This window comes from Ascidia mentula, chromosome 5 (genome assembly GCF_947561715.1).
Source record: "Ascidia mentula chromosome 5, kaAscMent1.1, whole genome shotgun sequence".
Lineage (NCBI taxonomy): Eukaryota > Metazoa > Chordata > Ascidiacea > Phlebobranchia > Ascidiidae > Ascidia > Ascidia mentula.
The window spans coordinates 13,062,427-13,132,698 of NC_138570.1; the positions used below are offsets into that span (position 1 = coordinate 13,062,427).

Here is a 70,272-nt window from a genome sequence, read left to right on the forward strand (position 1 = left end):
AAGTGCGGCCGCACACAATGCCCCCAGGAATTTCTTAAAATTTTTTTTTTAATGATGCTAAATAGCTGAGTATGCTGCGACGCACCATTGACGCCTAATCCCCATTGGGCTTTGCTACGCCACACAAGATAAAGAATCGTCACTTAATCAATGAAAACGTTCACCCACATAATTCACTGTAATGTGATATCAGTTAAACGTCGACGTTGCCACTTAAAATTCATCCCACACATTTTCGAAACACGGACATATTCGAAAATACCTCCATTTGTGTTTTGAATGATTTTTTTTCGCAACATTTACATTGTTATGCGTGGGCGGAAATAAAAAAGGGGAGATTGTGATACTAAGAGGTATATTTAATTAACATAACATAATCGTTGAGATATATTTTATAGGTGTTAAAAAAACGCTATTGTAATGTGATCTACATGTTCTGAGCCTATTCTACACCAATTTTTAAAAATCCTATGGCCCGGAACATTATTAAATTGGCACTTGTATGCAGCGCCGAAAATACGCTAATACTGGGATTCACACAGCGTGACCGCAGTCAAACCCATTTCGTTGCGATATACTTTATAGGTGTTCAAAAAACGCTATTGTAATGTGATCTACATGTTCCAAGCCTATTCTACACCAATTTTTAAAAAATCCTATGGCCCGGAACATCATTAAATTAGCACTTGTATGCAGCGCCGAAAATACGCGATCGCTGGGATTCACACAGCGTGACCGCAGTCAAACCCATTTCGTTGCGATATACTTTATAGGTGTTCAAAAAACGCTATTGTAATGTGATCTACATGTTCTGAGCCTATTCTCCACCAATTTATAAAAAATCCTATGGCCCGGAACATTATTAAATTGGCACTTGTATGCAGCGCCGAAAATACGCGAATGCTGGGATTCACACAGCGACACCGCAGTCAAACCCATTTCGTTGTTATATACTTTATAGGTGTTCAAAAAAATTTAAAGTGTAGATATTGTTTTGCAAATATTGAACACCTTGCTGATTGAAATGTTTGTCATTACAACTGATTTTTGTTTTTTCGTGAGTTAGGCCGGGTCCACACTCACGCTTTGCGCTGGCGGATTCTTTGTTTGTTTCATTATACGCCGGCGTGCGGGCGTACGCTCGGGACATTGAAACAAACAAAGATTCCGCCGGCGCAAAGCGCGAGTGTGGACCCGGCCTTAATGCTTATTTTATGTGAACACAATTGTTTGAAGCCGTGTTCATTCATGCGTGAAATAATTTCGGTTTTAACCAAATTTCATTTCGCCGAAATGACGGTGGTGTTCTAACATATGGATAATAGTTTCACACGCGTACAATATGACCACAGACGTTGATCAGTTACGATTGTGATCGTGTAAAATTTACATGACAATGTATGTATTGGTTTGCGTAAGTCGCTTGTAATGTCAATAGGTATTGCATTCCAAGTGTTGTAAGGGGGTCAGTAGCAACCTTTATATACATATACTCAACTCAATGTCATATGATTAATAACCCCCCGATTTTACAATGTTTAGGCTATCTATGATGCATTTCCCAATATAAAATTACAGAAGCAGGTTACAGCTTTGTTACATATTTAAACATGGAGCAAAATTTTCCAAAAATCTCAAGTTTCCTGATGGACCCCATTTGATGATGTCAGAGTAGTCATTTTTTCCTAGCTGGGAAACTTTTAGTTAAATTACTCTTGTTTTGCCCTTGTAGATTTTTAAAAGATTGAAATATGTTAACACCAAAATTTGAAATTAGGCAGGATGATACATTTGTCATTTTGGAAATTATTGCCCCATTTACCAAAGTGTCGCAAGTTGAAGTGTTTGTTGAAAACCAGTTATTCACATTTTATGCCAAACCATATTATTTAAGGTAAGTCAGATGACATAACATTTAACATTTGAATTTAATTTTATCATATGTATGCAAATGATTTACGTTTGTTTGACTATATGAGTATTGAAACAAATATTTTGTTTTCTTTTAAGACTAGAATTTTTACAAAAATTGTTAGATGAAGGTTCGTCTACGAAGTACATTTGTGATGATGGCAAGTATGAAATAAAACTCAAGAAAGCTCAACATGGACAATTATTTGAAAATCTTGATTTACTGACCACCTTATTGCAACACTCCAAAAAACATAAAAACCATAGTATAGAAGTTTTGGATGAGATAGGTAATTTTAAATAAAAAATTTTTAAACTTTGTTAAAATTGTTTGTTGCATCAATGGTTTCAGATAAAAATATTGAGGTATCCCCATCATCTGACTTAAAAGATGTTAACTGGCTGCATCCCCAAGTTATTTCTTGTTCTTCGGTAACATTTGGCTATGGATTTGCAAATCAAAAATCTAATATTTTGTCAGATTTGCAGGTATTTTGAACTCTTATTAATTGACACTTTAAATTACTGAAGTATTACCATATTGGTGTTGTGATGCTTAGAAAATATTTTTTTATCAAATTTTGTGTTTGGAAACATATATACCTGTATCCAAACTAACATAGTATTTTATTGTTATTGTAGTGTTTATGTCTATAGTTTGGTTAATTGTAAAAGCTCCTGCACAATACATGCAAAGTGATGTAATCATGATTACTGAAAATATTCAAGGGAAATTTTAAAACATGTAACAATTCATGGAATATAGGAGGAATTGACAGACCTAGTGCATCTACAAAACGCTGATGAAACTAGCTACCTTGACCGAAAACTACAGCGAGAATCAACGGAAACAGAGAAGTTTGACATGGATTATTATTTGTGAGTGCCCATTGTTATAACCAATGATTTCAGCTGAACTTTATCAACCTTTTGTTTTTCAGGGCTGATTTGTATGATACTGAAGAAATTAAAGACTTATTAAAGTACATGCCATGGTGGTTTGCATCCAGCTCCCCTGATTTTACTGCCTTTGAAAAAGATCAATTACTAAAGTTTCCCAACAAAGAATTTATTCTTAGTCATGCAGAAACTGTTTCTGCTTTTTTAGGTATAGTTTTTGTGACACAAATATTTTATCCTCTTAACAAGAGTTTTGGTATTGAAGGTTTGGTAGATATAATTTTTGGGTATTGTTATGACGTAAGAAGTACAGAAGATGACACTGACAATGTTGAATCTGCGTGGACTATCAGAACTTTGAGCACTACTTTATCATGGTGTGACACACAAATCAACATTCCAGAAGTTTTGAAAGGTTGCTATCGAAGGGCACTTTGTTATCCACATTACAGGTTAAAAATGATTGGAATTCTACATTTAACAGTAATATTTTGTATTTAATTAAAACTGTTTGGAATTGCATGATGTTGTTAACGGTACATAACCTTATTTTTTACATGCACAAATGGTGTTTTTTTGTAGACATTGGAAATTAACAAAAAAGGTCGTTAAGGACATGGTAGCAGTCCTACAAGGTGGAAGACGGTGTGTCTTGAAATGCTTTCTTTCAATCCATGATAAATTTCAGAAAAACATGGACTCCCCATGCTACATTCTGAATGACTTGTACATTCAAGATTATTGTGTGTGGATTCAGAAAGTTGCCCACTGTGATGAAGTGTTAGCTTCAGTTGCCAAAGCCATAAAAAACACAAACATCAGGAAATCAGCAGTGGATTTGGAAATAGATTATGTGGAAGAAGCTGCTCGCTTAGCTTTGGAAGAGGAGGAATCTTCATGTCAAGACTGTGAACTCTCTGATGCTGAAAGGCTGGCTGACCAATTAAAGTCAGTGACACTAAATGAGTCTGCGGAAAATTCGATATCAGCAGAAAACTTGGTGGGTAAGCCTATAATTGAGGAAATAGGCAACACAAATTAGGTCTTTTGTTGGAAAAAGTACACCTACAACATGTATGTGTGCGTGTATGATTTACATAAGTGGGAAAACGTCGCACATTCAGCAAGTACGTATTATATGTCGTCTGCATTTTTACATTTCTACAAAAATAAAATAAATCCCGGATTGCAGTCCAAACTTTTAAAGGTCTACACGTCAGCATTGTCATCCGAATTTTAACCAAAGACTCATCAAAGTTATTGTTCATAACGTAGTTGTTGCTTATGTAGCGTCACTTCACACGAGCAGATGTTTTATGATGAAACAATCGGTCACATGCATCGGTGTTCCGATAGGTCGGCAGTTACTTGTGCGAGTTTTACAGTGATTTTTGCAAATTGACGAAAAAAGCAGTACTGTGTACAGGCCGGTGGTTCTCAGCATTTTATGCTTCGCGCTTTCAACTTTGGAATCTGAATTAATGACAAGTCGTACATGAATATGGGTGTTATATTTGTATGTACCATAACAATTTTAATACAGAACGAAATGGTCCCAAACTTTGTAAATCCACGAGAGTAGGCTTATATTGTTTGACGGGACAAAAAGAAACCGATGCTTGCTTGTATATTTAGAAACGTAAATGACAGAGAAGGGCCTTAGTTTGGCCTTTTTACCTTAAAGTGCATTTGACACAGAAAAATAAAACATATTAATAATTAAAACTAAGAGATGGTCATAACTTTTAAACAATTCTCGTTTTTTGAGATACATCTGACCAAAGTCATATTTTGGCTCTTTTCGGCATATAGTTTAGTATAGTTTAGCATTAAACATGGAACAACAAGTGCAACAATCGGATTTTAATGTTAATTTGAGCTACAGACAGATGGACGCTATTTCAACCTATTAAGTCTTATTTGGTTGCGTAATGATAAAACAGTAACTGGGACAGGGTGTTCTTGTTGTTAAAGCATTTATGATCGCTAACATCAACTTTTGAAAACACGACAGAGAGAAACCGCGAAATAAGCATTGTCCAATTAAGCAACACTGTTATTCTGTCATAGAACCACTTTTTGTCTGGCAGTAGCGTGATGCCTATACGAGTTCGGGTCATAAATGATTTGATTAATTCGCCACAGTATTTTTCGCAATAGTTTGTAACTAGAAATGTTGGAATCGTCAAATTAAACTCAACGCAAGTGGGATGTTAAAGTTATGACATCACACCCAAAATTAAGTCATGTAATGTCACTGAACAAATAAGAAACGCACCATCGCCGTCTTAACGAAGCGCAGAGTAATGTCGTTGCTGCTGCACTAGGGATGTGCCAAGGCGAACCCGAACCCGAATCTATTCGCCGAATAACAGCACAGATTTCATATTCGTGCAAACCCAAATAATAAGCAAGATTCGTATGCGAATATTAATTGGAGCGTAATATGGTTGTGTGATACACTAACTGAGGTTTAGTGCTTTTTTTGCATGATCAAAACAATGGAAGCATACCGCTGGGAGAGCAAGTCTGGTCGTTTTTGCTGGTTAATCTCCACGAATGTACAGAACGTGATGAAAATACCGTTTCTATTGCAGCGAAATCCCTTTCGTCTAACATCATATCATAGTTATAGGCGCAACAAAGTAAGTCTATTCGTGGCACGGGTTTGCAAAACTAAAACACAGAAGCGCATTTGACGACAAAACTACTACTACTACTAAGTCCTGAGTTGTTTAACATTATATTTGATCAATCTGAAGGCATAATTACGTCATGTTAGGTCAAAGTATCGTTCTTCCTGAACAGTTGCGGTATAGCGGCCATTTTTGCCTGTGCAATAGTAGACTTAGTGGTTGGTTTCTTTAAGTTTATCATACTTTGCAGAAATCAACTGTATGTAATCATTTTGTTGTATGACAGTAAAACAATCGTTCGTCAAGGAACACAGGCTACATGCGCGCGTGATCTATTGGTCACGTCTTACTTACACACATATATATATATTCGGGTTCGTGCGAATAATGTTTCCTATTTTCGGGTTCGCACGAACCCGACGTCACATATTTATGCAGAGTAGTCTCTGGTGAAACCTTGTCCTGACCTTTGAGGTTACGTATTTTCTGGATTCTCCTGTGTTTAAAACTATTCGATATCTGCAATATTAGGTGCCCTCTCCTATGTAAACAATGCATTTTTTTGACGCGAGCGCCCTTGTGTGGCGTCAAATTCGCTACATCGAAAAAGGTTTACGATTTTGGTCGTCGCTACTTTTCGTACCGTTTTTTACATATTTTAGTTGACGTAGAACCGAAATACTTGGAAATATGTTTATTGTGAAAGTGCCTTTAGTTTTACGCAAAGTTGCCATGACCATGTCTTTTTGTTTTTTGGGCAACTGATAAACGTGCGACAGTGGTTTTTGTCGACCCTTGATGTAGTTCGACAAATCAATTGCACGCTTTTGGGATTATCCTATGTTTAATCCAGGATAAGCTGAATCTTGGATCCTGTAAGTTGAGCTTTTTTGAGCCAAGTCTCCACATAAGATGCATCAGGATGCATTATTTATATATCCGGGTTATTTTGGTAATTAGGTGGAGTAAGTATTTTTTTAAATAATATCATTAAAGAAGTGTTAGTACTCCCAGAAATTTTTTACGACCCCGAAATAAATAAATGTAAGAAATGAAAAGGACAACAACGCCACGTGCGGATGGTCTGGTCTTTTTGATGTGAGCACGTCGGCGGAGGCGTGTGGATTTGTAAGAAGCAATAATGGTAGGTTAAATGTAATTTTTTAGAGGTAAATCCGTAAAAAAATGACATTTTCGCCAAATACTAACGAAGGACGTATACGTCCCCTGTTTGACAGAATTACCACACACGCCGGTTTAAAAAAAGCGATTCCATATCAAAGATAAAAGATTTAATGAACTAAAATGATATGAAACCTTAAATGTGTGATCAAATCCCTGTTTTGACTTTATGTTTTATGTTAACTGATGTACTACAGGCTTGTGCTCGTCCCCTTGTGTCCGTGTACACAGAAAAGGGTTTACCCTCTGAAAACACAGTGAAGTTGCCTGCGGTGTTCAAAGCTCCAATTCGTCCAGATGTTGTGAACTTTGTACACACTAACATTAGCAAAAACCATCGCCAACCGTATGCGGTGAACAGGTTTTCTGGTGAACAAACAAGTGCAGAATCATGGGGAACCGGTCGTGCTGTGGCAAGAATTCCCAGAGTTAGGTATGTTAAATGTTGCTGGTTGTTATAGAGTGACATCATTGTGTCCTTGTTATCATTAGCCAGTGTATAAAGATGTATATACTTAATCCTGCTTTTATTGTGTTTTATGGATGTATTTTTTCACTGTCTGGTTACATGTACATTTTAATTATACACAAAACTGGTTTTTAGGACCACGTTGGTCCTGGGGGCCCCAGGAAAACACTGCGTAAAGAAATAATTTAATTTTGTTTCATTTCTTTGGTGCATGTAAACTTATGTCAATTTTTTGTAAAGGGGTGGAGGAACTCATCGATCTGGTCAAGCTGCCTTTGGAAACATGTGCCGTGGTGGTAGAATGTATGCTCCAACAAAGACATGGAGACGCTGGCATAGACGTTGTAACATCAAGCAGCGTCGTTTTGCAATGTGCTCTGCTTTGGCTGCTTCTGCACTCCCAGCTTTAGTGATGTCCAAAGGTCATTATTGTTTGTCAAACTTTATGAATACCTGGTTTATGTTTTTGTGTTGTGATGAGTTTTTACTTCAGGTCCGTGTTTTTGATAAACCCTGATATTAATAGAAGTTCTGATTATAAAGCAAACCTATCCGTGTCTTGCTTGTACATTTTTGTGTTTATAAATTAAGTCTTCCAATTCTTTTAAGGTCACAAAATTGACAATGTACCGGAAGTCCCCTTGGTAGTTGAGGATAAAGTTCAGCAATATAAAAAGACAAAAGAAGCTGTCCTCTTGTTGAAGAAGCTAAAGGCATGGGAAGATATCAAAAAGGTTGAAATACTTCTATTTAAACGTACATTATTTTTGTAACCTTATGAAATTGTTCATGTGAAAATATTAACAAAGCTCCAACACAACAATTATATCTTATTCTGTTTTAAAGTGCATGTGACCCGGAAAATTAAAACATGTTAATAATTAAACTAAGAGATGTTCGTAACTTTAAAACATTTTTGGCGAAAAAGGAGCTTGATACAGCGACTCGTTTCTGAGATACAGCTGATCAAAGTTGCATTTTACTGCTGCGAACGAAATTGCCTGAAAGCAAGATTATTGATGAGTGACATCACAGTAGGGGCTAACATGATACATGAACTATTGAAAACACGACAGAGACAAACCGTCAATTAAGCATCGTCATTTTGTCGACTCACAGCAAAAGATAGAAGTAGGTTAATTGAATTTTGACGCTGTCAAAGACCGACAAGAAAAAAACGACCAAATTAGCTGATTATGCAAAACAACACTGTTATTCTGTCATAGTACCAGTTTTGTCCGACAGTAGCATGCCTACGAGTTGACGTCAAAAGATTTATTTAATTTGCCACAATCAACCACTAATGCATTTTTTTTTGTGTGATGTAAAACCTTGTTCTGACCTTTGAGGTAACATAATCTGTGGATTCTCCTATGTTTGAAACTATTCGATATCTGCAATATAAAGTGCCTTCTTCTATGTAAACAATTCATTTTTTTGAGCTAGTGCCTTGTGTGATAGTCAGTTTCGCCACAGCGAAAAAGGTTTACAATTTTTGGTCGCCGCTACTTTTCATGCAGTTTTCTACATTTTTTAGTAGAACCGAAAAACTTTGGAGATATGTTTGTTGTAGATGTACCTTTAGTTTTACGCAAAGTTGCCATGACCAAGTCATATGCACTTTAAGGAATATGTATACGATAGATGATTTTACAATAGTTATAATTTCCAGGTGATGCAATCAAGACGGATTCGTGCTGGAAAGGGCAAAATGCGTAACCGCAGACACACCCAAAAGCGTGGGCCCTGTATTATTTATGATCAGGATGAGGGAATTTCACGGGCTTTCAGAAACATTCCAGGTTTTTGTTGTTGTGTTTGGAGCGAAAATTTTTTTTTTCGATTCCTGTTGTCTGCACTATTGTTGCCCCCACAAACAGTAGTTTTCATATGCAGGAAACATTAAATATAAACTATGTGTTTATATGTGTGTTTAACCTCATTACGTCACCATCCATATGTGGTGCTGTGTATGGTTACATAACACAAGTGTACAATATCATGTCAATTAAAACTAATATCAAAAGGAGTTTGCTCCATGTACAGTATCAAAAGTTTATTGAACAGTTTTATTGGGTTTCAGGCATCACACTTATTAGTGTGGATCGCTTGAACTTGCTGAAACTTTGTCCCGGTGGTCATGTTGGTCGGTTCCTCATCTGGACTGAAAGTGCTCTCAGGTAGGTTGGTGTGCTATATTTTCTCTCCATTGGTGAAGGTTTTCAGTGTAAATAGCCACAAACATATCTACGTACTTGTTCCACAACCTTTTGGCGCAATATCATTACAACAAAATTGCCAAGATAGTGTTTCACTCTGCTCTACATTTTGGGCTTTGATTGGTTGTACTTGACACAATGTTTATCATTCAACTTGGCCAAATGTTGATTATTTCATCATAGAAATCAGATGCCAATTTTACTAAATGCAAGTTTGTGGAAATGTACACCAGTGGCTACTGGTCATTTCAAATCTTGTCGAATGGGCTGCTCAGACCTTTTTTTTCAGGGACGCTTGTGCTTGCAGCACAATTGGAAAAAATCAGATTGTCTATTTATTAATGTGACAAAACCCTGTGTCGCCCTTATTTCCAACTTTACGAATTGACTACATAATAAAATATAATGTCATAATCAAGTTGCAATGACAATTGTGATAAATGTTGGGCAGCAGGACTGGTCTTAGTCTACCTTTCACAGTCTCAGGTTTAGCATAACCTGTTCGTGGGACAAGTGAAATGAACCTTAAACATGAAATTGCTATCTGAGTTCTTAAATAATCTCTTGGCCCCAGGTTGGACACCACTTCAATGGAATATACAATAGCCTTATCATGTTAGTTACTCAAGTTGTGGCTTTATAAAATAATCATACAGCAGTCCTGGGGCTTAATTGTAATGAAATGCAAGGCTGTTAAAATTTATTTTGAAAGTCGGTAGTGCAATTTGCATTCCGGTTGTCAGAATTTCTTTTTACGAAATTTTGTTTAGGCGATTGGACAATATCTATGGAACATGGAGGAAGCCTGCTTCTGAAAAATCCAACTTCAATCTTCCAATGGCTAAGATGACTTGCACTGATCTTAGTAAGATCATGCAGTCAACTGAGGTCAAGGCAGCACTGAGGGCACCGAAGTATGTATTGCATTTTCTTGTGTAACCTCTTTTGAAAGTTAGTATGCATTTGATTTTAAATGCTGTGTGTTTGTTTCATATCTGGGACCTCGCAATATATGTAAACTGCATTTTCACCAATAGTACTATTTTGTAATGTGAGCAACTTACTTTGGCAAAACAATCGACAGAAAATAGGCATTTTAACTAATGGTACCATTGGGTGCAGACATGGAATAAAGCGTCGCTCAGCAAAGAAGAATCCTCTGAAGAATATTCGGGTGATGTTGAAGTTGAATCCTGCTGCAGCTGCCGTGAAGAGAGCTTCCATAACTTTGCAGGAAAAGCGACTTCGCGAGAAGGCAGAGAAAAAAGCCAAGAAAGCATAAACCCATGTGCTTTGAATAAAATTCTCTCATTGCTCTTTTGTTGGATGTAATCAGTAGCGTTTTAGTGGTTAGCCTGCTGTTTTACTGGACAGTGAAGATAGAGTACAAGTTCACAGTGAAACTTTTTAAGCGACATCCATGTACAAACTTAGCATATTATTTTAGGTCACAAAACTTGCGAAGTCTTTAAAATGGTCACTTCTGAACTCTTGCGCAAAAAATACGTTTTATTAATAGTCTGTTCAACATCAACAAAATAGTAAAAACAAGTTTATGTAACAACCAGGTTTGGCAAACCAAATACTACCATGTTACACCAGGAAGCATCTAATTTTGTGGCAATTTGGTCTTCCATATCAGCTTTTTCATCTGGACCCAGAGTTTCCGTATCTGGTGTCACTACACTTGCACTCTCATTTCGAAATGGTGTCTCCTTTCCTGCAGCTGCCTTTTGTTTTGCTTTCGCTTCCTTACCCACTAGACATTATTTTTTAAGTTAAAACAGTGTGGAACAAACATTAGCAAGCAAAGGTTTAATTTTGTGAAATTTTTTTCAGTTTTTAAATGTGATTCTAAAACTCTAATGTAAAGTTTATTACTTGGAGTAACTGGTGTTTCTTCAGGGGATGGTTCTGGTTTCTTCAGGGTTGGGTTTACTATCTTTCTTGCAGCCTGACCCATCATCAAACCTTCTTCAAGTATTGAAGACATAAGGCTTTGCAGCTTCACAGCGTTATTCTCCGAAGTTGTGTGCCACTGATTTAGGCATACACAATTTGCACCACACAGACTTAACAGCATGGCAGTCTGCAATTATCAAATTTAAATGAGTTAAGAAAACTAACAATATTGTGAACAACATAGTTTGCATACCTGAAGAGGTTTTTCAATTCCGAGCAATGTGTTTGTTTTATCAACATCAATTTTGCTTTGGTTTCTAAAGCTTTTGTTTGTTTGTGATTTGTCAATAAGCAGAGCAAGTTGACATTCATCCAGGTTTAGAGCAATGAGTTTAGATGGCGGAAACTGGAATGGATGGTATTATGAATTTCTAATGATAACAGACACAGCAAGTTCAAAATAAACTGGAATTTTATGTAGTGCACAAAAGAGTCTAAATACAAACGGTTTATTTTGTCCAATAATAAGCCAAACACTAAAATCTTTTATCAATACCTGAGCAATAAATCTTTCCATTCCATAAAAAATAAATGCAGAACAATCATTTAACATTGTTTCCCATTGACCAACACTAGGGAAACTTTCAGGACCAAATATTCCGTTCCATCTTGGAGTGAATGTTTGAGCATTTAGTTGCATAAGTTGTTTGAACACTTGCTCAGGCCGGTATTGTTCAGTCTCTGAACAATCAGTGTGAGGATCGACAATGTAGTGAACACTGAAAATGAAAACTTACTTTGTTTGCAAAAACTAAATAATGCACAAACTCACACCCACGATCTCACATTGAAACTTACACAATAAAACATTGCATGAATTTAAAAAAAAACGATCATATGTTTTAATTTAACAACTTGTGGTTAGTTACAAATACCTGTGTGTATCAACAGATAAACATCCTGGGGGAAGTTCCCGACTAAGAGGAATCATTTTTGCTGCAGGAGTCCCTCCCTTTTTCGCAGCATCTTTACCTCCTTTAGGAGTTTTCGGCGGTAATTTTGCATCATTCTTTTTCTTTTCAGCAGCAAGTGCAGCTTCTTCAGGGTCAACAAACCAACGTCGATGCAGGAGCTTAAATTGTCAAAAATCATTTGTTGCAGTATCCTGGGTCTTTCTAGCTAATTTTGGAGCATTACAGGAATAAAAAGAAAGGAAAGTGTGGTTTTAGCCAAAATGTTTTTGAATTATGCCATAATCCTATTTCTAAAGTTATCTAATTATTATGATAATATATTAACCTGAAGAGAAAAATCACGACTCATTGCATCGATGTGTGGTGTTTGGAAAACCTCCAATGCTTCTAGAGGGAGTTGCATTAAGTGAGGACCGACCAAAAGAACAACTATTTCTGGAGGTAAATCACTTAGTGGTTGTCCACTCTGCAACTGATTGTTACAAACACAAAGTGCATGAAAAATAAGTATCATTTTTTTAAATCAATGTTTATTATCTTTATTAGGTTTTACTTACTTGCTGCACAGCTTGTTCTTCAATTGGTCCAACTAATTTTTCTCTTAACTTTGAGGAAACTTTTTCAAGATATGTTTCCATGCCATCCAAAATCTCACTAAATTCTTCCTGCAAGTACCATATGACGTTTCAATGTTTAACATAACATGGGAACATAACCCCAAACCAATATACATCAGCCAGAAACCGCAAACTTGTTAGGCTCAATTATAAAATCACTGGATTTTTTTCAAAAATATGTGTTATACTGTCACTCTTTTTGAGATTTTGACAACTGGACCAAACTGAGAAAAAACACCACCTGTATTTTCATTTCCTCCATAGCTTGTTCCTCAAGAGTGGTCTCAGAGATTGTCACTTCAGCAGCTGACTTTGATAGTTGCTGCAACATTTTTTGCCGCAATGCTAACTGGGAACGTTGATATTCACTTTGCAAAAGAAAGCTCATCAACCTTAGTTGATAGTCACCATGCTTTTCAATAAACTCCTGAAACCTACATAAAATGCTATCCCTGTTAATTTTCAAATAAATTTACAACAATTTCAGTATACTTTTCTTTGTCAACTTCAATTTTCACAATAAAGGCCCTAGAATCATCAGTCACATGAGTTTGCTTGTCCTTTCCTTTAGTTTTACTTTCACCAGCTGTTCCACTACCTTTTGGTTTGTCCATTACGGCACAGTAAAGGACTGATTGGTCTGGTGAATGTTGTATAATGGCAATATTGAATGTTGGAGGCAAATCTTTCAGAAGATCCAAGTGGTTTTGTGACTAAAAAGCAAAATGTCGTAGATATTTTTAAAGTGTGCTGGTGATAAAGTTGTAGCACATTATTTTTACATTAAAGATTTTCGTAAATAACTATGCTGTTAGCTTTATTGGAATATCTAATAGTTTACCACTTGTAATCTTTTCCATGCAGTAAAACTGGTATTAAGAGTGTTTATTATGTTTTTCCTTATTGAAGATTCTTCAAGGCCAGAACTGACATATTCTTTCATAAGCCATGACTCCTGCAATTTAAAGTGTGACTACTTAATCATATTTCATTAAAAAAAATAAAGATAAAATGTGTACAACAAAAGATAACCTGATGTAAAAGTGAAGCAAATTGGGAAGTTGTTGGGTCAGATAAAGATTTCATGATCAGTTTTCGCATTGAAATTGATGCCTCTGCACTCTGAAAGAGGATGAAACGTTTCTGTCACTCAGTCATTACAAACCCTCCACAACAGAGTTTCACAACTCGTTTAGGTATGTGGTCCCCCTGGCCAAGTTAGTAAAATCTGTAAAACCCCATGAAAATTTAAAAATTTTGAAGACCTTCTGTATGGCGGTGTCCCTTTATAAAATGAACTTCAATGCTGATGGCATTATTATTTGGGAAAGTCCTGTGAACCCCCGCAATATGTTGCTTTGGTCAATGGTAACTCAGTTCAGAAACCCTGCTCTACAATGCAACTAAGCTACTATTTTACCATAGATATGCCACAAAACAGTATTTTTGTTTGATGATAATTACTAATTGGTTCTGTTGTATATAGTTTGTTTATCTTATTTACTTGATGCAAAGCAAGATGTTGGGCAGCCAACTGTGGATCACTTTGGGCACAACATTCCACCATATCAATTGAAGCTTTGCTCACAATATCACAGGCTTGACATTTAATTGACATGCTAATGCACTGGGAAAGCACTTCAGTTGCATGGGCAATTAATCTGAAAACAATTATAATAAGATTACATTTTGCATAATTTCATTTGTTGAAAGGAATATTTTTTTCTGTAATTTATGTGCACAAAGTATTATGAAGATAGTATAAAAGTTTTAACCTGTTTGTAAACGCGGATTTGTACATAGTACCACTGATCTCATCCCTCATATTTTGTTGTTGTCTTGCAGTAAAGTAATCAGTTTCTTCAATGTTGGGTCCTAAAAAATTTTTAGATTCCTTTACATTACCGACAGACTGAAATGACTGTCACTTGAAGCAAAACTTTACCATCAACACTGGAAGCAACATCTTCTATGCTGGTTTGAGATTGTAGCTTCTCAAGAATTTGTGTAATGTTAAGTTGTTCAACTTTCCAATGATGGTTGGGGTCATCGGGCAGCTCACAAAAGCCCATTAACCGCAATCCATGCCCAAACAAATACAACCACTTGCATCTTTAATAACAGAAACTTACTTAACTTTCTAATTTAATTCCAGCAAAGTCAAAAGTTCGTATGCTGATTTAAAAATGTTTTTATTAAAACTCATGACAATAAAGTATGATAGGCTAACATACCTGAGAACATGTTGTTGTGGCATGTTACTGTGAAGGGTATTCAGCAATCCAAAAGCCCTCAGCAAGAAAGAGGTTTTCGCTAAGTTCCATGACTGTTCAATATTGTCTTGATCTTGATTTACTTTACCAACATAGTCCTCCACGATGCGTTGCAATGGATCTGAAAGTATGTTTGAGTCACAGGCATGGTTATTCTGGATTTGGTTTTAATATATACTATTTTCTAAACCAAAAACCTTTTTCAGTTTCTTTTGCCTTTGTAATTCTATCTTCTGCAGATGATGTTTGAAAAGCCTCAAGCAATGTTTCAACTAATTGCAGTTGCAAATGCATCAGCTCACGGTGCACTGGAGCACTTACTGATTTGTCTGTTTCCAGTGGAAGGTTAAAGCTAAATACAATATTAGTTTAATTTTCCACTTCCAAATCTTGTCCTGGACATTGCAAATATAATACTGGTACTTACATGCATATTTTAGTGAGGTTATTCACACTGTTGCTTAGAATTTCAATAGCTTTTAACAAATAGACATGTTGTAAATATGAGCTTGTCTTGGACAATCGCACAAGTGCTTCAGCATGTTCCTATAGAGAAACTTTGATGAGCATATAACAAGGTAACTGACTTTTTGATATAATAAGTTTCTTTATTTTGGTATATATCTACAAAACATATTAATCACTAGGAAACCTAGCAAATGACTGCCACTTTATTCAGGTGTAGTTGAAACAAAAGTCCACACTGTAACAGACCATGTGAACTTTAGCAAGTTTTCGATGAAATCCAAGGTTTTGTAAAATTTCCTCCATCTGTTCAAGCTTTTTTAGTAATCCAGAAACCTGACGCGATTGATTCTTGAGGCGTAACAACAATGTCCGTGCATTTATTACAGCTTTCATATAGCCTGAAATTTGCAAATTCAAATAGCTGTGCATTGAAAATTTTACCATTGTTGGCGATTGTTGTACCAGTAGTGGAACCTTTGGTCGGTCGGATGTCTGCAAGTGTTGAAACACATTCTACAGAAATTTTTGTTATCTTGGCTATTTTTTGAACATCTTCTGGAGATGGATCTTGATTCAATTCGATGCCATCGGTTAAAAGGGAAATGTTTTCCTAAAAAATTCAATATAATACATTAAAGGTAGAAAACAAACAGTTCATGTTGAAGTTTTAACTGGGACTAATAAAGTTAAATTATGACTGAAAAATGAAACACTTCACCATCCAAAAATTTTCATCTCCTCCTATGGTTTGTGCCTGCTTCAAATATTGTAATGCTTGTCCATTGTTTCCTTCATGGATTGCTAATAACACAAAACCATGGTAGATATCAGCTTTCAGCACATCATCATTGTTGTAGTTAGCAATGGTGAATGCTTCATTCAGCAATGTTCTACTGGCCTGATAGTAGCCAAGGCTGCAAAGGAGATAACTTACATCCCTGCTTAACGACTATCACATTATTTTTACCCAATAAGCAGTTTGGCTTTTTCTGTCCAGATTTCACTTATATTCACTCCACCAACTTTACGACCTGTTAAAGTCACCGGACCAACTTCTTTGCTACTAGATGCTGACACAGATTTGGCGGATGCAACCTTTATATAAATCTTTATCAAAATACTTTTATATTGTATCAGAGTAGTGTGTATTTAATTTATTATGACTTTGAGTGTAAGATTAAGAAGCTGTTTTTTCTATTAATTATTTCTTCAAGCAATTATAATGTATTTCTGTCAAAATTTAAATTCCACAAGTAAGTCTTATTTTAACACTTTTGAGGCATAGTTCAGCCTCTATATCCAACAAATATGTAGATGTTTTTTTAACATTATCATTACATGCACCTGTTTTCCTGCATCTCCTCTGGCCTTTCGTATTCTTTCTTCCTCTAGTTTGGCCAACTCTTTGTGGATTTTTTTTAGTTCCAAATTCTGTATAATAAATGGTTTATATGCATGTTGACAAAAATATGAAAATAACTTTATGATATTATTGTGCTACATGGTTGTGTAAGGCCAAAAATCAATTAAAATTTGTTTCTTTAATTACGCATGTTTCATTTAGTTTGTGTGCAATCAGCTGCAACTCACCTGCCTGGATGATGTTTGTTCAGATTCTGTCAAAAAGTTTGCAATTGAATTTTCCCATTGTTCAGCAGCAGATAATTGGTGAAGTTCATAGCAAACAATAATCTGTTCAAGGAATAATTGGTTCTATCATTTCTACTTGATAAATGGTTAAATAACATAAAATCAAGAGTTACATAACCAATCTTCAAAATACTCGTACACTGGTAATTTTTTTCTCATTGTTCTACATTTTGTACCTGTCTGATATTTATTAGTTGAGTCCAGCTGGTACTTTGGAGAATACACTGTGTAATAACTCCAGCAAGAGCAAGAACTGGAAGAGCAAGTTGGTTCAATGCACAATCCCGCAAATAATCTGATAGTTTCTAGATAATGTAAAAGATGTCCCAATAAATGCCAACCAAAAAGTTAAAGTGGAAATTTAATTTATTCTCTAGTTGGTTGATTCAATGATTAGTACCCCTGACTGACTAAATCAATGTAATCATTGCCACCATAACTCTTAGTATTTACCAGTAAATAAAACACAGTCATGCCAGCGCATGTGATTGTTTGCTTGTTGATTCCACAGGCACTTGTATCAAATACAAATGCTTGCTTGATATCATCAGGAGGTTCATATGTTGCCCACTCAGATGTAGATACTGGAATTGCATCAGGAGCTCCTGCAAAACAAACACAACATTTTTTTATAGTTTTTCTGGACATAACTTATCAGCTAATTCATAAATTAAAAAAAAATGAAATAAACTAAAAGATAATATGAAAGTAAACAAGAAGCAAGGAAAAAGTTCAACCTTTTCTTTTAGCTTTTTCCTTAGCTTGAGGAGCCGCAGGTGTTTTTTTCTTCGCTGAACCCTTTCTTCCATCCTCCACAACTGCATCTACTTTAGGCATAGTTTTCATTACGGATCCAGCAGATGTAAGGGCTATTTTCCACAACCTATAACAATCACAAAGAAGAAAGTTTAAAAAAATATTACTATCATGTACTTTAGGACAACACCACTCAATATTTTTAAAAAAACTGGTAACCTCATAACAAAGTTGTATGCCAAAAGACAAAAATCCTGATGACTTTTTGTGCCAATTCCACTGATGGTTGCCATCATCACATGTCCACGGATTAATCCTATAGATGTGGCAAATAGTTTCACAGTTCACTTGGAATTAAATTTTCAACAAATTTACCTTCCAGCTGCCTGGTGCTTTTTAAATCTTCTACTTTCAAATTTTCATCATGTGGGGGAACACCGATAATTATTTCACGTTCCACTGGAACATGTTGATTTTCATCTTCCTCCTTGCGGGAGTTTTGTTCAGATTTCTTGGAAAAATAATCAACCTCTTTCTTGACTACATTTTTTTATTTATCAAGTACACAATCTTTAATTTTTGCAGATATGCAAAGAAAACTTTGCAAGTTAATTTAAAAAAACTAAAATTTACAAAATTGCCAACCTGTCTAGTACTAGGTTTGGATTTATCTTGATTAGGCATGGATTGTTTTGATTCAACTCTGCTGGCTGCCTGTGCCCTTGAAACAGCTTTTCCCCCTTTTCCTTTTTTGGCTTTTGTCTTTTCAACCTGCTTTTCCTCAAGTGCTTCAACATGAAACTTCATGCTCATGAGAATATCACAAGCCCATTCAATAACATTAAGTGAATCTAAAAATGCATTTCAATGGACATATTCAGTTTCAATAACATATTATTGTTGCACACATATAACTCTAAGGTCAATATTAATTAAAATCACAATGAAAAAAGTCATACCTTCATTTTTGAACTCATTGCTGTACATCCATGTTGCAAGCTCAAGCAAGTATTCAAACTTCTGCCAACGAGTTTCGTCAGAGTGCAAAGCTTCAATTGACTTTTGGAATGCCATGAGTTGTTCAAGGGTATTGCATGAGCAAAGGGCAACACGGTGCCACATATGAGACACATAGTCTTCAGATTCATCCTAACAAATAAATAAAACAAATAAACTGTTTGACTGCAACAGCAAAAAAACTCACTCTAAATTTGGCAATATCCATCTGGACATTCTTCCCCAATTTAGCTTTGACAATCACTCTGTGTTTAAACAAAAGGAGACGGTGTTTGGTTCTTGGCATGTGATGCAATGCTTTGTCCATCACAACAAGTCCTTCCTCCCATTCACCCTAAAAAAAGCGTATGAAGGTTGGACATGTTTCTCAAATATTTTTTAATTATGTTTTTCAAGAGTGAAAAGAACAGTTCAAATAATTTCATGCAGTGCTCTGCAGAAATGTTTTTTAAACTGAAAGATGTTTGCAGAAAATGTAAATATAATTAATTTATTTACACAAAACCAGTTTAAAGAAAGTCATTATAAATCAACTGAATTGCACAGCCAAACAACACACCAATTTACATGCCCCTGTTAGTCCCACTTACCTTAACATAAATAAGATGACAAATTGATTTTTTTGTTTCTAATCTTTCGGTTAATAAAGGGGTTTAAAAATTTATTTCACTTTGGTTATGCAACAGGAAAAATGACTTTTAAACCCACAATGTAGACTTTACACAAGTATTTTTTGAAAAAAGTTACATACTTTGTCAGCATATGTTTGAAACAAGACGCCATACATGGCTGCTCGCAAAGTTCTGTCATCAGATGGATCTCCCAATGATACACCAACACTTTGCTTAACAGGGCTTCCAATTGATTTTTCAGCTTCAACAACCTTTACCACACCTTTATTGCCACTAACTTCCTGCAATGAAAAGATTGAACATTTTCTGCTTTTCATGTATAAGCGTATTTTTTTTTCATTCCAAACAAATTTCAATGTAAAGATAATATTTGCAGGTTTAAAAAGATAAAACTGAAATATGTGTTCTTCAATTATATAGTTTAGGGATGACAAACCTATGGTGCATGTGCAAACAGTGGTGCAAAAGGAGTTTCACTAAAAATAATTCTGAAATTAACATACTTTAAAAGAATGTTGTGGCACATCTGAATTTAAAGTTTAAAAAATGGCTCTGTGGAAAGGTTGGCCACCTCCTCTGATATACACCAATGCATGCTTTCATTGTAATTTTTGGACACTTATAGAAAAAACAATAAACAAACGTAAATATTGAAGATTACCTAACATGGATGTCAGTCTCTTTGTATTGTTTTACTTAATTTGTTTTAAACAGCGTTGTGTTTTAGTGATACCGATGATGCCAAATTGTAGGCGAAATATATCATAAACAACAGTAAAAACAAAGGACTTAGGTTTGCTCTTATGTAACTTGTTAAAATATCAGAAGAAGTTTTTGTTGCCATAAGACTGTCTGGAAATTGCAATACATGTTTTAAGAGTTCTATTTACTCAACATAGAGTATGCAAAAATTGCAATTTAACTATGTTCTTACTTCTGCTTCATCGGGGTATTGTTCAGATGCGGCTGTGTGAAATATGGATTGCAGAAGTGTTTCTAAAGGCTGTCTTAAGAGTTCTCTTTCAAGTGGTGATGGTATGAGAGGAAGAGCTGCATTCCACCATCTTCTACAAGCGGCCATTACTAGTGCAAAATTTCCCGATCTCTCTGCAAATCTTGTACTGTGATTGGGTAAAAATAAGACCACTTTAAAAGGAGAATCAGCAGTCACACCTTTTTGTAGATTTTCCAAAGATTTTATTTTTGCAGCAAAATTTGATTATAAAATTCTAAAGGATTATTAAAATTTGTGTGCAAATGTATATTGCAAAACTTTGTTAAATTATAAATTTCATGGTAACTGTACCTGTCAACAAAACTTCTCATTGCTTGCCTCCGTGCTGGTGGATTAGCAGCACAAGTATCAATTAAACTCTCCCCTAATATGCAGGAGGAATAGGAAAGCATTTCCAAGGACACTGTTTGTTTATGCCTAACACAGGTAAATTTAAAAAATCTTGATAAATTTTAGATTTAAACCTAGTAATTTACTTTTCTGTAGATTTTGGTGTTTTGCCCAACTTTTTGCTTACTGCCAAGGATTCAAGTGACAAAGCTTTCGTTGTACAGCGCACAACCAGTGGGTGACTTTTCTGAACTCTTGATAGTTGGGCCAACCTTGACCAAACTTCAAGTTCCACACAAGGATCATCCCATTTACAATCGTCCACCATGTCACACACCTGACATACATTTTTTAGTTTCATCTTTTTGGTGTGTACATGACACAGCAGAAATTAAATCACCTCTGAAATTTCCGGTACTTGGAATTCCATCAAATCATTTCTGTTTAAAGAAGTCATTTCCAAAATAATGAGAGCTTTAGTCATATCCCTTTGTTCAGCAAGTTTCTAAAACAAACATTCATTCATATTTTAAAACATGTTTAATCACAAAAAACAAAAGTTTTAAGTGCGTTATTACCTTTTCTTTACCCCAATTCAACTAGTCCATGGTTCAAATAAACACAAATTACAAAAAAATAACACACAGTATATGTAATTTATTTGAAATTGGATCCAAATGAATACAAATAAATAGGACACTTAACCTCATTTTCCACTCCAAAACCAGGTGCAATTTGTTGTTGTAACAATTGTTTCACTTTAACCCATGTTGAAAGCAATTGATGTCGAACTGCAGTGGGGACAACATCTACTGTTGTTGAACCATTTGTAATGTTCAGACTATACTCACAAACCTACACAAAACCATGTTATTTTGCAATAAAAATCAATAAACATTAGAAGCAGAATACAGCATGTATAAAGTAGTTTATTACCTCAAGTGCTTTCTTTAGATCATCCATGCCTTCAGAATCAACAGCCAAAACATTTGCTGTTCCTGGAGTAGCATTTGCACCAGGCCCTTTGCCACCAGTCTTTTTGCGAGCAGTGTCTTTAGTGGCCGTAGTTGCAGCTGTTTGTGCTACTGCTGTGTTTTCAGTTGGAGACTTTTTGGGAATCCAAGGTGTTATCAGTCCTTTAGCAATGACATCACAAATTCTGACCATCAGGGTAGCTTCACTGCATACAAAGTGTTATCACAAATTATATGATGCATATGTACCTATATCCTCAAGTCATTGTCTTTATAATGCCTGATGCACATGATCTTTGCACCAGTGGAAAATTTGTTTTGTTAAAAGATGGCGGCCGAGTATATGCTCATGATAATGAAACAAACAAAGATTCTACCAGCACCAGGTGAAGGTATAAAATTTATTAACCAAGTTATGCCAGAAAGAAAATAATATTAGGAAGAAACACAAAAATACACTGCAAAATAATACCTTGAGTGACCAATTTCCTGCATTCCAAATAAAAGTTTATCAAAAGTTTGCACTAGTTCAGTGTATCTTTTTGCAACAAGTAAATGGTTGCTGTAGTTCCATATATAAGCAGAACCACTGCATATTATCCATGTTTCCTCCAGCTCAATCCCGAGTTCTTGTTAAAATACAATGTTTTCAAAATAAAAAGGACAACGATAATGATACTGTGATACAATAGACAATGACATGGTGCTGGTACTGTCTGTTGTGTTGCTATTATTTACACCTTACGAAATGAGAGAAACTCATGAAAACTCATGTTTTTTAGAAAATAAAAGTCTCTTTAACAGCGCCAAGACCAGAAAAATGCAGTTTACTGTCATTAAACTGACATGGCCTTTTATATGAACTGGTAAAAAGGTTCATCATACTAACCAACTGCACGAAGAAAAGCATTGGTTGCTTGATGGTTAATGTCATGAATCCAGTCTGTGTATTCTGCCCATTCAGGTTCTTCTTCCGGTTTCTTGTATTCATGGCCTTTTGGCCTTTGCCTTGTATCCACAGGTGCGACTGGACTTTCATTTAACTTTAATCCCTCACATTGCAAGAGATGTATAAATGCCTAGAAAAAGAAGACAATAAGAAGTTTGTTCTAGCAAAGTTGTTTATAGAGGTCTTAAAAGTAAAGGCAAAAATATTAACTTGACTTAAAACTCTTCAGTTATCATCATAAAAAACAGATGGTGGATTCAGTGCACTCACTTCTCCTTTAACAAAATACACTTCAGAAAGCATTCGCAGTAAATCAGAGTCATGAATAGACACATCCACACCAGCATCATTCTCTGGGACTGGAGTTTTCTGTCCCACAGATGAATTGTCAGCAGTCCCCGGTGCTCTAACCTGTGAATCACTTGTCCCCCTTTCTTTTTGAGATTCACCATCTAACATAAGGAATAAATATATTCTATAATGCACATTTTGGTTATAAGAGCTAACATCATGAAGGTTTTTCACACCATGAACTTTTCATACCAAAAAAAAAACTCGACAGAGTTACTGTTTTATGGCATGTTGTGTGGTTTAAATAGCAGATATCACATAACAATTTACAAGAGGCTAAATTAAAGAAGTAGAAAAAAATATTTAAAACAATTGATCACCTTTTGGTTTGACTTTCCATCGTCCATCATCGTACAACAAACAAAATATTGAGGCCACACGACATACATCCCACACTTGTTGTTGACGGGCAGTTTTTACCAAATCTACCCACAGCCTGACCCTATTTAAGCATTAACAGTGACTTGATCAGAACAACATTAAAAAATACCTTTCTCTGTCATTTTCATCCCCCAGTCTTTTCAAATGACCTGGGGCCTTTTTCACACACTTTTTCCATTGCTGTGCTTTTGCACCAAGAATTTGTACCTCAGACACAAGTCCTTTCAAACCACCTGTTGCTGAGAAGTGTTTAATATTAAAACATTCACAAGTTTATACATTTTACTATAAAATATTTTGCTTAACTGTGTAACAGTCCTAATATAATTTTTTTTTATTCAAACTTTTTAACTATCAGGTAAGTGAAAAATGGTAATGTGTTTTTTATTCTCAAACCCTGTTCTTCTCAAATTGAATATCAGAAAGGTAAGTTACAGGTTTTCAATGATTGCTTGAGTTTAATTCTAAACATCCTGCACTTTCTCTTCGACACTTTCATTAAAACTGCTCTTACTAAACTTGCAATCTGTGTCATTTGATATCTAGAAATATATGTCATTTATCTGTTTGTACCTTTATTCCTTTCCTTGTGTCTTGGACTGTTAAATGAATCTAAAGCTGTATAAAAAGCCATAAACTGATTGGAAAACTACTTTTGTAAATACCAATTTAAACAAGTAAAATTTTAAGAACCAAACACAGAGCAGAAGTTGTGCAATCCCTGGGTGTAACTTTAAGAACTAACCTTTCATTTCATTTTCACTGTCCAGAACATATTGAAATGCATCAGGTGCCAGGGCTAAACCAGCTTTTACCAGTAGAGACCTCTTCATTCGAACACTCCCTGATTCAGCACTTTTACGCGCCTTAAAGTATGATAAATCAATGCAATATACATACAAAAAAAAATACAGAAGTACACCATAAATATAGACCTGCTCAATAATAATTGCAGCAACATCCTCTGATCTGTCTGGTGTCCTGTATAATTGTGTACTGAGTTGCAATCTGTGCAGCATTGTATGAAGTCTTTCATGATAAAATCCTATAAAAAATGATTTTTTGTTTTTTATGCAGTAAGTCAAATTTAAGTTTCATACCTGTATCATCTAGTTGCAAGGCCTTATTAACATGTTTCACTGCAGCTTCTACTTGTTCAACTGCTTCTTCACACTTGGCCAGTTCCATGTGAACTTGGCATCTAAGTGTGACTGCAAAGCAATTTCTCTTGTTACAACTCAAATATTACTTGGTTATAAACACTTAGTTTTTCATCAGTTTGCTTTCTAAATAAAATGTTTAAAAAAGGTAACCTTGCATTGATGAAATATCTTCCAAAGCTTCAGCCACAAATGTTAGTGGTCTTCTTACTAATTTTCTCAAATTTTTCTAAAAAAATCAATTTTAAATGAATTTAGGCCTTAAAAATCTTGTAACATGTACCTGTAGCAAAGGAAGACACAAGTTCCACTGAGTTGCACAAGCACCTTGAACAAGGTTTGCTTTTCCTGACCTAACTGCATTTTGTAAAGCCTGTTCCATTCTTTTGATGGCAGCAACACGAACCTGCAAGTATTCTAAGTTAGGTATATACCCAAAAGAGCCAATAATGATTTTTTTTGTTAGATATGTTTGTATATAGACAAGTGCAACCTTATTTTTAGCACAATGGTTTGACACAGTTTTTTTATATATCAAAAACAAGCTAAAAATGACCAAAATCATATTTTTTTTAAATGTACCTCAACAGAATGCTTTGTATATCTCTCTTGGTTGTCTCCAAGCTCTTTCACCATTAACTCACATTCCAAAAATTCCATTTCAATTAACAATCCAGGATCCTATTACATAATTAATGTTACTTAAATTTCAAAATCAACAAACAAAACCACAACAATCTATGATCTGTATGTTCAACTTACTGTAGGTTCACAGTTTTTTAAACTATTCAAACATTGTTTTCCCCCAATTACTTGATTCATTTCAATACAAAGTCTTGCAACTTCTATCAGAAGATAGGGCCTGAACAACAATAATGGCTTGTTGCTTACCACAGGATAAATACACTGTTAAAGCACTGCAAATACAGGCCACTACAAAGGAGTCATGCACAACCAAAAAGCACTGAAACAAAGTTTCATACTTTTCAAAATTTAATAGATAAAACACATACAATAATACCTGACTCCACATTCTTTATCTGGAAAACTGGTGTCTATTTTGACTTAATATTTTTGTTCAAAAGAGAGGTAACATTCTCAAAAAAGGTTTGTTTAAAGTTTTTTTGTTTTACCTAAGCAGTGTTTCAAGCTCAATCTGACAGTCAACAGGAATGTTGATAACATCAGCATAATGGGACACAGATTGTCGAGTGCTTCTTCGACTTGATGTGCGAGAAGAATGAGAACTGTGTTGTTAAATAAAAGAAAACTAGGCACAACAAATTAAAACAAACAAGAAAATTAACTCTTGTTAGTGTACACACAAAAAAAAAACTTCAAAATCCCACACAGAAAGCAAGGCGAAAAAATAGGAGGGAGATATGTAAAGGATACAGTATTCTAATTTTTGCTCAAAAACTAATCTAGTACCTATCTTCACTCTGAACACTTATTGCATCATCTGGCATACTTCTTTTTCTACTCTCTGAGGTGCCTGATTTGGAAGCTGGTAATGATTTTCCAGTAAGCACAGCTGATAACTTGTTTAACTCTTTAACAACATCACCAGCTGACTTCTCATTTATAGATCTAAATATAAAAATAAACAGGAACTCTTGCAACATATTTTTGTAACCCAAAACTTACACTTTGATCTTTTGAAGTTTAAAAAAAGCTGAGTATTCAGGCATATTTTTGATTTCTTTTGCCAATTTGTTTAGATCAACTAGTTTATGTTTGATCTGCAAAAAAAGTTAATGGTAAATTTAAATTTGTGGTGTAATTATATCATAACCAGCATGCACTACAAGTAAGATGACTACCTGCAGTTGAAAAACATTTTTGAAAGTTGCTTTAGATTTAGCAATAGTAAACTGAGCAGCTGCTTGTGACGCAAGTGATGCTTCTTTCAAGCAACCAGCATCAACAAAACTTTCTATTAAAGCACTAAAAAAAAACAATTAATATTTTTGTGGCATAACTATGGTTCTATTGTATTATACAGTTTATTATATATTTCTAGAAATTAGTTACACAGTCGATTATATATACTGTTAATAAAGTTTATGATCTACAAAATGTTATTATGCCAAAGAAACAAACATGTGCATTGTTTTGTTGTGAACTAATTTCATACACAATTGTGTGACATGATTACATACTTTACACCAAGGTCACATATTCATGTGACATAGAATTGTACCATACACATACCTAAAGATGATAGATTGTAAGAAAAGATTAATTTAAAATGTAACAGAACTTTATCGGGTCATTTTGACCTGATATGGTAATATAAGCTGAAATCAATTTACACTAGCTATGTCAAAAGACAGGAGATGTACTATTGACCATTTGAACCAACTTATATATTGTGTAATTACAGTTGCATGAAAAGTATACATGAAATCAAAATTATTCAAGTTATTTAGAAACATTCAATGAACATACACCATCAAAGTTGCAGTCCATTCATGATCAGGGTCATTGATGTCTTCTAATGCCTTAACTACTTGTTGCAAGCTTTGATGAAGCAGTCGGCTGTAGCGTGGACGCAAAAATGGTCTTGCCATTTGCCAGTACAGGACTGAAGCATTGTAAACTATAAAGTGATATCTTGGCTTTGTTTTTGCAAAGTTAATGGCTTTTAGCAAGTACACCACAGATGTTTCAAATTCCACCTGGCAAATAAGTATTGTAACTGATTACTGTTTGAAATTGTGCTAAATATACTGTACGCCCAGTCTGCGGAGTATGGCAGCTGCAGGCATTAGTTGTTCTTCAACACACGAATGTCTAAACATACAAAATCAACGGAGAACAGCTGTATTGTTGCATGCATATAAAAAAAATTGCCACCAAAGAAATTTGGTACTGCACACCAAAGATCTCGTCAGGAACTGCCATATTCTGCAGACAGGCTGTAAACCACTTGTCGCGTTTTATGTGAGAACAATTCCATAAAGTATGGTAACAGCATGTAAAATAGGTTTACCGCCTCTTCAGCAGATTTTGGAGAAAGAAGCTGTGCTTGACAAAGATAGCCTCTACACAAAAATTGATTTGCCAACGGAGTTCCATTAAAGTACATGTGCAAACATTCTTGGCATATTTTGTGTTGCTTTAACTGCAAATGTAAAATACATGCAAGAGTAGTTTCGTCACACAATTTAGTTTAAGATTTTAATGAATCATGTACAGTGTAGATGCCAGAGATACATGGAGTATAAATTCCCAGACACTGCTAACAGCAAAGGTTTTAACATTTTTTTTACTTACACACACCTTAAAGCAAAGTTCTGCACACTGAACATACAAATCTGATCCAACATTGTCAACAGCATCCGTGCCTTGGGATTTTGTAAATGCTTGTTGCAAGAGGTTGTAAGCCTCAATAATAACCTTTACACCTGAATTTAAAAATTCATTATAAATATAGACCATACAAATGTTCCAGATTGGAAAGTTTGTTTTCTGCGCGGAGGATTTTGTTTCGGCAATCGTTAATTGCACGGACCATCGGAAGCTTTTTTCGTATGTTATTGCATTAGCTAATTAATGTTGCGCAGATTATCGGCAAATGTTTGCAAAAGTGGCAAAACGCACGACATTTTTTCCAGTCTGACAAATGTTTACAAATCATTTAAATTTAGTCCAAAATGTCCCAAATTCAGTTTTGCATCAAATATTTTCAGTGTTTATATTTCTATGAATTCTCCACTGTATATGAAGAAATTAATTACCCGCAGACCAAACAGTTAGCCCTATCAGAATATCTCCTATACAACTTACAAAGTAACAAGGGTAAAAAAGTTTTTTTAAACATATTGCATGTAAATTTTCATTAGAAACATTATCGTAGTTTTAGTGAGGATCAACATACCTTCATCATTAACAGATGCAACCTGCAATAACTGACGCACAGTGGCATCCATATTTACTTTGCATTTAAAGCATTTACAAAATGTTTTCTGTTTTCAAATGCATCGCATGGTTGCAACTCAACCGTAACATGTTTCCAAGGAAGCGGTTTGTTGTTCATGGTATCCTGTCAATATCTGTTTTAATAATATGATATTATACATGACTGGTGTTTATAACAGTACTAAAACAATATATTTTTTTGCCAGACAAATTTTATTTTATCTCTTTTTATTATGTTTTCACTTCTGTATTCTTTTCGATGAATCACTGCAACCTGTTGTGTAGTCACGGTAATGAACCTCTATATGTAAATGATCGGTTATTTGCAAGACACGTATTCTTTAATTTCTTACTATTTATTTTTCATTCCGTAGCGCTGCGGCACTTATAAAACTGCCACTATACCCCTGGCTGCAACCACTGAAGCAACCATATAGGTCTAAGACCCAACAAAATGCATTGTTCAAAAATTCATACAGAGATCGGTGGCTGCAACCTATACCAGGAAGAAATGCGTTTAAATGAACGTGAATTTTGAACAATGTATTCAGATCTTATATGTCTGATTACAAAATTCACGCCGTTATTCACAAACGCAACCAAGATAAGTGCAATTGCATAAAGGTGACAAAATGCTAGATTTTTTAAAATTTTACTCAAAATAAAAATTTGTTTGGGAAATACGGTATCATTGATCTAGTGACTGCAACAAATCTGTAAGGGATTGTGCCTCATCAGATATGGTAACCCTAGTAAAAGGTCGCTGTGTAATGGCACCTTGTTTGTATAACACTGGTGGTACAATATTTACCGAACGGCGAATGCAATCAGTTCTTGGATTATTGTTTGTGCGTACATTCACTCAGTTGCAAGCGTGGCGAATTTCACTAAAATGAAGTTGTACTTTTACACAATTATTTTTGGTGGGTATTGAATTAAAACTTATAAGGTAATAGGTATGTTTTTATAACAACAAACTTTCTGTAAATTCAGTGCAGGTTATTTTTGCAAGTGCCAACCAGGAAAATGATAAACCTTCAAGTAAATTGGAAGCTAAAATGCAAAATGTCGAGAGGCAATGCGATGACCAGGCTGTAAGATGCACATTTTGTAGACAGGATTAGCATGTTTTTTACGATTGCAGTTTCTTGTTTCAGAACGTCGTATTACCACCAACAGCAACTGACACTACTCAGCGACTGATTGACCTGCGGAATGAAATGCAAGGCAAAGATTATGCTGCTTATATTATACCATACAGCGATGCTCACTTGGTAAATTTTTACCCTACATACATTGCTAAAATCGACTTGTTTTACACCCATTTGCATTGCAAGATATATTTACTTTATTGTTTCAAGAGTGAGTATGTAGCACCTGGCGAGAAAAGACGAGCCTGGATTTCTGGTTTCACTGGGTCAGCCGGCACTGCAGTAGTAACAATGCAGAAAGCAGCATTATGGACAGATGGGCGGTATTTTCTTCAAGCCGATCAGCAACTGGACTGTAACTGGATATTAATGAAAACAGGTTCTTAAATAAAACTTTCTTTGGTCTATCAACTTACTTTTAAATAAAATTTAAATTTCAGGAGAGATGGATGTTCCATCTATGGAGGAATGGCTAGCGGCTGAGTTAAAAGCGGGAGAATCTGTGGCCGCATCTCCATTTTTGTTTTCCATTTGTAAGTACATAATGAAGCAACAAGCCCCTTATTTACGTCAGCAGTTTTTATTGTGCAAAATCGATTTCGCTCATGTGGATTACCATAAGCATCATCAGTTTCTTTTTCAAATCTAAGAAACTGACGATGCTCATGGTAACCCATGTTTGAATAAGAAACTGACGATGCTTATGATAACCCACACGAGCGAAAACAATTTTTTACAATAAAACCTGCTGAGGCAAATAAGAGGCTTGTTGCTCCATTATACACCAACTAAAGTAATTTGCTGTCTCAGACAAATAAACAATGCCTAACCGAGGGCTAGATCCCTCTACAGCTATTAAGCAAGTCCTAAGTAAAAGTACTTTTAAGTTATAAAAAACAAATTATTTTCCATTTTCTGCGCCAATACAGCATACTGGCAAAGCATGGAGGTTGAATTGAAAAAAGATGGGATTTTGATGGTTCAGTCGATTCCGGATCTGATTGATCTGATTTGGGTTGATCGACCTCCTGCCACAGGAACGAGCGTTGTAATCTTCCCTGTGGAATACGCCGGAAAACTATGGACGGTTAGTTTGCTTTGTTTAGAGTTTTTTCCATTTTGATCCGTTAGGAACTTGTCATGGATCTATTATTCCTGCTCCAACATAAATTTAATGAAATTATGTTTGCAGTATTTTTGAAATCACTAACCGTTTATTGTAGGACAAATTAAAGGACGCACGCGCTGCAATGGTGGAAAACAATGTAGATTACTTGCTCTTGACTGTCCTGGATGAAATTGCTTGTAAGCATATTTACGCATTTTGTGATTATAAATCGGATCAGTATCCATTTAATTGATTACAGGGTTTTTCAACTTACGAGGAAACGACATTCCTTACACGCCAGTCTTTACCGCATATGCTATAGTGCCAAAATCTTCAAATGTGATGTTATTTGCAAACACTTCTCTTTTCAACTTTGACGAGATGACAAACCATCTTAACGAGTCAGGTGTTAAACTTCATAAAAAGCTTATTTAAAAAAAATGCCCGCCTAGTATAGACGCGTTTGTAAAGCGGTATTACAACGCTTAAATTTCACAGAATGTGATGGAAAAACATCTTGCGTTCTTGTTTTACCTTACGACGAGGCGAGAAATACTTTGCAAAGTTTGGCTAATGTTTCTATGAGTTCGGAGTTCTGGTTGGCGGCAGATGGAACCAACTACGGAATGTACAGTGCCGTAAACCCGGTACCTATTTACGATGCAATTTCCGGACAAGTCCGAGCTTGTATTGTGTTTGCTTGTTGACGTCACTGATTTTACCCTCTTTATAACAATCATTTTTATTGGCAGGATCAGCAGTTTTCTGAATATTCGCCATTGAAAGTTGCAAAGGCTGTAAAGAATGGTGTTGAAGTGAAAGCTATGCGACAAGCACATGTAAGGGTTTAACACTTTTTAACACAGTTTTTCTTCATTAAAACTTTTTAACGCAGTTGTTTGTTTCTTAATCATTAGCAGATTTTAACTTAAGTGCTTCTTTGAAACTAAAATATTTTGGTGATTAAATTTGGTATAACCGGCTCGGTCTGCAACAAAAGAATTCCCACTCCTTGATACACAATTCGCTGTCAACGCCATTATTACTGGTCCTTGTTTGACTGTAGCTCATTGGATGTTTAAATAGCGTTTATGTCAGATATATGACGCTGTCGCGTTGTGCGAGTACATCCAATGGTTGGAAGTTAATGTTCCGTTGGGAAAAGTTGATGAACTGAAGGGGGAAGAATATTTAAAAAACCTTCGACTTGCACAAGCCGCAAGTAAAGGCCTAAGCTTTGGTTCAATATCAGCAAGCGGTCCCAACGGTGCCATCATCCATTACGGGTTAGCTGCAAAATGCGTGCATATACGATTAATTTAATGAAAAGTGCATGGAACGTATAGTTTGGGTTGCCAATTTGTTCTTTTTTCCTTTCAGCTCCAGCGAAGAAACTAATCGCAATCTTACTACAAACGAGATTTACTTAATCGACTCTGGTGGCCAGTACTTTGAAGGAACCACTGACGTCACAAGAACTATGCATTTTGGGAAGCCAACCGACTTTCAAATAGTACTGATGCAGTCCTCTGTATAGTCTAGGCAATCTCTTTAGAATCCTAGTCATTTTCAAATCATAAATTTTCAAAGTATGTAGCCTACTAATTTAAAAGTAATGTACATTAAAACAACTTCAGATCCTTTGTTAAGATAAATGCAGGACAACGGCAACTCATTGTGCACATGGCATTTTAAATAGTGATGCACCGAAACAGCTATTTTTATATTCGGCCGAAACCGAATATTCGGCAAAAGTTGCCGAATTAATTCGGCCGAATAAACCGAAACTAATTTTGGTATATCATCTCTTTCAACGCAATAAATTTAAACAAAACATGTGCTGGATTGGATCTAATCTTATCGTACAGCCTTTTTTGGCTCATAAAGAATAACCGCGTATTGTTCTAACTGCTATAACTTGATTTTTATCCTTTTAACCAACACATTCGTTGAAACAAGGATTCTAACCTTTTCTGAACTTTGCGTATCAGCGTTACATGCAGGAAAAAGTTTCGGTTTCGGCCGAATATTTTTTTTGCGAATAATTGCGAAAACCTTAGTTTCGGCCGAATAAATTCGGCAAACCGAACTTTCGGTGCATCCCTAATTTTAAACACATTGTTTGAACAGGAAGCGTTCACTCGTGTTTTAATGGGAGCAATAGATCTGGAATCTGCTATATTTCCGTACACCAAAAACGGGAATGACTTAGATGTACTGGCAAGACGTCATTTGTATGACGTCGGCTTGGAGTTTCGACATGGGACAGGACATGGCGTTGGACAATATCTATGCATCCATGAATGTAAGATAAAATAGGATTGGAAGGTTGAAAATACTGTATATGTCGATAGCAACTCAAAAGTTTAATAGTCAACCCGACGATTATTTAAATTCCTTCAAATAATCTGTAGCAAAAATAAACCAATTGAACGATTGAAACCTTAAAAAAATAAACATCCACAGACCCTCCCGGTATTAGCAACGCTGCTGGAGGAGAATTCGCTTTACAGCCTGGAATGATAACAAGCATAGGTTTGCATACTTTTGTTTATTGTTTTCTTCCAACCAAAATATATTTTTGTTGTATTAGAACCTGGCTACTACGAGGACGGAGAATTCGGAATAAGGCATGAAAATTTGAACGTGGTTGTTGAGGCTAATACAGAGGTTAGTTTTAAACATTTGCCTTCACGCAATAGTGCAAAAGAAATCATAGCCAGCTCTTGTCACAAACGGAAATTGTTACAGCATAACTTCGGTGGCTACGAGTTTTACACTTTTGACCCCATTACTCTTGTTCCATATCAAAAGAAGATGATTGACATTTCATTGTTAAGCAACAAACAGGTATGTTCCATTTTACGTCATGGTAGTATAACATTTTGTAAGTTAGAAATATACCTCACATTAAAAGTGTTCGTTTTATGTAAAAAAAATTTACATGTAGTTTAGTTGTAAACAACAGCGAAGAGCACGCATATTGTCACTGGTCAGTAGTAACCAGACAGGGTTATTTTGTTTGTGTTATCAGTTGGAATACATTAACAATTACCACGCAAAAGTTTTGAAACACGTTGGGGATGAAGCTCTCAATCAAAACAAACCGGAGTTAAAAGATTGGTTGGAAAAGGTGACTTCTCCAATTAAAAGAAGTGTTGGCACACAACTGAAATCCAACATTTTTTACACTTTTTTGGCCTTGGTTTTTCATTTGTTTTTGTGGAAGTAATTATTGGTTGAAGTAGTAATTCGACGTAGGTGCATTTATTCATGTCATTTTTGTGCTTTTCGGTTACTGTAATTAACGTTAATTAATGTAAATAGGTTAGTACAGAAAAAAACTCGGTTCGCGGGTCCACTTTTACTTGCTTGGTCCAATGGCCCGCCTGTAATATTTATAATTTCTGTCCCGCGTCGAGGTTTTTCCAAATAATTTCACCCCTGATTTAGACCATGATTTATTCAAGACTATAAATGTACAAACAGTTACATGCAAAATAAAATAATCGCAGGTTTTGCTTTTGCTTGAGACAAATGATATGACGTGAACATAAACGTCAACAATGCTTATAATGAGGGCATAGTTTATACAAACTTATAACTACCGTTTTGCAATCTTGTTAAAATTGAAGTAGGTGCCTGTACAATTGGCAAGACAATGAGAAACAAAAAGAGTAGTGTGTGTCGTAATTGTTGCAGTAACTGTAACAGCTCCAGTCAAAGTGGATTTGCCACGAAACAAAGACAGAAAATTCTGGGTATGTCCATGTTTCATCGTAACCCATCAAATAAAACTACGTACAAATAAGGTGCTCGTTATTACGCAGAGAAGATTGTTGCAGACCAGGGATGTCAGAAAAGAACTCATATTATTCCAAAACAACAACTGTTTAATTCGAGCCAGCAACCACCTGCAAAGCCAACGCCCTCTAGCAGCTTGGTAACAATTACAGAAAGCGAGGTTACCCGTTTAGTTAAATAAATTAGATTACAAATAACAACTAAACAATATTGTTCAGACCACGCCCACAGTTCACTCATATTCTCAACCAAACACACAAGATATTGCCGAAAGGTAAGCCAAGAAAACCCATTGCACGGCCAGGCGCCATTTTCAGATTTTCTTTCATGTTTGTGGCTCGATTTTCTGTTGACACCGATTCCCTGGCATAGGGTAGGTAGGCTACCTGGATTTCATTTTTTTCAACTACGCAAGTGGAATGATAAATTAGCCTATATACAGGATTGCCATACAGTGCTTTTGTTTCTAAGATTTATGCTTATTTTCAAAGTATAGTCTCTTGGAAAATCCATATGCGCTTTTTTCGACGAAGGTCCACTGATTTACAAAAGATCAGCAAACGTTTTAGTTATATTTTTTCCAGCTAATTACAAAAACAAAAATATTTAGATTGGCTGATGTAAACACCAATTCATGACATCATTAGGCTTCAGAAAATGACGTTTTAAAACATATTTGTGGTGCAATCAAAAGACATTAGAAATGGAATGTTATTCGAATACAAAATCGCGGACAGCAGTCATTTTCGCATTTAAGTATGTTTTGTTCGCCTTGCCATTACTGGTACAGTGTCTTGGAAAACCCATATTGACAAGAAACGTGTTTATGTTCGATTTCCAAGCTCAGTGTTTGTTGTTCATTGTTCTTTCTGGGTTCTACTAATAAGATATGCAGTAAAAAATATTGAAAATTGAGAGTTTTAATAAAACTAACCCTATTTCCTTGTTGCACATGAATTGAATGATAAATTCTCGCGACACAATTCTTTGTTTTCCATTTTTATCTACAGTATTTTAGGAACACTTAAAAATAATTTATACGATGTAAACAACATATAGGCGTACAGGAAGCAAAATAACACAATACGTTTAGAGCAGTGTGGTTCTCAAACATTTTTTTTTTTTTTCAAAAGAATCTTAGGCCCAAATCATTTATGTTTTGTATTGCTACTCAAATAAAAATAAACTGCTATGTGACGAGGTGACCAAGAGATTGGTTTATTATTGCATAACGTCTGCGCCCCACCACAAATTTGCTATGCTTCATTTCAGTATTTTACCATCATTTCCTAATCTCTAGTTTACACACCGGAACGCATACCAACAAAGCCCAAGGTTTAACCAATGCAGCAATTCAAACTGTTAAACAGTGTGCAAAGTTGGCCTACCAAAAGTTACCCGAACTGTGTGTTGAACTGGGGGAAAATAAAAATGATGATTCTTTGCCGTTTGAACATGAAGAGATTTATGAATGCTTGCCAGCCATCGTAGAACAACAACGAAAGGTTTTCGCGCTTTAGTTTTGTTTGAAACTAGATTGTGTGGAAAAGTAACAGTACAGAACAGAATTATTCTGCATGCTAAGTCTATATTGAGTTACATAACCTATAATTACACCCATATGAAAATTAACCCTTGATTACAGCTAGAAAAGAAAAGCAGAAAATCTCGTCTAAATAAAATGATGCATCGAAGAGAAGTACGCTTAGGAATGACATCCACTTGCTCCAGTGGAGACAAGAACGAGGTTTGAGCTTTCGGCAATACAGTACAGATGTGTACGCAAATGAGGCATTCGTAAATCAAAAAAAAACACTGCGCGATGTCACCCAGAACGCCTTATGAGGATTAAAATGGTCCGAAACTTTTTGAGGCAAAGTTTCGTCTTATCTTCAACAGAAAAGAAATAAAGCATGTGTGCAATTGCAAACATCACGTCACACTATTGTGACTAGTTAAAGTGACTGTCCGGTATTTTTGAAGCATGAGGCTACTATTAATGATTTTGCAGTCGGATGACAACAGCTCCAGTGGTGATCATATTTGCGGATCAATACCTAACCAATTACCCCGAAACACAAAATGTCCAAAGCAAGCAAAAAAACGAAAAAACAAGAAAAAAAACAGGTGCAAGAATGATCGAAAAGTACGAAAGAAAAAAAATTCTCGCTTAAAACATAAACAAGACCCTTCTCCAATTTTATCAAATGAAAAGAAGAAATTTAACGTTTCTCGACGCCTGGCAAGAAAGATAAAGCGCAAAGATAAAAAGTTTTATTGCTTGTGGTAACGTTGCAATTTGTGTCATATTTGTCCTGCGTGAGGATTTCACAGTTGTTAAAATACATGTAAACCTAACGCCTTGAAAGAATGAGAGAAATATTAACAGTGTTTTTCAATCAATTCACCGCATTAAGTAAAAATCACCGTATTAAGAGACGTTTGCAGCCTTAGGTTGCTGGTTACGTTCAATCAGAAGGATGTTGGTTGATAAAATCGTCTGTTGTATAAGTTACATTACAAAGGAAGCTCACAAACGTTTCACTCCATGGAGGTTTTAGTTCCGCGTAAAATATCTTTTTCATGAAAAATTCAGCTAGAGAAAGGTCAGACAAAAGTAGCGCCTGTGTTTGCATCTCGGTTATATTCAATAGGGGAGTTTGGATCGCTGGGGAATTAAACACATTGAACGTCAGGATCACACCATAGCTTCTGTCATGTGACTGAACATGAAAACGTTTAAATCACAAACTATAATTTAAGCGAAGGTGACGTCTGGAATGTTTTATTTGTTGTGTGTGGCGATCAGAATTTGCAAGGAAGTCCGGTAATATGATACCACAACACCACGTCATGACGCAACCAGTTACACGATGATTGGTTCCATGGCTTTAAAACAACACATTAAGCATTATAATGCCAATCACAGAACCGCATGGTGCGTCTTGCTGTCTCCCAAATATGCTGTTGTATTATATGAAGTATGTCAGATGGCAAACAAGCTATATGAATGTGGACTAGGTATATACTTGTTAAAGATTGGATATATGACTGCGTTGTCTCAGAACAGAAAAAACAAACCTACAGTTGTTTTCAGTCAATACATGTTATGGTGTGCAAGTGACAGCAAGTATGTGAGAAATAATTCCTGAACGAAACTACGTGAAATCTAAAAAAATAAAAATAGTCCCTGAAATCTGTTGCAAAAATGTTTTGCAGAAATTATGTAACATGTAAACTTCGTTTTAGTCAACCTTCATATGAAAATGCCAACAACGGTTTCAATTCACGGATTATATTTGTTCACATTTTTGTACACCTGTGTGCAACAATATCATTGTGGTAAGTCTAGTTGATAATTTGTATACAGGTAGAACTCAGTTGAACTGGATTCGGATGATCCGAAACATCGCCCAATTTGCACGAAATTGGAGGTACGAGTGAATTGTAATCGCTTTTATAATAAAAACCTACGGCTAATACGGATATTAAATCAGGATCTTTGAAATACAAAGTTTCTTTTTAACATGTTGTTATCCCGATTTGGGTGGACTTTGATGCTTCAACTATATATTCGTGCACCACATTATAATTACAAGTTTATTCCCAAAAACTGCTTGTAGTAACTTTGCAATATTGATTGACCGACCGCCGTTATTGCCCCGCGTATGACGTAACAGTCAATTCTGCCATGCGTTTAGGTAATCAGTGCGTAAGGTTTTTTTGAACCTTCGAGTTAAGTTGACTTTGTTCAGTTAGGAAGATTTTTTTGCCGATATTACACTAACCTTACAACGTTAGGCTTGAAACAAATGGCTTCGGAGAATGCGGATATTCGCGTAATCTAGAATATAAATTTGCAGCTCGCAAATATTATGGCTTTTTTTGCCCAGATTAATTTATTGGACAAATCGAATGCGGGTTTCCTAGTTCTACTGTACATGGCTTATGTAGACTGTTATCAAATTCTTGTCCGAACTATCGCATTTAGGTTGTCGTTTGAAAGGTTTTGTCTGATGTGTCTTGCTGCTTGAAGTTCTTATTTGCTGTAATTACACCATAAATCACAACGAATGATAAATGCCATTGCAAACGTTCACTTGGCATTTATATAGGTGTAAGGTTTGCTTACACACGTACAATTATGATATAACACACGCTCCTATTGAAAATACTGCGCACGTCTAAGCATCAACTCGAGGAAGCCTGTGAAAGGAAACAAACTAAAATAATCTCTATCTATACGTCTCGTTGCAAAAAATCAATTCAAAACATTTCGGTTTCAGAAAAGAAATATATTGGAGAATCTACTTACAGCAGTGTGTACACGCGTTTTTTTTGCAGTGGTGCGCATCAACGTTGTAGCCCTGTCTTATTACGCTACTTTCGCAACAAGTTGTGCAATTCTATACATGTCCTTGCATGTGCCATATCCCCAACAACCAGAATGATTGGCAAGACGTCACGAAAAAAACTCGATTGAACTTTTGCCGAAATAATCCTAAATATAACAAAACTGTACGCAAATGTATAAAGCCAGCAGTACGGTGCCTACACGGCAAAATCTGTTTTGGTAACAACTGTTTTTTATTAATATAATTATACTGATATTTTTGTGGCCTGGGTAATTCTATTTAGTTGCGAATATCTTTAAAAAAATAACAGATGTTGTACAACAAGTATAAGATCCCAAAAGTTGTTTAAAAATAAACAAAAAGTAAAATGGGAATGCAGAAAACCAAGTCGGCCTAAATTTAAATTAGAGGGTTACTCTTCATTACTGGCGGACCCCCTAAAACCTTACCACGGACCCCTTGGTTGTCCGCGATACCTAGATGTTTTTTAATGCACATAAATTTTTATGTACATGTGATTGTTTTTTGTAGTTGCAGATATGAAAACATCAAATGTACTTGAACCAACAGACATTGAAAAAACTAACGGACAAATAAAATCAGCTTTCAGAAAAGTGGAAAATAACTGTACCAGTAACAAAGATCCTGCAGTAATTATTCGTTTGCTCTTATGGTTAGCTGAAAAAGGAATATTCAACAACAGCACGGGCAAAGCGAATTGTACAGCACAGCCAGAGCAAAAACGTTCCATCAGTTTACAGCGAGTTTTTCATTTCACGACAACTTTACCCGACGAAATATCTACCCGACTGGGCACCGAATTTATAGAAAGTGGGCCGGCGGTGGATGCTGTTCCGCAACAGTTTACAAATACACGTTTATTAAGCAACATATCTAGACAGCTCCAGCAACTGACGTTTGAAGTAACATTGACTGACGACCAGCGTCACAGAAATGAATTTATGCTGTCTCTAAACTTTTCCGAACAAAGTTCTGTACATCCAGTAGTGTCATGTAATGTCAAAAAAAAATCTGTAAGGTTTGACAAGACGCTCAACGCTACAAACAATTTATCTTCAGAGTCTTCTGGTCATTTTATCGATACCAAGTATGTTAAGGCTGGTGAAAGTTTTGAATCATTAAACTTACAAACAATGAAGCAACTCATAACGTCTTGTGGAACATTTCAAAAAGATGATTGGGATAGAAACTTATTTGAAAGTATAACACGTCCTTTGGACCAGTTCAACTACAAAGAAACTGAAGAGACAGAATCGGAAACGCACAATGTAATTTTGGGAGATGAATTTGGTTCGTTGTTGGGTTCCGAATATACTGGCACCGTATACAATTCGTCAAGTAAAGAAAAAGCACAATGTAAAAAGCTTGCTGACAGAGGCCAAGTCAGATCAATAAAGCTAAGCTTACAGTTTACAACAAATACAATCGTCAATGTAACATATCAGTCGGGAAAGGTTATATCCACTTATACTTTCAGTGTATCTAACAATATGACAAACAATCTGTCATTTACAAAGATATTCTTGAAAAGCAATATCAGACATTCAAACATCAGGTTTACTGGGACTTTCAAAACGACTAAACAAGTTTCGGGTACGAATAAAAAAGCAACGAAACCAGATTTTTTTAACACCCACAACACAGCGGTTCACAACATTTCACCGGAATCAACAGAAGCTAATACTAATTTTCCAGACTACCAAACCACTACACACGTTTTTTCGGAGCAAGAAGACAATGAGACATTTTCTGGAATATCGGGATTCCAATCAGAAAACACACTAATAGGAAGATCATCGACCAAAACACTGCAAGATGTAACTACCTCATTTCCTTTTGCGGACACTGCGACACCAGCACCTAAGAAAACAAATTCCAATACTGAACCAAATTTTAGGTCCCATTCTGGGAGAAAGGTCCGCTATATTCATTGTACGTCATATTTTGCACGTTCTGGAAACAAAGAAAACATTCTGTACCAAAAAGCTGCGAAATTGAGACTCAACGTAAAACTCCAAACACATGACAACACCACAGTGTTTAAAGCTATTCTAAAATGTACAACCACACAAGAAAAATGTCATTCCAACATTTCAACAGAAAGCTCTAAACCTAAACCTCAGATGAATTGTACTATCGTTGGTGTTGTCAATGGCGTGAGAAAAAAAATTCAAGTTAAATATAAAACAAAGGCAACCAATCGAACATTTTCTGAAATCGAACTACGATGCACAGCCAAATTTAGATATGGAGTTCGAAAAGAATTTTTAATACTAAAGATACGGCGAATGTCTAAAGCATTACAGTGCGCATTTTCTTCAAATGACGTTGGTAATTTGTCGGAAAAAGATGTTACAACGAAACACTTGCCACCCTTTGGCAAAGGTTCATCCCAACAAGCTACAACAAATGTTGCCTCCACAGAAAATATAGCCGAAAGTTCATCCCAACAAGCTACAACAAATGTTGCCTTCACAGAAAATGTAGCCGAAGGTTCATCCCAACAAGCTACAACAAATGTTGCCTCCACAGAAAATGTAGCCAAAGGTTCATCCCAACAAGCTACAACAAATGTTGCCTTCACAGAAAATGTAGCCGAAGGTTCATCCCAACAAGCTACAACAAATGTTGCCTTCACAGAAAATGTAGCCGAAGGTTCATCCCTGCAAGCTACAACAAATGTTGCCTTCACAGAAAATGTAGCCGAAAGTTCATCCCAACAAGCTACAACAAATGTTGCCTCCACAGAAGATGTAGCCGAAGGTTCATCCCAACAAGCTACAACAAATGTTGCCTCCACAGAAAATGTAGCCGAAGGTTCATCCCACCAAGATATAACAAATGTTGCCTTCACAGAAAATGTAGCCGAAAGTTCATCCCAACATGCTATAACAAATGTTGCCCCAACAGAAAATGTAGCCGAAAGTTCATCCCAGCAAGCTACAACAAATGTTGCCTCCACAGAAAGTGTAGCCGACGGTTCATTCCAACAAGCTACAACAAATGTTGCCTTCACAGAAAATGTAGCCGAAAGTTCATCCCAACAAGCTACAACAAATGTTGCCTTCACAGAAAATGTAGCCGAATGTTCATCCCAGCAAGCTACAACAAATGTTGCCTCCACAGAAAGTGTAGCCGACGGTTCATTCCAACAAGCTACAACAAACGTTGCCTTCACAGAAAATGTAGCCGAAGGTTCATCCCAACAAGCTACAACAAATGTTGCCTTCACTGAAAATGTAGCCGAAGGTTCAGCCCAACTAGATACAACAATTGGTTTGTCTATACAAAATGTCGTCGAAGGCATAACCGAACCTACTACAACAAATTCGATATACGCAAACAGATATTCTGTAGATATTTCTGAGAAGAAGGTTACAGCAACCAAACAAGCATCTCATTGTAATACGACTGGTCCTGAACAAACAAGAAATAAAACTTTTGTCGATCCACAAAAATTTGCACAATTGCCAACATTATCTTTATCAATATTAATCATCGACAGAAAAGAGCAGAAATTATCTCCAATCGACCAGGTGTTATCTATACGAACAGAAATTACTGCGAATAAGATGAAAAAGCGGAAAAAAGTATTGATTAAAGTCAGTATGTTATACTCAACAGTAAGCAACAACGTAACTCTTGAAAATGGATCAGATAAAGTGACACGATCAAGCGACACAACAAACAGACAGCGACAAGCTAGAACAAACGCTCCGTCTACAGAGAATCTAGTCAAAGAAATGACTGAACCAACTATAACAAATGCTCCGTCTGCCGAAACTGTGATGGAGGGATCAACAGAACTAAGTTCTATGTTGAATATGGATGTCACAACAAAACACTTTCCTCCTTTTGGAAATATATCGATGGGAAATGTTGATTCTACCACACTTCGTGCGGACTCCATTAAAAATGTGATCAGAGGTCCATCTAAACCAACTACAACAGATGGTCCGTATACAGAAAATCCGATCGAAGGTACACAGGAAATTGATTCCACCAACGGTACCTCCACAGAAAATGTGTTGGAAGGTACAACAAATCGACCAATTGCAATTTCAAACGTACCAAGCGAAAATAGTTTACTGTATTCTGCATCTAATGAAGATTCGCCAAAAGTGAAGGTTACTACAACACCCCACCAGGCTTCTTATACTGACACAACCAGTTTAAACCATAAAGAAACAAAAAGTTTCGACAATGCAAAAAAGCCTAAGCAATCCGCATCGCTATCATTGTCAATCGAAACGACGTATAGAAAAAAGCATCCAATATCGGTAGGTTTCTCCGGGCAAACACAATTCACTGCAAAGCGCAAAAAGGAGGTAAAGGTCACGATTCAAATTAGCGTTTCATGCCCAACGCAAAACAAACGTTCTAACCCAAGGAGACAAAGAAAAATAGAAATCAATGTAACACTCAAAAGAAACGAAGAAACAGGAACGCTTTCACAATCAAGCGAGTCAGCAAACAGAGAGCGATATGAAAATGTAGCCGAACGTACAGCCGAACCAGCCATAGGAAATGTTGCCTCCACAGAAAATGTAGCCGAAGGTTCATCCCAACAAGCTACAACAAATGTTGCCCCAACAGAAAATGTAGCCAAAAGTTCATCCAAACAAGCTGCAACAAATGTTGCCTCCACAGAAAATGTAGCCGAAGGTTCATCCCAACAAGCTACAACAAATGTTGCCCCAACAGAAAATGTAGCCAAAAGTTCATCCAAACAAGCTACAACAAATGTTGCCCCAACAGAAAATGTAGCCGAAAGTTCATCCCAACAAGCTACAACAAATGTTGCCTCCACAAAAGGTGTGCTTGAAGCTACAACTCAATCAGCTACAACAAATGTACCTTCCACAAAAGGTGTGCTTGTAGCTACAACTCAATCAGCTACAACAAATATTCCTTCCACAAAAGGTGTGCTTGAAGCTACAACTCAATCAGCTACATCCAATATTCCTTCCACAAAAGGTGTGCTTGAAGTTACAACTCAATTAGCTACAACAAATATTGCTTCCACAAAAGGTGTGCTTGAAGTTACAACTCAATCAGCTACAACAAATATTCCTTCCAAAAAAGGTGTGCTTGAAGCTAAAACTCAATCAGCTACAACCAATATTCCTTCCACAAAAGGTGTGCTTGAAGTTACAACTCAACCAGCTACAACAAATGTACCTTCCATGAAAGGTGCGCTTGAAGCTACAATTCAATCAGCTACAACAGATGTACCTTCCACGAAAGGTGTGCTTGAAGCTACAACTCAATCAGCTACAACAAATGTTCCTTCTACAAAAGGTGTGCTTGAAGTTACAACTCAATCAGCTACAACAAATATTCCTTCCACAAAAGGTGTGCTTAAAGCTACAACTCAATCAGCTACAACAAATATTCCTTCCACAAAAGGTGTGCTTAAAGCTACAACTCAATCAGCTACAACAAATGTACCTTCCACAAAAGGTGTGCTTGAAGCTACAACTCAATCAGCTACAACAAATGTATCTTCCACGGAAAGTGTGCTTGAAACTACAATTCAATCAGCTACAACAAATATTCCTTCCACAAAAGGTGTGCTTGAAGTTACAACTCAATCAGCTACAACCAATATTCCTTCCACAAAACGTGTGCTTGAAGCTAAATCTCAATCAGCTACAACCAATATTCCTTCCACAAAAGGTGTGCTTGAAGGTACAACTCAATCAGCTACAACAAATGTACCTTCCACAAAAGGTGTTCTTAAAGCTACAACTCACTCAGCTACAACAAATATTCCTTCCACAAAAGGTGTGCTTGAAGGTACAACTCAATCACCTACAACAAATGTACCTTCCACAAAAGGTGTGCTTGAAGCTACAACTCAATCAGCTACAACAAATGTACCTTCCACGAAAGGTGTGCTTGAAGCTAAATCTCAATCAGCTACAACCAATATTCCTTCCACAAAAGGTGTGCTTGAAGCTACAACTCAATCAGCTACAACAAATGTACCTTCCAAGAAAGGTGTGCTTGAAGCTACAACTCAATCAGCTACAAAAAATGTACCTTCCAAGAAAGGTGTGCTTGAAGCTACAACTCAATCAGCTACAACAAATGTACCTTCCACAAAAGGTGTGCTTGAAGCTAAAACTCAATCAGCTACAACCAATATTCCTTCCACAAAAGGTGTGCTTGAAGTTACAACTCAACCAGCTACAACAAATGTACCTTCCACGAAAGGTGCGCTTGAAGCTACAATTCAATCAGCTACAACAAATGCACCTTCCACGAAAGGTGTGCTTGAAGCTACAACTCAATCAGCTACAACAAATGTTCCTTCTACAAAAGGTGTGCTTGAAGTTACAACTCAATCAGCTACAACAAATATTCCTTCCACAAAAGTTGTGCTTGAAGCTACAACTCAATCAGCTACAACAAATGTACCTTCCACAAAAGGTGTGCTTGAAGCTACAACTCAATCAGCTACAACAAATGTACCTTCCACGGAAAGTGTCCTTGAAACTACAATTGAATCAGCTACAACTAATATTCCTTCCACAAAAGGTGTGCTTGAAGTTACAACTCAATCAGCTACAACCAATATTCCTTCCACAAAAGGTGTGCTTGAAGCTAAATCTCAATCAGCTACAACCAATATTCCTTCCACAAAAGGTGTGCTTAAAGCTACAACTCAATCAGCTACAACAAATATTCCTTCCACAAAAGGTGTGCTTGAAGGTACAACTCAATCAGCTACAACAAATGTACCTTCCACAAAAGGTTTTCTTAAAGCTACAACTCACTCAGCTACAACAAATATTCCTTCCACAAAAGGTGTGCTTGAAGGTACAACTCAATCACCTACAACAAATGTACCTTCCACAAAAGGTGTGCTTGAAGCTAAATCTCAATCAGCTATAACCAATATTCCTTCCACAAAAGGTGTGCTTAAAGCTACAACTCAATCAGCTACAACAAATATTCCTTCCACAAAAGGTGTGCTTGAAGGTACAACTCAATCACCTACAACAAATGTACCTTCCACAAAAGGTGTGCTTGAAGCTAAATCTCAATCAGCTATAACCAATATTCCTTCCACAAAAGGTGTGCTTAAAGCTACAACTCACTCAGCTACAACAAATATTCCTTCCACAAAAGGTGTGCTTGAAGGTACAACTCAATCAGCTACAACAAATGTACCTTCCACAAAAGGTGTGCTTGAAGCTAAATCTCAATCACCTACAACAAATATTCCTTCCACAAAAGGTGTGCTTGAAGCTAAATCTCAATCAGCTACAACCAATATTCCTTCCACAAAAGGTGTGCTTGAAGCTACAACTCAATCAGCTACAACAAATATTCCTTTCACAAAAGGTGTGCTTGAAGTTACAACTCAATCAGCTACTACAAATGTACCTTCCACGAAAGGTGTGCTTGAAGCTAAAACTCAATCAGCTACAACAAATATTTCTTCCACAAAAGGTGTGCTTGAAGCTACTACTCAATCAGCTTCAACAAATATTCTTTCCACGAAAACTGAACTTGAAAAGATCGTCAATGCTTCAGGATTTCCATGGTTAGCACTTGATCCATTAAAAATTGGAAGCATTGAGCAGTTTCAATATTTGGAAAGTTTCTTTACAGGGATAAAAACTGTTCCAGTTACTATGTTGTTTCAAACTTCGGCAAGATCGCGACTTTATGTTTCAATGGCCGACTCAAACACCTCGCACATTCAGTTCATTGCAGATTTAACGCTAGCTGACTTCCGTTTGACGTTGCACACACAGGATTCTGCTTCTGTTGTCGTCGCTATTGTGTTGGTTTTTCGTACAAATGACACACAATTTTTGCCACGAAAAGTCATAGAAGGAAATAAGCTTTCTTCTCACCTTTATTTGGCTGCCGAAAATTCCCTTGTTGCTGTTATCGAGGGTTATAAGTCTGACAATCGTTCACGTAAACGTCGGTCAAACGCAAACCAGCTCCCCGGTAATGTTAGCTTCAATAGCGCCCTGCCTTCGCCAAAATCAGTTTGCAAGATAATTCCCAAAACCAACAGTGGGAAAATAACCACCATCAAGCCGACGTGTACCTTCTATGAAAAGAAAACACGCCAGTATTCTGACGAAGGATGCACCACACAATTTGATAACGGAACAAATAATATTAGTTGCAATTGCAATCACTTGACAGTTTTTGCTGTTCTGTTTGCAGTTGACTCTATCAGTATACCTACGGAAGTAAAGGTAAGATTTTAGCACTTTTTTGGCACGTTTTACTCGAATTCCTATCTACGGTGTTCTGTCGTACTTTCAGATTATCACCTACTTGACAGAAAGTATATCGATCATCTTTCTGGTGGCGACCTTGTTTATTCTGCGCCGGTTCATTAGAACAAATGACAGAATCAAGATCCAACTAAATTTAACGGTGGCATTGCTGCTGCTCCACATTGTCAACGTCTTGCACGACTTGGTTGTCCTGCATGAGGTTTCCTGTGTTCTTTTCACAGTGCTCAACCATTACTTTTTGCTATCTACAGGTATTTTACCCGTGTTGTAAAGACTACCTAAAGATTAAAACATGATTCTGTTTTACAGGCATGTGGTTTTTCGTGGAAGGATTTCGTCTTTTTTTGGCAACCTTTTATCCGTATAAGTTTCATGCTCAAAATCCATCAAAACGTTTTATGATTTCCATAACTTTTGGATGGTTTATTCCTGCTATTTTTGTTGGAATAGCTGCAACAATTGGATTTTCTCTGGGCATCTACATGAAACCACAACCACTTTACCTTTGGTGTCACGAGTTTCAAGAGGTTCCTAAGTACGATAGATGCTGGTTGGCCCCGGGAACTTTTGTATTCTATGTGATGATGTTGGTCCCACTTGCCATTGTTCTTTTCACAAACTTGATCATTATGATCAAGACCGCACACGTGTCTTACAAATCTAGAAATATGGAGATTGGAAACAACAACTCCTTTGTAACAAACGCAAGGAATACTTTAAGGACGATTTTGCTGTTGTTTATAATGCTCGGTGGAACCTGGACCTTGGCATTTTTTACTGGTTAGATAGTTAGTAGTAAAATATACCTAAATTACTTGGTAACATTCAACTTTACTTCAGGAACGGGAGATAGGACTTCCAACGAGGCTTTCATGTACGCACACAGTTTAGTTAACGGACTGCAAGGAGTGTTTGTCTTCTTGCTATTCTGCGTCGTCAGCACCGAAATCAGAAAACGCGCCTTTTCGAAATAAAAGCACACAAACAACACAGTAACTCAATAAAACCCCTTGAAGCTACGCCATGCCTTCCAAAAAGATGCCGAAGGACAATGTATAATTGAATTTCAGTAACATGTTAAAACGTTTAAATTGATTTCCATCCATCCATACAAACCCCACTCTTCCAATTTGCATTTTTTTATGTAATGCTATAAATGTTGCATTTTGCGTAAAGTGTTAATCCTAAAACGTGGGTTTATTTCTAAAAGCGATTTCAGTTGTAAAGTGTTTTGCTTTTTCTACACATTTTCTTAGTATCCTAAGTATTTCTATTTCATGTACATTTGCAAAATGTCAGCTTCAGTCTATGTTATTTTCAATCGTACCCCATTCTCCCCACGTATTTAGTGGAGGCATACCTGTAAAATGTTTGTAGTAAACTTGGATATATTTGATTCATACACGCATTGCGACTATGATATTGCCAGACGTAAGGGCACCACTCGTCAAAACGATTACAATCTAAAGCATATAAGATGCCAGACAACATGATGATGTGTCCTTAAATTTATTTTCATTACTCGTCCTTTCAAACACAAGAGCTTTTATAATGGTTTACTTGCGTTGCAACTATCACTCGAGAAGTATCGAGGTCTGTCGCGCACACATTCAATCACAGAAGTTTAGGAAGCGTTCGTTCTGAAGCGAGGGTGATATGATATGTCTATGCAACAAGCAGACGTTTGCGACCGTTTTATTTTGCTGGTATTTTACTTGCGCGGCGTCAAGATGGCAGTGTTTGCCAAATCGTTCCAATGCCAATCGTCATTTTATGCGAGACTCGTTATTTCTGCACAGAAATTATGTAAGAAATCACGTAAGTCATTCCTGCTAGGATCAGATACCGAGCACAAACCACTGAATGTATTGATAATAATTTGTTTGTTTAGAAAAGCCCTGCCAAAATCAACCAGGGTCATTTGGAACTAAGGTTGCCGGTAAGCAGCATATTCAAGTGTCAAATTTTCTTTCACTTTCAATCTTTATCCAGCTCTAACAAATTTATAAAACATGTTTAGCTGTCTTCAAGTATTGCGACCGAATCAATGGAATATATTGGAGCAGAAATGTTTATAACGGGTGAGAAAAACTATCGGTAAATTTGTTTCGTCCGATTTACGTAAAATTATCGTTTGTGCTCCGTATCCAATTCGGTAGTGCTTTAATTAAAGCAAAAATATCCTACCTGATCTGAGACCTCTGTAAGCTAAATTATTTCTGCAGCTAACGACATTATTGTGGGTTTGGAAACTTTTTATAATTCTTCTTCTGTCAAGTGGACGCAACAAAAGATTGTCGATGATAAGCTATCTTCTTCAAAACAATTTGTGATATCCGTATCTCAACATTTATCACAGGTCGGTGAATGTTCCACCTGATGCAAGAAATGTTTGCAAAAGTACTTGTTTTAACTTCCACGACAACAAAATTTCGAGTTAAAGTTTCCATTTTGCGTTTCGTCTACTTGATCTACGTAAAAATCGGAACAATTACACAAATTTCTCCTAACTGCTTGCGGCAAAATTAAGTTCGTTTAAAATTCCTGATCGGGAAAGGATGTTGGACACCTGGCGTTAGTGTTTATAATATAACCTTGTGTTTTGCAGCAATGTAACAATTACTCCAGAAGAGAAGCTGGCAAGATGACAACCATTGTTTGTTTTGAAGATGCAACTACATTTCTGACTATAACCGCAAGACTGTTGCTTATGAACCATGAGCGGTTAAAAATTTACGCAATGCAAGCTTTTAACAGACTTTATCGTAGTCAAAAAAGGCGTTGTTTGTAAATCAAACATAAGTTTTGCGCCTGTCCGGTTTGTTGGTTTGCTCAATAAAGTTGAATTCAAAAATCGATTCCCTTTTATCACAAATAATGTTTTCTCAGATATTTTGTACTGATGTGTACTGAAGGATACGTGCAAAAATACTGTTTGGACAATAGCAGTCGTTGCATTAGGTAAACACAGTGTGAACATCATAACCTTGCACGTTAATAATTGGTCTGATGCTTATACCTGTGCGCCAGCTGGTTTTGCTCATGTATGATGTGCATTGCAGGTGTTATGCACGACAGCAATGAATACCTAGCTAACATTAATGTGACTTCAAGCCTAAGCAAATAGTGTGAATGCATTGTCGTTGATACGTGTAGTCTGTTGGGTCGTTTATTTGTGGTAAATTTTCTTTTTCTTCTCGTTCTGCGTTTTATATAGGTGATATTGTAAAAAAACGTATTTGCAATGCATTACCAACGTTCCTAGCGTCAACTTCTATGAGAGAAATGAAGTCGTTAATCGTGAGCTTGCTTTTTCTGGCCAACAACATTTTTGCTATACAAGTTTACGAATCATGTGAGGAACTAAAATACAACACGCCTACTGAGTTGGTTGACTCATTAGTTGACGGATTCCAGTTCATTAAACTAAGAAATGGAATCGGGATTCAGGTTTACTGCAAAAACATGGCACCACAGTCAAGCGGTTCGCCCACCCAGTATATACATTTGCAAAGTGGTAGAAGTGCAAATTATGCTGAAAAGTACAGATATGTGGGTAAGTGTTTCGATGAATTTACATGACGTAACGCAACCAAGCATAATCCCACGAGCCAGTATACAAGGAAAAGTATAAAACGATTTGTAAAATGATGTGTTTTAAAATAAAGCGATTCTAATTTTATGTTCAAGAACGTAAGTTATTTCTTTAAACAAAGAAACATGTTCATGACAATTAGGTTCGGACAAGGCCTGTACATTAGAAGAGGCCCCGGAAGAAGACTACGAAGGATATGGAAAATCCGAGTATGAAAAAGTAAAATTTGATCCAACAACGCGAACAATAACAACCGATGATTTCACGTTTGCAACGACGGTGTATGGACAACCAGTAAAGTATGAAATTACACTAAACCGATATTGTCTTGTTTCACGTTGCAAGAATCAAACACATTCAAGCAATTTCTTCAATTGTTTTAACTCTACGCCAATTCGCTAAACCCATTTCTCAGTTAATAAGTTATCATGTCTCAAACCATGACAATTGCCTTTCTTACAGCTTTGCACATGCAGGAGATAAGCATTCGTTCTCGCCAGATTGTACGCCCATGGGCAAGTTTGCGATCGATTTAGAAGGGACCCCATGGAGAATCAACAAGGATATGGTTTGGAATTGGCAAGGTAGCTTTGCGAACGGCGATAATACTCAGGGTCAAGCTAGAGTGAACAGCAACAGTAAGTTATGCAAAGAATGTGAGGTTTGCTGGTGTGATTTAAATCTATATCGGTTGAAGCTAACTGGTACAACGCGTCGCGTATTAACAAGTGTTTGCAAGCAAACATACCCTTTAATGCGGCATTTATCTTGCACAGTCAGCGAAGCACGTCAATGCAACAGTTTACAAACAAAGATGCAGCCACAATACGTTTTATATAAAAACTGACGTAATAAAGATTCATTGAAACGTTTTGTTTAAAATATTTATAATTATCAAAAACCCAATCATTTGCTTTGCTGCGAAAAACAACAAAATGGTCAACAAAAAATACAATGCAAGGCATTCATACAACTATATTCACATATAGATTATTTGGGTTGTTACATCGATCAAGGGGAAAGAGATTTAGCAGAAATGGTTATTTCAAGCAGCAGTATGACTGGCGATGTGTGCATTAAACATTGCTACGAAAATGGCTTCGAGTATGCTGGAACTCAAGTAAGTTAAGGTTAAAAAAATGTTGCGCTTTGTACTGCGCAGGTAAGTAAATGTTTAATCTCATACTCCAACTAAACACAATAAGATGTCTGTGTAGAACTTCTAATAAACTAACATATGCAATGTAATACGCATATGGTATGGACCAACATATTTGTTTCCCCACTGTCGAGTGGTTTGATCTCAGTCCTGTCTGTTTGCATGAGGCAAATAAGGTCCTAGCCTAATGCAACCTTTGACCAACAATGATAGTTAAATAAAATGCTTATTCATTTTTCATGCATGAACATTTCATTTTAAAATATTTTGGTGACATTTTTTCTTCACATTTTTTTACAATTATATTAAGTCATAGAGTGGTGATTAGCATCAATTTAAACTTTTTGGAGACTAAAAAACTGTTTACGCTCAGGTAAAATAATACTTTGATTGCAGTACGCCCAGGAGTGTTTTTGTGGCCATAAATATGGAAGCTTTGGGAAAACTGATGAAAGCGATTGTAATATGGCTTGTACGGGGAATTCCCAAGAAATGTGCGGGGGTGTTTGGCGGAATTCCGTGTATAGCACAGGTTGGAAACTACTAATCTCCACATGTATAACGTAATTGTCTGCAGCTTAAATGATTATTATAGTTCTTTTGCTTCTATACATCTTAATTGTTTTCCAAATAAGTTTTTTCGTTTTGCAGCTCCCTCCCAAGGTTTGGTGGGCTATTGTGGGGGTTACCCAGGATCTTGTTACCCCAGTGCAAACACTCAAACAGTCGTACAACTTAAACTTGACATGGAAAGCACGCATCCCTGCTTAACCCAAAACCCTTGTTACAACTCTGGTGTATGTGTGGCAACTAACGTTAACTCATTTCTGTGTTTATGCCACACTGGATACGTTGGAGCGTATTGCGAGGTGGTGGAAGGTTCGTTCATTAAAATGTGTAAACCCCTTAACCTTGGTAAAATGTTGCCCCTTTTTATTTATGGTGTTTAGTTAAATGCTTTTATGTGTTGTTAAATTATTTTTTTTTTTAGTTCGTGTGTTGTTTAGAGCCACAAATGTACGACAGTGCTGAAACAAGTACGGCTGATGATGCAACAGCATTTATTGCTTGTCCTGCCGGTTCAATGGCCGTAACATGTGAATGCGTCGGCAAGTATTGCGATGGAGCTTGGTTCGTCGGTGATGAATGTCGTGTAACTCACTCTGGAAAATCTGGAACAAGCAAGGTAGCTTACAAACTGTGTAAAAATAAAGTTTACACTTACATATATTACCCCTACATGTTAGGTACAAATTAAACTTGCACATGTAAATTGTAGGCCAGAGTGACATGTTGGCAGTACGACCCAACGTATTTGTATCTAATCAATGTGGAAAGTACAGATATGCACAACCCAACCGCACAATGTCCACAAGATTCTATTATGACCGGTTGCGCTTCGCTTGATTTGTAAGTTGTTATACTCGCGTGGCATTTTATTTGTGCACAAAACATAAAAGGTTATTAACACGTACTTTTTTACTGGCGCTATATCGGCTGGATCTGTTGGAATCATGTATGTAAAGTTGTATTAATTGTGTAATTTAACACTTGTCATATGCTTGCATGCAATTGTGCGAGAAGCTACAAAAAAAATTCAATTCATCACCCCCAAAACTGTAAAAATTTTGTAAGTGATTAACCGGATGAAACATATTTTTGAATTTAGTTGGTACCAGCAAGTTACTTATGGGCATGGAACTGTGGACAATAGCACAACACCAGAAACTTGCCGACAAGATTATTGTAAAACGACGCCAAACGGCTGCAAGGTGCAAGCAAGGTGTTTGAGTAAGTCATTTTTCTGTTATTTCTTGAGAAGAAATTATTTTCCTTTATTGCAAAGAAATAATATCCACAGAAAATCATCCGAAAAGTTTGTTCACTTTATCTTATACGTGACACATTTCGAGTTAACAGTTTCACAATTTTAGCTACATGTTTTCAATTTTTGCAGTTGCGGATTGTGGTTGTAAGAACGGAGGTGTGTGCGTTCATATCTCTGGCCAGTGTAATTGTCAAGATGGTTACTATGGAAGCAAGTGCGAAAACTTTGACTACTGCGCTTTTTATGAAGACACGTAAGTAATCAATAAGTTTCCTTCGCATTTGACTACCTTCTTGTCGAACGTGGTAAAATAAAAAAAAACGATCTTTGGAATTGGGCAGAAATAATGAAGCCGCGTGTTTAAACGACGGTCAGTGCAGTGGAGTACCAAGTCACGTGGTTGCGACTGTGGGAGGAAGTGGTAACAACGAAAATTGCCAATTTCCATACACCTACCAAGATATGACGTATTCACAATGCGTGGCAACCAATGAGGTTATAAAATTATAAAACCTGATGAGCAGAATAACTTTTTTTATGTCGTTTCAACAAAACGTATTTTTACAGGTTGGACCACCTTTTGCTTGTGGGGCTGTTTTGGACGGCCAAGACTCTTACATTGATTTGGGAAAGTGGAATCCTGGTCCTGTTTATTCGATGGAAGTGTGGGCAAGAGCTACAGCCATTCCTGACGGAAGACATGTAAAATAACATGTGCCATGCGCAAAATAAGCCCTTTAACGATAGATTAATGTAATCATATAAAAGTATTGTATGAAAAATGTATTAATTGACATGTAAGTTTATATATCAGATAGCAATAAAGAGTTTTGCCTCATTCGTGTTTAAGGCTATTGCTGGTGGATTTGATACATGCCGTGACTGGGGCATAGGAATGGAAGGTGGCTATTTTAAAGCCTTCTACAACCCTCCTGATTCGTGTACAAGTTCTATTAGACATTCCGAACCGGTTCAAACCAACAAGTGGTATTACCTGGCGAAGACGTGTGACGGACAGACATCAAAATTCTACATCAATGGCAAATTGATTGGAAGTGCAACTGTAAGTATCTTTACATAAAATACTTTACCATCTGCGGTATCGTTCACAGTTTTTAATTGAGGTTTATGGAATTCCACGGGCCTAGTGAGACTGTCCATATTATTATTTTTGTTAATCGTTGTACCGACAGCTTGGCCCTAGGCAGCATTTTCATTTAATTAACGTACTACTTTGCACTTTCCTGCATTTGCAAATGTATACCTAAAAACGAAGGACTGCAGGAGCGTTTATCCAACGTGTTCCAGTACTTTTTACAAACTTTTGCTACAGGTCAAAAAAATGATGCCAGGCACTGCTAATGGATTTTACGTTGGAGGTGAAGCTTGTTGCGGAAATTACTTTCCTGGTGAAGTGAAAAGTCTTCGCGTGTGGAAAAGACCTTTGACTGAAACCGAAGTTAAGGATGGTTATGAGAATGAACATCTGGCCCACATACAATCAACGGTAAAATCGCCTTGCTTGATTCCGTTTTAATACAGGTTGATGAAATAAATGCCTGTTTGTAACAATAAAAACACCAAACACTTTTCCGTCATAAGAATTTGGTAAATATTTGATACTAATAACCGCAGTAATGACTACATAGCAAGCCATACGCTACATATACATTTAAATACATGCAGATTGAAATTCTTTCAATTAAAAACAGTATTAAGGCACCTTGCCGTCCACTGATTTTGTTTTGGAGTTATGTAAAAAGCGAAAGCAGAATATCAAGATGTGGCTGGAGATAAAATATCAACAATTTCGAGATAAATGCGAGAAAGTGTAAACGCACGCGTACATTTTAACGGGTTTCAATAACAAGTTAAAAAGCGATTGTTCTACATATAAACCCTGAAACCATTGACAACTGAAATACATACTGTGATTTTAACGATGGTAGGAAAATGCTCTAAACAAAGGACTGGTTGGATATTGGGATTTTGGTGAAAGTAAACACCCTCCGTGCACCGGAAATGATCATATGGGTGCTGATTGGTTCCTTAACGACGGATCGGTAATAAGTGGAGTTCACTGCAATATATCGCATCTGGTTATTCCTGATTACAGCACGGTGAGGGTTCAAGCCTGGGACGGATCGGAAAACAGCGGAAAAGTAGAAATTTATGCAAAGGTTTGTGAAAAGCGACTGGATAGCTTTTCTACACAAGCAATTTTATTTTCGGTCCGTTATTGAATATAAGATGAAAATACATTTCAAAAGAAAAAAAATGTTTTTTTATCATGTCATTTATGGAATTCTTGTAAATGATGTCCAATGTAATGTTTACTGAAAAAACAGAACATCGACATTTACGGAACGCTCACCGCCACTGGGAAGGGTTACCGTGGTGGGGAAAGTCCCACAGCAACCCACTCGGCGGGAATGCAGGGTGAAACTTTTTCTGGAAATTACCCCACTTCAAACACAATCACTCATAACATTGGTGGGGGCGGTGGGGGAGGGGGTGAAACGGATGGTTCAGTGGGTTACGGGAAACCTGGAGGGGGTGGGGGCTACGGAACGAGCGGGTTAGTAAGACTTTATATTTTTTACTTATATTTGAAGAAAATAACTTTTGATATCCATAATTTTCGAACATCGAATCCACTTGTTTGTTTTAAATGTTTGCGTACATTTTGCCAGTGGGACTTGTAAACTTCGACCCGGCAAAGATGTAACTCATTGTGGGGAAGGAGGACAAAGTTATGGAGACGACAAACTTTCTACTTTGCATCTGGGATCTGGCGGAGGCAGTGGAGGAAACGATAATGCACTAAATGACAACCCAGTTGGAGGAAGGTAACTTGTACTGATCCATAGACATAATTTATGAGAATTCACTATAAACACATGCAGACACAAACATTTGCAGAACGTTTACATATGATCTTCTATTTGGTGAAAAACTACAACTAAATTACAATTTTATTTTGCAGGGGTGGAAACGGTGGGGGAGCGATACGGTTGGATGCACTTGAACACATTGAAATAGTCGGCTACTTGGAAGTAAACGGAGATATAGGGCAGGGAGACGCAAGTACAAGGTTTTCTCTTGTTTCCTGTTGTTTTAAGACAAAAATTGCGACATTTTTATCACATTTTTTTACCAAGTCCTCTGCAGCATTTTTTTTACACAATTCTAGTTGTGACGCTTGCCCAAGCGCATGTCAGGACCAAAACACATGCACTGGAGGTGGAACAACTACGTGCTATGATTTTTCTGGTGCGGGAGGCGGTGGTAGTGGTGGAAGTCTGTATTTACGCGGGCAAGTTGTGAACGTAGGTGTGTATTTCCGGCGGTTGAACAATAAGATTTTGTATTCGCCTGTTACGCTTTCAACTTGTTTTTAGGCAGTTGATTGTGGAGTTTTGTCGCAACTTTAACAACAATATTTCAAATACTGGAATCTGTGTTTCTTTTTATTTGCTTTGACTAAATAACATTTGCTGTTTAAGTAACTTAGCGCTCCATATTTTAATACAGTTGTTCTTGACCTTTTTTCTTGACGGACCTTTTTAATTCCGACATAGCAGTCGCGGACCCCACTAAGTCTTAACATTGTTATTATATTGTAAAGCAGTATTTTTTTGCTGGAAAGAATTTCATTGTTTTAGGAGAAGGATATTTAACATAGTTAATTTTCACATAACTTATATTTTTTCACGTATATTTTTTGCGCCAACATCGAATGCGGTAAAAGAAAATATTTTAAAAACTTATAATAATATGTCCCCTTTTGACAAACATGCTTTCTTCCGCACAGTTTAATTGGTAAAGTTTTGATGTAGGTTTGAATCACATCTCAGTTGAAGGGGGAAGGGGAGGACATGGGGCCAATGTTGCTTGTGGAGGGGACGGAGGAAAAGGGAGAATTCGAATTGATTATGTCGAGTTACTTGGCCAGTGGCCGAGCTACGCTGTTACCAACCCGTACGATAAGACATATACGGTAAATTACCGTGTGATATAGAGTAATATGGTTTGTATATTATCTGCAAATTTAAAAACTAATATTTCATTAGCGCTAAACATACTCACGGTTGCACACAGGATAAAAGTTATATTGGACAACAACAAATCGACATATCTAACACAAATTATGGTAATGAGGTATTTCTGGGATGTTTTGAAGACAAAGATGATCGTCACATGAAGTTTCAGGTCGGTTGAGGGTTGTTATCACATCACTGTTTGGAACAGTAATCAAAGTTTTCTTATCAACGTCAATTTTTGTGCTCACAGAATTGGACGCTCTGGATAGCTTATCAATACTAACGAGAGAAAAAACAACAATTTAACATTTCATTACTCTAAATTCTGTTTAATTCATAGGTTCCTTTATCGGACGACGACAAAGCGAAACTGACTCCAGAATACTGCATTTTAAAATGTAGGGAAAATGGTTACCGGTATTCGGGAACTGAATATTCCAATGAATGTTTCTGCGACGACCAGATCGGAAAACATGTCTTAAAACCGGAAGAGTAAATTACTCTGCAATATTTTTTTAGTTTGCGTTTGTTTGGAACAAAAGTTCAAATAAGATAGACGAACGCTCTACAATTAAAGTAAGTTACACGCCAAATGTTTAACTTGCGTTGATTTTGCAGAGACTGTGGCATGACATGCTCCGGTGACGCGGATCAAATATGCGGGGGCAGTTTACGCCTTACCATATATGGCCCTCCGCCGCTAGCGGGCGCTGCAACCGAGCACAACGGAGTTGTACAGGAATGCAAACCATGGTGTGTCAACAGCAATGCAGACGATCCGGTTTGAACGAGTCTAGCAGTAATTGTTTACTTGTTATTTATGTTCCATTTTAACCCCCAGATGACGTGGGGTGAGTGTACAAATGATGGTTACATCGAAGAATACTCAGCCACGTGTGATTGCGCCATTGGCTACACTGGGGATAATTGTGGCCAGCCCTGTCCGCATAACACGTGGGGTAAAGGTAAAACATATTGTTGAATGTTTGTAAAACTATATCGTAAACACCGATGTTTTTGTCAGATTGTGCTTCGACTTGTTCGTGTATTGCCGTAAACACTGATCTTTGTGATCCTCAAACTGGATCTTGCGTTTGCTCAAGCGGTTTTTATGGAGACAGGTGCCAATACGAATGTGCGGATGGAACTTGGGGTCAAGACTGCACACAGACATGTTCATGCGGATCACACGGTGTAAGCAAACTTGACTTGAGATGTTATGAAAATTTCTAACATCTAATATCTAACAATAAGCGCACACAGACGATTTAATAGCACAACCTGTCATTATTTAATGTAAATAATTACTTTCAGTTAACGGACCCAAACCAACCAACGTGTGATGGTTCTACCGGTGCCTGTAATTGTCAGACTGGTTACACCGGTTATTCCTGTGACCAATCGTGCGCTGCTGGTTACTGGGGGCCTAACTGTGCAACAGCCTGTAATTGCCAGCATGGAGCTTGCGACCCAACAAACGGTGCCTGCTCCTGCTACTCTGGTAAAAATGAGTGAATTTAATTTAAATCGTGGTTTATAGAATGTGGTAATTTGATGGTTCGCGACCTTTAAACCTTTTGTTGTATTTGTAACGTTTAGGATACACGGGAACAGCATGCGACCAATCGTGCCCTGATTATGCGTGGGGAAGTTACTGCACATTGACGTGTGACTGTAACGGACATTTGTGTCAAGCCGAAACGGGAGAATGCATTTGTCCACCGACTGCCACAGGATCCCGCTGCGAAAATGTGTGTTTAAAGAATATTCGGGTTGAAGACATTTAAATGTAATGTGGTTTAATCATCGCAGGGCTGCCCTCCCAATATGTGGGGTAATGAATGCACCAATCAGTGTAATTGTGGAATTCATTCGCTCGGATGTGTTCAGTCTACTGGAACATGTCATTGTGACGTAGGTTACACTGGAACGCTTTGTGACCTGGGATGTCCTGTGGGGACGTAAGCTTATCTTTGTTTGGGTTTGTTGATGTATTTTGGACTGCATGCGTCACATAAATTTAGGTTCGGGTCTGACTGTGCTTACACATGCCAGTGCTCTGTTGAAAATATTGAAAAATGTGAACCATCGACTGGTGCGTGTATTTGTAAACCCGGTTACCAAGGAGTTCAATGCCATACCACCTGTTCCCCTGGAACTTACGGTTTGTCAAGTTATTGACTCTTTCTGATGCAGGACACCAAACTATTGTTGCTTGATTGTTAGGTTCGCAGTGTGCGTCCATATGCTCATGTCAAGGCGGGACACCATGTGACCCTATAACCGGGTCATGTGACCAGTGTCCATCGGGTTTCGTTGGTCAGTCTTGCGAGAATACGTGTCCCCAGGGTTACTATGGCGACCGTTGCCAATCTTTATGCAATTGTGCTTCAGCTTCAATTACGTCATGCGATGGCGTCACGGGTTACTGCTATTGTAAGGTTCGTACTTTACTATATGAAAGATTGCCTGTCATAAGTATAGAGAACTGTTACATAATATATTACATCATATACTAGAACACGATTAAGACAACCTTAAAAGATTTAGTTTCTTCAGTGTAACACTATTATCAACGGAAAGAATCCATTATTAGTGTCAATGTTTTATGTACAGCCGGGATACACTGGTGATCAGTGTCAGTCTGTCTGTGACAATTTGCACTGGGGTCAAGATTGTGCTTTTACTTGTCAATGTGTCCAAGCTAACACACAATCCTGCGACCCAACTACCGGAACTTGCACTTGTCAAGATGGTTACGACGGCCAAACGTGCGACGCGGTGGTGAGAATAACTTTACAATGTAATGAGCAATTTTTTCAAATGAGTTATACTAATTAGTACAAAACGGTTTTTCAGTGCAGTGGAAATCAGTGTTTGGGGGTAGGATGTAACTGTCAGAACAACGGTTTGTGTTTGTCTGATGGGTCTTGTGACTGCTTGGAAGGTTATCAAGGAACAAAGTGCGAAACTCAATGTCCGCAAGGAAGGTACGGGAAGAACTGCACATATAACTGCTTCTGTATGAATGGAGCGACATGTTCAGTGGTAAGATATTATTGATTTTTTTTCACTCGTCGATAATAATGGTTTGGAGAAACTAGGCCTATATTTATGCAGTGACACTGGTTCCTTCATTTTTTATATTTGAATTAGAAACGAACGATGCCTATGCAGGCAAAATCCATTTGTTAATAATTTCAATAAACTTGCTGATTACAATCTGAAACGTTTTGTTTCAAACAAATAAATACCTGCAGTGAGCGCTAAAATATCTAATTATCAAATTGAGTTTGTTTGTTGTTTTCTATTGAGCGTTTATATTTTCTAATATACAAACAAAGGCCATGATCGAAGGATTTTTAAAAACACTTCACCTTCCTGACGTTACAAGACAAACATTAAGCATAAGATTATATTCCCTGTTCGCAGACAGATGGAACATGCACTTGCGCAGCGGGTTACCAAGGCAGCGATTGTTCGGTGACATGTTCCTCAGGTTTTTTTGGTCAAAACTGTGCTTATTTGTGCCAGTGCTTGGAGGGAAGTTGTAATGCAGTGGATGGGTCATGTAACTGTAATCCAGGATATACTGGACCCACCTGCAGTACCAAGTGTCCACCAGGTAGACGGTTTTGAAATGTGTCGAAATATCATGGAATGAATTTTGCAAGAATAATTCATATTGAACAAAGTTACGTTGACAATAAACTTAACATATAAATGGACAAAGAAAGTAGAATGCACATGCCTAAAAATTTGTCCAGAATTTGTATTTCTCGATATTATTTGCATTGTAGGTATGTACGGTGCGAGTTGTTTGTACACTTGTCCGTGTGACATCACTAAAGGCACTTGCGACCACGTGACCGGAGTCTGCCAATGCAACGCTGGTTACACAGGAACACAATGTACCTCACAATGTTTGGTAAGTTCATTTCATCACGACATGTGCCAATGCACTCGCATATTGTTTACATCTTACCGGCTGTGACAGTAGTACTTAAAAAGCTAAACATATCAACGGGCTCTATCCATTAATGATTAGCCTACAGTAAAAATTTACAAAATTGTTCAGTAACGGAGCAAAAGAGCAGACATCACCGATTTACGACATAGCGTAAAAAGTAAATATTTAATTCATCAAATGGAAGCACAGTCTTTCGAGACTGCCCCAACCGTCCTCAAATAGGAACATAAAACCACTTCTGCTTGTCAGGTCGGAAAGTTTGGAGCAAACTGTGCCTACCCGTGTCCAAATTGTGGAACAAATGCTGCCTCTGGGTGTGATCCGGTGAATGGAGATTGTATTTGTAATCCGGGATATCAATCTACTTACTGCGATCAACGTTGTGCTCCCGGATATTACGGACAAAATTGTGCCTTCAGATGCACGTAAGTGAAGAGTCCACTTACCTTCATACTAACAATTTTATCAGTAAAAAGTACAAAATTATGTCGACAAAACTATCCTGTTGTATATTGTAGGTACGATTGCAAGAATTCAGGGCTGTGTGATTCCGAGACAGGAGTTTGTCATTGCGCTGCAGGATTTACTGGAAACGATTGCTCCAACACTGTACGTAAAACAAACTTTCAGTAACCTCGAAAATTTGTTTTCGGGGTTTGTTAAATAGGGATTTGTTTATACATTTATTTTTAGAACAGCTGGTTGTAAAAAGTTATATGTTGTATTTTTTTGGTTAGAAAAGAAATTTTCGCACCAATAAATGAGGATGTGTTTTTTAGTGTTTAGAAGGATATTACGGTCCAAACTGTGCGGGTACATGTCAGTGTATATCTGAACAAAGTGATCACTGCGATAAATCTTCGGGAGAATGTCACTGCATGCCTGGTTACATCGGAGGTTTGTTGCATATTTAAACAACAATTGACAGCTGAGTTGGACCTGAAACATTACCATGTAATTTGTAGATATTTGCGAAACAACGTGTCCAGCCGGGTATTACGGATCCGATTGTAGGAGTTCTTGTCTCTGTGATATGACGTCATCTACGTGCAATCCAATCAACGGTTTATGTTCTTGTATGCCTGGATATTATGGATCAGATTGCTCTTCCTGTATGTTCAAATGCTATGTAGCGCTTGAAAGGGAAAATAATGTTGAATAACCTTGCATAACTTACAGACATCAACCAATGTTGAAAGCAGTATATTTCATGCTTGTTAGTTTTTTAATATTTCACATATTCCGTCCAAATACACTTAAAAAGTTTAAATATCAAATTAGGTCAAATAATGTAAGAGCCCATAGCCGATGTAAAACTTACGTTTCGATCGTATCTAAAATCATGATTGTAGTAGATACGATCAAGTTGGTCCACGAATGCCAACATTTGAACCACATTATACAGAATTATATTTCTAGTCTGCCCAGAGGGTACGTGGGGAGCCGATTGTTCGTCAACTTGTTATTGCTCCGAGTTTACATCGAGTTGTGACCCAAGTACAGGAAAATGTAACTGTTTGCCGGGATACACCGGAAACCTATGCGATACCGGTAGGAAAATTTGCGGTTACTTAACAAGCCCAATACGAATTTAAAGTTACGAGAAATAATATAACACTGTGAGAAAACTTATCATAACTCCAATGTTTTTGTATCATATTATTCCGTTTAGAATGTGAAAATTCGTGGGGTCAGGATTGTGCATATCAGTGCAGTTGTCAGAACGAGGGTCAATGTGATCATAGGAATGGCGTGTGTCAGTGTTCCCCAGGATATACGGGACATTCGTAAGTTTTAATGTTTTTTATTGTCTTTTTTTTAAACTGCTCAAATGGTTCTTTAAAGTTTTCTACATCAAGGTGTGAGTCACTTTGTGACTCGAAGCATTTTGGCTACAACTGCGCTCAACTTTGTTCTTGTCCTGACACCTGTGACCCTGTTTCAGGAGCTTGTATGTGCTCTCCTGGATACACGGGATCAAACTGTGAAACTGGTAGGTTGCTACAGAATATATTTTCATCTGAAAGATTCGAACATGCAAAGCATATGATATCTGTCTTTCTCGAACAATAATTTCTTCACCTTTTTTCGCCTTATAGCTTGTGGGAGTGGATTCTGGGGTGCCGGTTGCATAAACCAGTGTTCCGAGTTTTGTCCTATTGCTTCTCAGTGTGACATTGTTACTGGCGTGTGCCTTTGTCCTATCGGTTTTGGAGGCCAGTACTGCAATAAAAGTATGAATATTTTTACCTCCAATTCATACGTACTTGGTAAAAGATCTAATTTATTTTAAGCCTGCGGTGCGGGAAGGTGGGGTCCAGATTGTATCGAATATTGCCCGTCAACGTGTTCGTCTGCATGTGACACGCAGGATGGAAACTGTTACTGTGGTTCAATGAGTGCCTCGTGCAAAAATGGCGGCAAGTGCAAAGGGGTCAGTTTTATTTGCTGGTTTGCTTTGATTGACAAATAAAAAGGGGTTTTGCTTTAAATGAATACTAATGAAAAATGTTTGCAGGGCAAATGCCACTGTCGCGACGGATATGGTGGTGACGATTGCACTGGACCCCAAACCTCATCAACGGGAAACAATGGAGGAGTGATTGCCGCAGGTATGAGACAAAGCGCTATTGATTACGTTTGTTAACGTTAAAAGGATGGAAGTTTAATTAGAATTCAATAAAAACATACCTTTGCAATTAAAAGTTACGAAAACTTTAGTCAAATTCGTGTATTTTAATAAAAACAACTCTTTACAAGAATCTGCTAGAAAATCGGGTTGATTGGTTTTGACCCAACATTGTTCAAATCCTGAAACGTTGTTTTTTATACAGTTGACGTGTTTTTTTCCTAAAAATAATTGATTTTGACTTGTTATTCCCGTCCTGTTTTACACAAACCCTTTTTCAGCGGTGATATGTTCGTTGTTGGTGGTGGTAATAATCGTGCTAGCCGTTTACTTGATCTACTATAAACGAAAGTTTGATGTTTCACAAATGACTTTGAAATCTTTCGATCCGAGAAAGCTGTTTACCAATGACGTGAGTATTTTGCAGATTTAAACCCGTGTATTCCACATTACGTTCCATATTTATCGAACAAGCATCGATATTTATGGAAAAAATAGGTGTTAAAATAAATCGACGCATTTAAATGTTAATACCCTCGTAATTATTATTGTATATTTGAAGTTTTATTTCAAACACAGATCGACGCCAAAACGTTTTACGACAAAGAGGAAGGCGTTTCGGTTGAAAATCCAAATTACGGATTTGATACAGAGGCATAACTTTTCGGCAGTGTACCTTCTTGTTTGTCAAACATTTCAATATGTGCAATAGTAATTGATTTGTTTGATCGCTTTTAGGCATTGTATTTTTTGCTCAGTATTATGTAATTGCATTTAACGCATTTTTTTAAAAAAATATTAAATTTTTGTAGGATTGATGGATGGAAATAAGTTAAATTGTGGCTCATTAATTATGACATGTTGACATACCCTGTAAAAACAACAAAGATAATTTTTTAGCGGATATAAAAAACTTTGTATCGTTTGCAAACCATGACAGAATGCAGTTTTAATGACATAATTATTCTGGTTGTTGTGGAGAGGGATTTAGCGCAGGTTTTTCGGTCAAAGAACGTGTTTATTAAGTCGGGTACGGGCTAAGACCCGAGTTACCACTCTTTCACATCTGTGTCGTTTCACTTTCTTCACTTGAATGTGCACCAGTGCCACCTAAAACCTTTGCAGACAGCTAAGCGTCATCATAGCTTCTTGAAACAAGTAAATTAACACTGCGTCACATTTGCGTCGTAGCTTTCTATTTAAGAAAGAACTTAAATCTGCTTACTACTATCGCTTTAGGTTTTGCGTTCGACAAAGCAAAAAACACACTTCAAGACAAACTACATAGTTTCCTTTTGCAACGGCTATATTTTGCGTTGAGCGAAACACGACACAAACACACAATGGGAACTTTTTAACAAAAGCGTAGAGTTCAACATAGATATGGTCGACAGCCTGTCTGAATATTTATTTATAGTACTATACGGTGGCCGTTGTATGTACAATTGCACCATAAAATATACAATAAAAACACTTTGGGTTCGAACATGCTGTAGCCCGAAACACCTACTACGGTGCAAACGCATTTAGGAATACTTAAACCATATCTTGATACAAGAATCATTTTTAGCATGACTTAATCCGTTACACAAAACTAAGTTACGACAGAAATAAACAAACTTTTCCTTTACAAGAGGAATGGTATGATTAGAAACAAAAAACCGGGGAGCACATTTAAAAGCATTGTGCAATTCACTTTTTGTATGTATATGAAAGGTTTGTATGTAAAAGCTTCACCAATATTTCCTTAATGTAATACTGTAAGATGTTGATCGGTGCAATGAAACTATCAATATACAGCTCATTTCGAATGTAGAGAGATTTACATTCGCAACAATATGGCACATTATGGACGGTTCAGACATGTGAATATAAAACAGGTAAAATTTTGCCATTTAAATAATTTTGTACGCCGTTATACAACGAGACTTAGGTCTGCAGTAATTTGAACAATTTACAAAAAATACATTGGAGTGAACTTGAAGCATTTCCGCTCATGGGATAAGCCGAAGTATAAGTGTGCCCGTTTCAATGCTTTACAAGCAGAATTTACGTATATTTGATATGGCAAGTCAGGCATCGCAATGTGTATGGGAAAAAAAGGAGTTAGTTGCTAATCCAAAGGCACAATTATTGTGAAAATTAACAGGAAATAAACATCGTCCGAATCTTCCATCAACTGCACAAGAAAATAAACAACTTTTAAAATAACATGAGATTTTGGTCCATTAAGTCATAATATTTTCACCAGCTTTCTAGCGGAAAATATATCAATATAGGAACAACGAAGTACTTACAAAATATGAGTATCTTGGAATTAATATTCAAGTGAACGTATAAATAAAATAATTACTCACTGCATCTCGTTGCTGCACCCCAGAGTTACACACTGCAGTGAACTTTTATTATCGCAACATCTCTTTTCCTCATCAGTCACACTACTGCCGTTGCTAACTGGGCCATCGATCGACGTAAAAAGAGTTGAAAATGATTCGCTTCCTTGCATCATGTCGCTCATGCTTTGCTGTAAACCACCATCAAGTTGCTCCATTTTATAGTTGCTTTGATTAGTTAACATTCCATAATCGTATCCAGTGCTGTTGGGCACTTGGTGGCCAAGGCTCAGTGATTGCATGTCGAAAGCGTCGTTGCTAATAGCCTGCATTCCGTAGTTGTAGTTCGACGGCGAAAGTCTATGCTGCTGTTGTTGTGGTTGCTGCATTGCCTGTTGGTGTTGTGGAAGAGGAACAGGCGAAATTCTCTGTATCTGGTTAGGATTGTAAGGACTGTGCTGTTGGGATGGAGATGGTTGTTGTGTTTGTTGGGGCAGAGAGTTGCTATCAAACACCACAAGTCTGGCCGCCCCGTCCTCCTCCGAGTGACAACCCTGGTTTGAGTTTTTGCAAGGACATTGACAAACCTCTCTCGTCTCTTTCTTAATAATGACGATGGGAACGCCACTAAACTGATTTTCTGCAACCGTGTAAATGAAAATATTTTCAAGGTGTTTGATAAACAACTGAGGTAAGTTTTGTTAAAGGAACATCTACAGTTTATTAAAATGAACCTTGTGCACAGAATTGCCAGCTTATGTTTTTGAAACACTTGATGTACCTGATATTGCTTGCATTGCAACTTTAGTTAAGGATGAAATTTCAGATTCTTTCAGTTCACAAGATGCAGGCGAAGAAATGTTGGTAGATTCTGCACGAAACGAATTTGATGTTATAGTCATTTGTAGTAAATTTAATCAAAATGCGTGTTCCTGAACCCCAAACTAAAGAAGCAAAATATATTTATTTGCTCTGTACCTGAACTTGACGAATTGACTTTATGTAGGGTGAGGATTTGGGGTGAAAGTTGTTGCATGGTGGGCGGACTTGATACACCGACACTTCCGTCACTACATGGAGAAAGAGCATCCTGTAGACAAAATATCAAACGTAAACAAACAAGGCTTAGGGAGCAAATATCCAGTTGTTTACATACTGGATAACTGTTTGCAGGCGTAATAACAATGGTGTGTTGTGAAACGGGCTAGGGTGGGTCAATTACAGTACGTTGTAAAAGTTTCGGCATGTGCTATATCCGAAAACATGACAACAATATAACCACTATTGTGATAAAATAGAAACTGCTATGCTATTAATGCCACTAATTACGAGCAAGCGTTTGAAAGCTGTGGTTGAAGAACTGGTGACATGTTTGTCGGGCATTAAACCCTGAATTAAGACAATTTGTTCGCATAAACAAACCCATGCGTGCCTATGTAATTAACCAGCTTTAAAGTGCGATTCAAAGCGTGCAACCTGAAACCCCCTGTTTACAATATAAGAAATATAAAATACTGTGAACTGTAAGAAGTAAGAAATTGAAAATACCTGGACAGGTGAGACGCGAGATTGTGAGTAGGGATCAGGTTGGTTGAGTCGCAACGAATTAGCTGCTCCAAGAAGCATTTCTGCGGCTTTGTCCTGAAAACAAACAATATCGCTTCACTATCATGTCGCGTCATGTTTCAATTGTTAGCATACACTTTACGTTCTTGGAAGTATCGGGTTGTAATTTGGAAGTAAGTGGTTCTTATCGAGGGTGTACTAAGGGTTTGGCGCGGTTTCGGTTTAATAACAAGTACTAATGATCTGACACACAAATCATTAATTTGAATTGGGACACAAAAATATTAGTAATAAGAGTTGAGCGATGTGAAAGAAATATTTGTTAAACATTGTGCGGAGAAAAGCAATCTTATCGGGTTTACAATTTAAAATCTTGTGACCAAGCAACTGATTAGGGCAAAAAGGATTCAGTCACTTAATAATATGATAAATAATAACTGAAAAGCCAAGTGATAACTGATTTTATGTTTTAATACATTGCAGACAATCTTATAGCGAATTCCTCTACACGTTATTGCCAACTCAAGCAAGAATGATGGAAAAACGTACGGCGATTGTAAACAAGTTTGTGATGCACAGAAATAATGTTTTACTATTTTGAGCGTGTTTAGAACCACAGATCAACATTAAACACCGCAGTAAATCAACGTGTACGTAAGCATAAACAAAAATACTTGACTTGCAGCACAGCAAAATACTGCTTCAATGCCTTGCAAAACTGATCGACTTACCAAGTCATAGCACGAAGTCTGCCCTGTCTCCATTGGAGTGCCTTCCTTGTGATCTTTAATTGTGTGTTGCTTTAAACTGTGTTGGGTTGCGTAAGCTTTCGTGCAACCGTCCTTCTGGCAACCGTATGGTCGTTCGCCTGCATTCGTTTGCATGTTACAACTCTGTTTCGTGATTGATTAAAGACTTTGGTTGTTGGGACTTTTTAATGGACAACAAATATATCTGTCGCTGCGGTTTGTAAAATGTACAACGTAACTGACAAGGCATCAAAAATCATAGCATTAAATAGGACTATTTGTAATACCGTAAGTTTTTTAGAACTGGCGTTTTTGGTTGTTGCATTAACCGCTTGGAAATGTAACACCAAAAACGCCAGTAAGTAAACCAAAATGTATTTGAGAATATTATGTTGTAAATTGTAATACATTTAAAAACAAGAATAGACACACATGTTGGCTATTTTTTGTGAATTATTTTTAAACTTAAGCCTGTCAAAAACTCTATATTTGTAAAATAAGCCTTAATAGCTTGCTGATAATGATTCTCCTTACAGATGATTCATGTATGGAAGAATATCAAACCCAAAACACAAATCTAGGATCAAAGTTTTCGTATTTTTGGGATCACCAGGTGTGTGTAGTTCACAATGTCAGACAACAACACTAACCTGTGTGGCTTCGGATGTGCGATTTCAGGTGATGGCTCACGGTGAAAGCTTTGGTGCACTGTGGTATGTTGCACCTGTACAAGATAGATCAAACATGGTTGGTCATGCGTTTTTTTCAGGCAGAGATCGCATTAGCTTAAACTCCATGCGGGCACTGGCGACCATGCATCAAAACAAGCAAGAACAACTTGCTGCGATGTCACAGAACCTCGCAAAAACATGTGGGAAAACAAAAACAATTTAAATTATAAGATGTAGATAACACGGTAGCCCGATAATCGCATTGCAAATATGTGAGGTGCACGCAAACTTTGACGCAGGAGATTGGTTTGGTCGACTTGCCTCGGG

The 70,272-nt window shown here is 36.9% G+C and overlaps 6 protein-coding genes and 1 non-coding gene across 9 annotated transcripts in view; 5 read left to right on the forward strand and 2 right to left on the reverse strand.

Moving 5' to 3' along the window:
* Positions 1-1,353: 1,353 nt before the first annotated feature.
* LOC145902715 (protein SHQ1 homolog) lies at positions 1,354-4,206 on the forward strand. The gene is made up of 8 exons (XM_082990803.1): positions 1,354-1,665; positions 1,733-1,894; positions 2,011-2,201; positions 2,264-2,400; positions 2,678-2,790; positions 2,853-3,019; positions 3,077-3,263; positions 3,394-4,206. Exons 2-8 carry the CDS (start codon positions 1,752-1,754, stop codon positions 3,851-3,853), a joined length of 1,398 nt encoding a protein of 465 aa, XP_082846929.1. The 5' UTR covers positions 1,354-1,665; positions 1,733-1,751; the 3' UTR covers positions 3,854-4,206.
* Positions 4,207-6,536: 2,330 nt separating this feature from the next.
* On the forward strand, positions 6,537-10,633 carry LOC145903914 (large ribosomal subunit protein uL4-like). Its single transcript, XM_082992102.1, has 8 exons — positions 6,537-6,591; positions 6,827-7,062; positions 7,339-7,520; positions 7,708-7,832; positions 8,771-8,900; positions 9,182-9,278; positions 10,088-10,231; positions 10,440-10,633. The coding sequence occupies exons 1-8, from the start codon at positions 6,589-6,591 to the stop codon at positions 10,597-10,599; spliced, it is 1,077 nt and encodes a 358-aa protein (XP_082848228.1). The 5' UTR covers positions 6,537-6,588; the 3' UTR covers positions 10,600-10,633.
* LOC145904108 (small nucleolar RNA SNORD18) lies at positions 7,567-7,637 on the forward strand. The gene has a single exon (XR_014402718.1). It is a non-coding gene; the product is annotated as a small nucleolar RNA SNORD18 (small nucleolar RNA).
* A 105-nt stretch (positions 10,634-10,738) lies between the features above and the next one.
* LOC145903913 (cilia- and flagella-associated protein 46-like) lies at positions 10,739-28,785 on the reverse strand. 2 transcript variants are annotated; one of them, XM_082992100.1, is made up of 58 exons: positions 28,650-28,785; positions 28,052-28,176; positions 27,762-27,893; positions 27,218-27,447; positions 26,590-26,713; positions 26,414-26,508; positions 26,198-26,356; positions 25,900-26,013; positions 25,529-25,628; positions 25,349-25,447; positions 25,050-25,172; positions 24,920-24,995; positions 24,707-24,817; positions 24,542-24,651; positions 24,352-24,472; positions 23,716-23,845; positions 23,546-23,667; positions 23,145-23,326; positions 22,815-23,004; positions 22,398-22,554; positions 21,888-22,131; positions 21,657-21,806; positions 21,352-21,456; positions 21,098-21,288; positions 20,913-21,038; positions 20,541-20,727; positions 19,726-19,887; positions 19,162-19,308; positions 18,917-19,106; positions 18,603-18,808; positions 18,333-18,468; positions 18,177-18,273; positions 17,939-18,084; positions 17,655-17,806; positions 17,378-17,506; positions 17,142-17,243; positions 16,896-16,982; positions 16,519-16,646; positions 16,270-16,465; positions 16,014-16,161; positions 15,798-15,949; positions 15,511-15,629; positions 15,281-15,435; positions 15,045-15,204; positions 14,756-14,922; positions 14,586-14,685; positions 14,315-14,471; positions 13,843-13,932; positions 13,652-13,765; positions 13,303-13,523; positions 13,052-13,244; positions 12,751-12,858; positions 12,519-12,665; positions 12,155-12,351; positions 11,776-11,998; positions 11,473-11,625; positions 11,199-11,406; positions 10,739-11,076 (listed from the first exon to the last, which is right to left on the reverse strand). In XM_082992100.1, exons 1-58 carry the CDS (start codon positions 28,699-28,701, stop codon positions 10,871-10,873), a joined length of 8,451 nt encoding a protein of 2,816 aa, XP_082848226.1. In that variant the 5' UTR covers positions 28,702-28,785; the 3' UTR covers positions 10,739-10,870. The 2 variants fall into 2 exon arrangements, with proteins under 2 accessions (XP_082848226.1, XP_082848227.1); XM_082992101.1 differs by lacking the exon at positions 25,900-26,013.
* A 766-nt stretch (positions 28,786-29,551) lies between these two features.
* Positions 29,552-37,043, forward strand: LOC145902940 (xaa-Pro aminopeptidase 1-like). The gene is made up of 24 exons (XM_082991030.1): positions 29,552-29,613; positions 29,684-29,784; positions 29,848-29,964; positions 30,052-30,220; positions 30,282-30,374; positions 30,771-30,928; positions 31,065-31,146; positions 31,209-31,355; positions 31,448-31,596; positions 31,702-31,788; positions 32,048-32,235; positions 32,330-32,462; positions 33,080-33,254; positions 33,416-33,484; positions 33,543-33,619; positions 33,701-33,799; positions 33,984-34,154; positions 34,277-34,340; positions 34,588-34,710; positions 34,780-34,913; positions 34,972-35,027; positions 36,054-36,258; positions 36,399-36,500; positions 36,765-37,043. Exons 1-24 carry the CDS (start codon positions 29,583-29,585, stop codon positions 37,041-37,043), a joined length of 3,009 nt encoding a protein of 1,002 aa, XP_082847156.1. The 5' UTR covers positions 29,552-29,582.
* An 18,971-nt stretch (positions 37,044-56,014) lies between these two features.
* On the forward strand, positions 56,015-56,837 carry LOC145903662 (uncharacterized). The gene is made up of 3 exons (XM_082991773.1): positions 56,015-56,164; positions 56,333-56,562; positions 56,678-56,837. Exons 1-3 carry the CDS (start codon positions 56,015-56,017, stop codon positions 56,835-56,837), a joined length of 540 nt encoding a protein of 179 aa, XP_082847899.1.
* A 9,070-nt stretch (positions 56,838-65,907) lies between these two features.
* The window catches only part of LOC145903649 (uncharacterized), an 8,686-nt gene continuing 4,321 nt past the window's right edge, over positions 65,908-70,272 (reverse strand). Inside the window, exons 7-13 of one of the 2 annotated variants that reach the window (XM_082991756.1) lie at positions 69,925-69,998; positions 69,257-69,393; positions 68,508-68,600; positions 67,938-68,049; positions 67,741-67,830; positions 66,984-67,599; positions 65,908-66,805 (exon numbers count right to left, since the gene is read on the reverse strand). In XM_082991756.1, the coding sequence (XP_082847882.1) occupies positions 66,802-66,805; positions 66,984-67,599; positions 67,741-67,830; positions 67,938-68,049; positions 68,508-68,600; positions 69,257-69,393; positions 69,925-69,998 (1,126 nt within the window). In that variant the 3' untranslated portion in view covers positions 65,908-66,801. Of the gene's footprint in view, positions 66,806-66,979; positions 67,600-67,740; positions 67,831-67,937; positions 68,050-68,507; positions 68,601-69,256; positions 69,394-69,924; positions 69,999-70,272 lie in introns of those variants that run through there. The other variant, XM_082991757.1, reaches the window with a different exon arrangement.

Bases quoted from the DNA above. Each gene is read 5' to 3' on its own strand.
- LOC145902715 (XM_082990803.1), top strand. From the start codon at position 1,752: ATGTTAACACCAAAATTTGAAATTAGGCAGGATGATACATTTGTCATT. The intron at 2,791-2,852 runs GTGAGTGCCCAT...TTTGTTTTTCAG, and splicing joins TTTGACATGGATTATTATTT to GGCTGATTTGTATGATACTG. The intron at 3,264-3,393 runs GTTAAAAATGAT...GTTTTTTTGTAG, and splicing joins CTTTGTTATCCACATTACAG to ACATTGGAAATTAACAAAAA.
- LOC145903914 (XM_082992102.1), top strand. The intron at 7,063-7,338 runs GTATGTTAAATG...TTTTTTGTAAAG, and splicing joins GCAAGAATTCCCAGAGTTAG to GGGTGGAGGAACTCATCGAT. The intron at 10,232-10,439 runs GTATGTATTGCA...CATTGGGTGCAG, and splicing joins GCAGCACTGAGGGCACCGAA to ACATGGAATAAAGCGTCGCT.
- LOC145903913 (XM_082992100.1), bottom strand. From the start codon at position 28,701: ATGGATGCCACTGTGCGTCAGTTATTGCAGGTTGCATCTGTTAATGAT. The intron at 23,668-23,715 runs GTATTTTTTAAT...ATGCTTAAATAG, and splicing joins GATGAAAATGACAGAGAAAG to GGTCAGGCTGTGGGTAGATT. The intron at 16,162-16,269 runs GTGAAGTGTTTC...TGAATTTTTTAG, and splicing joins GAGATGAAAATTTTTGGATG to GAAAACATTTCCCTTTTAAC.
- LOC145902940 (XM_082991030.1), top strand. From the start codon at position 29,583: ATGAAGTTGTACTTTTACACAATTATTTTTG. The intron at 29,614-29,683 runs GTGGGTATTGAA...CTGTAAATTCAG, and splicing joins CTTTTACACAATTATTTTTG to TGCAGGTTATTTTTGCAAGT. The intron at 33,800-33,983 runs GTATGTTCCATT...TTGTGTTATCAG, and splicing joins CATTGTTAAGCAACAAACAG to TTGGAATACATTAACAATTA.
- LOC145903662 (XM_082991773.1), top strand. From the start codon at position 56,015: ATGGGTGCTGATTGGTTCCTTAACGACGGATCGGTAATAAGTGGAGTT. The intron at 56,165-56,332 runs GTTTGTGAAAAG...CTGAAAAAACAG, and splicing joins AAGTAGAAATTTATGCAAAG to AACATCGACATTTACGGAAC. The intron at 56,563-56,677 runs GTTAGTAAGACT...ACATTTTGCCAG, and splicing joins GGGGGCTACGGAACGAGCGG to TGGGACTTGTAAACTTCGAC.